The 71,089-nt window shown below is 45.2% G+C and overlaps 2 protein-coding genes and 1 long non-coding RNA gene across 8 annotated transcripts in view; 1 reads left to right on the plus strand and 2 right to left on the minus strand.

Moving 5' to 3' along the window:
* THRAP3 (thyroid hormone receptor associated protein 3) overlaps window positions 1-5,883 on the minus strand; it is an 86,240-nt gene extending 80,357 nt beyond the window's left edge. For 2 of the 4 annotated variants that reach the window (XM_027864393.1, XM_027864388.1), the window contains exons 1-2: window positions 5,732-5,883; window positions 3,350-3,404 (exon numbers count right to left, since the gene is read on the minus strand). The gene's annotated coding sequence lies outside the window, so the exon portion shown is untranslated. Of the gene's footprint in view, window positions 1-2,006; window positions 2,114-3,349; window positions 3,405-5,731 lie in introns of all 4 variants that reach the window. The other 2 variants (XM_027864389.1, XM_027864390.1) reach the window with 2 other exon arrangements.
* Window positions 5,884-26,744: 20,861 nt separating this feature from the next.
* Window positions 26,745-55,547, minus strand: MAP7D1 (MAP7 domain containing 1). Of its 3 annotated transcripts, none has more exons than XM_027864434.1 (18): window positions 55,206-55,547; window positions 45,339-45,677; window positions 45,005-45,073; window positions 42,996-43,159; window positions 41,085-41,199; window positions 39,083-39,193; window positions 37,360-37,470; window positions 36,774-36,922; window positions 36,504-36,643; window positions 36,074-36,402; window positions 35,425-35,602; window positions 29,692-29,851; window positions 29,457-29,561; window positions 29,033-29,086; window positions 28,821-28,878; window positions 28,387-28,495; window positions 27,957-28,153; window positions 26,745-27,452 (listed from the first exon to the last, which is right to left on the minus strand). In XM_027864434.1, exons 1-18 carry the CDS (start codon window positions 55,249-55,251, stop codon window positions 27,442-27,444), a joined length of 2,445 nt encoding a protein of 814 aa, XP_027720235.1. In that variant the 5' UTR covers window positions 55,252-55,547; the 3' UTR covers window positions 26,745-27,441. The 3 variants fall into 3 exon arrangements, with proteins under 3 accessions (XP_027720235.1, XP_027720234.1, XP_027720236.1); XM_027864433.1 differs by having other exon boundaries at window positions 37,348-37,470; window positions 55,206-55,546; XM_027864435.1 differs by lacking the exon at window positions 39,083-39,193 and having other exon boundaries at window positions 37,348-37,470; window positions 55,206-55,546.
* A 6,678-nt stretch (window positions 55,548-62,225) lies between these two features.
* LOC114044765 overlaps window positions 62,226-71,089 on the plus strand; it is a 10,726-nt gene continuing 1,862 nt past the window's right edge. The window contains exon 1 of the long non-coding RNA XR_003569295.1: window positions 62,226-62,324. This is a non-coding gene — a long non-coding RNA (uncharacterized LOC114044765). The remainder of the gene's footprint in view (window positions 62,325-71,089) is intronic.

The following is a 71,089-nucleotide window of genomic DNA, read 5'->3' on the forward strand; positions in this document are numbered from 1 at the left end:
ACCCTATATATGGTCTGACCAAGACTGAGTACAATGGGACTTTTACCTCCTTATTCCTGAAAGCTGCTCTTAAAGCAGACTAACAGAGCATTAGTTTTCTTGGCAGCTATTTCACACTGTTGACTTATACTGAGCTTGAAGTTCACTAAAACCCCAAGATATTTTGCAGACAAATTGCCTTCCAGTCATGCTTCTCCATCTTGGACCAATAAAGATAATTTACTGACACATGTGTGTGTGTGTGTGTGTGTGTGTGCGCGTGTGTATCCATATTAAGACTATATATAAATCTATATTAAAATTTTTTATTAGATTTAGCCGAATGCTCTGGCCTGCCCAGATTTATTTTTTTGTCTTATCATCCAGTATGTCACCTATCTCTTCCAAATTAACATTATCTGTCAGTTTGATTAAGCATGCCAAGTCTTTACTAAAAATGTCAAATAGTATAAGGTAAAACACAAATGACTGGGGACTCCACTGAAGACCACCTTCCAAAATGAAAACAAACAATTATGATAACTCTTTGATTTGGCCATTCAATCATCTCCAAATCAAAGCAAATGTGGGACTATCTAGGACACATCTCTCCATCTTATCCACAAAAAAAGCATGAGAAACATTATCAAATGTTCTCCTAAAGACTTTGGAAATCAGATCTACAGCATTCCCCTGAACTACAGTTTAGAAAATAATGAAGCCACAATGGCTCTTCGTGATGACTGCTTCTTTTTCTAGAACTTTCACTAGTTATCCCTTTAATAAATCAATATAAAATAAATCAAACATACTGGCCTTTAATATGCAGGCTATATTTTTTGCCCCCTTTCTTGAAAATCAAGACATTTGTAGTCCAGAAGTACTTCTGTCATTGCTTCTAAAAAGCAACTGATAATGGCTCTTTCTGTACCCAAAGATGTGGTTCCTCTGGGCCATGTGACGTGAACTCAACAAAAGTTGCTAAGCGCTCTTCTACTATGTCCTTACTTAGCCTGAGTATCAATTTACTGTTAAGTTATACTTGTTATATATATGTTATATTTGTTGTATCCTTTTGAGTCTAAAAATCATGACTCAGTAGAATAAATAAGACAACATACTTTTTGTGGCCTGACTGTCTCTGTTTCTCTCTTACATGTATAAATATAGTCTCATTTTTCAAAATGTAAGTTGATGTTATAGTTCATAAAATTCATTTAAAAGTATTACTACATTTGTAGCTTTTTTTTGTCATCATGTATCTCTCCAACCACTATCAGGTAAGGATCCATTAACTATTTTGAGGGTAAAGAGACATTCGTACACAAAAAAGGTGGAGAACCTCTATTCTAGGGTATTCTTGAAAGAGCTTTAGATTACTAGAACTCCACATTTTGAGAAATTCCATTGTCCTGGAGCATCCCAGAATAGTTAATTCCCAGTAGCTGAGAAATTCATAAGAAGCACAGGGATACAGACCAGCTTTTTTCCTGCCAGCCACCAGGCTGAGGTTTACTTCAAATTTCCACAAAATGAAAACGAATGCTCATAGGAAAACTGAATTATGAACACTATAAAGAACTAAATAAAAAGTCTTGAAGGCAAAGAAATGGTTGCTCAAGGAACTTCAAAAGATGCAAGCACATACATTTGAAAGCAACTTCTCAACATAGGCTCTAAACAAAGTCAAACATCTTAAAATCAGACATTCAGAGACTTCTCTTTGCTTGTTCTGCTAATTTCAGAAGCTCACTATAGTTGCTCTCAAAGCAACAATGGAAAAACTTCCATATAGAAAAAGAGTAAGGGCATCAATTAGAATAGTTTTATCAGAACACCCTACTGGGGGGCGGGGCAGCTAGGTGGCGCAGTGGATAGAGCACTGGCCCTGGATTCAGGAGGACCTGAGTTCAAATCTGGCCTCAGACACATAACACTTACTAGTTGTGTGACCCTGAGCAAGTCACTTAACCCCACTGCCTAGCCAAAAACAAAAAAACAAGAAAACAAAAAACAGAATACCCTACCGGTCCTTGTATCCTTTCAGTTTGGAGACAAAGCAGTTTACCAATTAAATGTAAACTCTTTCCCTTCTCAGCTCTGCTGCCCTTAAGAATTCCAAAAACTATGTTTTCTAAAAGAAATAAAAATGAAAGATACAAAAGGCATGAAGGTTCATGGTGAAATGATTTATAAGGCATTAAAGGTGCTGTATTCCCTAGTACTAAGCTCCATATTTGAGAGTTATTGCTCTTTCAAGGGTCTATCTGACAAGAGAATGGATACACATAACATATATCTCTGAACAAAACATCAAGCTCTGATGCACTTGGAAATCTGGTTTAAAAGGTATTAATATGGCCTCAATATTGCTCTTTATTAAAAGAATCTTACTAATCTCATGATGAAACATTCCTATGTTCCTGCTGTGACGAGCAAATAAATATAACAGAAAAGGGAAGGGGCATTTAGCAAGTCCTTGATTTTACACATCTTTCAAGTAACAAACTCACTGAAGATAACTCTTGGACAGTAACAAACTAGAAGATGATGGGAGGTAACATATATGGAAAAAGTCCTGGACTTAGGAGGCAGACAACCTTGGTTCAAGTCTTAATCTGCTACTTAATAGTTACATAACCCTTAGCAAGTCATCTCACTCCTGGAAGCCTTTTTTCTCATCTATAGATTCAGATTAATGGTACTCACACTATCTACCTCGAACAGTTGTTCTAAGGAAAATATATTGTCAACTGTATCGTATGTTTACTATTGTTATAATTTTACGATACACTGTACAATCCAGACAGTTCCTCCCTAAGAAATCAGAATTTTCCATGAAAACTAGAAAGTCAACGTTTGAAAAGAGAAGGCATTTCTGCCACTTACTCTACTGGTTAAGTAATGGGTAAATACTACTTATACGGTGCAAACCTACTATGTGTATTTCTAGGTTTAAAGAATGTGTGAGGCCTGTAAATAATACGCTAAGTTGAATAAGTTTTTTCAAGTATTTGCATTAACACATCTTCCACTTGATTTGGACAAAAGGCAATCACAACCAAAAGGCCTTCTTATATTTCCAGAGTTGAAGAAATCACTCATTAAAGATGAGAAATCCAATTTGAAGGGAACCCTCTCCCTCCCTGCCTCTCCACTATCTGTATACAGACCGCCATACCCAACCAATCCAATATAAATTCTCCAAACTGAACAAAGTTCTTAACCCCCTTCTTTCAATGCAGGGAAGTTAACTCTCTCACCTATAGGAATCTCATATACCTATGGACAATAGAGATTATCCAGTAGAATAAACAGAAGTATATTATAAGGAGGGGTGAATTCTTAATTGCTGTTATTTGTACTATACCTGTTTAATGGACAGAAAACATCAGTCTCCAAAGCTGTAGATCTTGTCACTGGTGCTGAATGAATTTGAAATGAGAAAAAAAAAAGATTTTTTTTTAAGATAACAAAAAAAAAAATTTCAGTAGCCTTTTATGTTGATTTTCACCTCCCTTCACTTTCCAGGTGCTGACAATATGAGACTTCACTGTGATAACAAATGTAAAATAAAAGAGAATCCTAGTAAAGTGTAACATTCCTCAAATCTTCTTTCCTGACAGAGAACTTGCTCAACTTCATTCACTCCACTAAGGAAATTTAGCTCTGACAGCAGCCATTTTTGCTCTTGAGTGTACACCTCCAAAATATGCTGTTTTCTAGACAACAGCATAACTGAGGTGCTTTGGTCAAAAACAGAAAAGCAAGCTCAATCAAAAGAATTAAGAAACTGTGGAATGTTGCATGCCTCTGCAATCTAATCTTAAGTCCATACCATGGACATCTATTTTGTTGGCACCAGAAACCTAGTTATGATCTTACTTTTTTTCTTTGTTTGACAGGACTTTCCAGTCTCAACAGGATCCCTTCAGCACAATTAGCAACCTCTCCTCTACACAGCAGGCACTAAACTTCCATTGGTAGTTACCAACTTTCAAGCATCAGTAATGGTTTATTCAACCTACACTACTACCACCTCCAGGAGATAAAGAGGGTAACTAGGAAAAGACAGGTGCTGACCTGCTGGTCAGAAAACTGTATGATCTAAATAGTTACTTGAATTAAATATATAAGAATTAAAGTCTGAGTTGAAAGCAGTTTTCAGATTTATAAACATCAATATTCAACACCTATGCCCTAAAGATTAGAAAATAAGAACATGATGGTAAAGACACAAGGAAGTTGCCTTCTTGCCCGAAAAAAATAACTGGGCCTTTGGCCACATGGTCACATTCAAACAGAATTCCAAAATCTATGATTCTGAGAGGATAAACAGGGAAAAGGTAGAACCATCTGAGAATTTCATCAGCAAGAATCTTCCCAAGCCAATAGGCTTGGGCAAGTCTATGCACCAGAGTTAAAAAACACTCCTTCCTGGGATAGAATTGCAGAATCTAAACATGAGAGGCAGATTTTCTTAGAGCCAGGTGGTATTGGGGGGGAGGGGAATGGGGGGGTTGTACTATAAAAAGAGATGGCCCAGTCTTGATAACATACGTGGATTGTAAGGTAGGGGACCCCACTAAGAATTAGAGAGATTCTATAATTTGGTCTCTCTGCAGGCAGGCAATAGTACATGAATCCTAAAGATTTCATACTGAAAGAGGAAGACTATAAGAGAGAAGAAGGTGGTATGGTCTAAGGGAGGAAAACTGCCTAAACACTGGGCCAGGGCACCAGTGGAAAACCTAGCTACTAGGGGAAGCTCAGTTGAAACTAACTCCAATAAAAGTCCCTTTCTGAACCATCACTCACTCACAACTGCTACTGCCTCTTAGCCCTCCCAATCCTAATTACTTTGTACCTACTTTTGTATAGGTACATGTTGTTCCCCCTTGCCCCATAAAATATAAGCTTCTTGAGGACAGATGTATTTTGGTTTTCCTTGTGGTATGGCAGGGGAGGGTTTAACTGTCAGACAGTAACCTCTTAAAAATGCTTACTGATTGTTTGAAGAGAAACAGCTTAGGCCACTGAGAAAAGAAAAGGGAAGGCAATCTAGACCCCAGGAGGAGGAGGCAGGGGAAGGAGCCTAGACCTGTGAGAACTTAAACCACAGAAGAAAGGGAGAAAGAAAACGGCCTAGAATCTAAAAGGGAAAGAGCCTAGAACCTACAAAGAGAGAAAGAAAGCAGTTTAGATTCTATGAGGGAGGAAAAGCAGCATAGACCCTAGAAGGGATAAAGGAAACAACCTAGACCCTAGAGGGAAAGGAGGAGAAACAGCCTAAACCCTATGTGGGGGAGGGGGTGGAGAGCCTAGATCCTAGAAGGAATAGAGGTGCAAAGGAAGCACCCTAGACCTTAGACGTAGGAAGGAAGGAAAGTGGTGTAGACACTAGGGGATGGAAAGGAAGCAGCCTAGAACCTAATCCGGGAAGAGAAGGAAGGCAGCGTTGACACTAGGCGCGGGAAGCGGGAGAGAATAAGCCTAGAACGGAGGATCCTCTCAAAAGACGGGTGGTTCTCCGAGTCTGGGGCCGGAGGTGGCACTACGAGCCCACGGCTGCTCCAAGCCTAGAGGGTTGGGGGGGAGGATGGCCGGAGAGCAGTAGGCCTGGGCTGAGCGCCCGGGGCGCCGGGATCCATCCCGGCTCTGAGGAGGAAGGGCCAGGGGCCGTTAGGCCGCTGCGGGCCCGCGGGCTCCCGGAAGCCACCGACAGGGCTCTCCCACCAAGTTTCGGACTCACCAGAGCCCCCGGGGCGGATTGCAGCTACAAGCCTCTCAACGGCAGAACCGGACCAGGCCAAACCTCGCCTCCGCCACAGCCTCGGCCCCGGTCCCAACCCGTTCTCCGACCGCCCGTCCGACCGTGGTACCTCCGTCTCTCCGTCCCGCGTCCCCGCTCTCCGACGACGGAGACGGCGTCGCCCCGCGGCCTTCTGGGACACGTAGTTAGGGAGTGGCCCCCTGCCCAGCAGCCGTGACGACCTGGAGAACTACTTTTCCCACAAGGCCGCGCGACGGCGCTATCTGTTCGCTTGCCTTCACGCTGTGCGCAGGTGTCAATCACGTGGCTTCTCTTCTTCTTCCTCTTCCCCTCCCCCTCCCCGTGGGTAGACTGCTTGAGCTGAGGAGGAGAGTAGAGGAGGTTCTAATGGCTCTCTTTCTCTTTCTCCTCTACTTTTCTACCTCCCTCCCTTCCTCCTTTTTCCCTTTTCCCTCTCTCTCGTCTCCTCTTCCCTTCCCCACCTCCTTTCTAAGAATCAGTTACCTTCCATAAACCCGTGGGTTCTAGGGAATGCTCTTCCTGCTGATTTAAGCCTCCAAGAATCCCTGGCTTCCTTTAAGACCCAGTTCAGATGCCACCTTCAGCAGGAGGCCTTTCCTGGTCATCCACCTTACCCTTACTACCCCACCCCACCCCCACTGTTGCTGCCTTCCATCAGCTCCTAATATATTTGTATGTTCCAAATTATTAACGTGTTATCTGTCCCATTAGAACGTAATCTCATTAAGTTTGGGAACTGTTTTTGCCTTTCTTTTTTATCCCCAGTGCTTAGTACAGTACTTGGCATTTGGGAAACACCTAATAAATGCTTGTTGTTTGCTTTATTCCTGAATAAATGAAGTTGGAGTATTAGATAGAAGTTAGACTGTTGAGGGCCTTGTATGCTGGGCTGAAAAATTTTTACATTCTCCTAGAGGCAATGGGGATTTTTAATGGTGAAGTGAAATGATTGAAACTGAATCTTAAGATTATTTTGATGTTTGTGTGGAGGATGGACTGGAGAGGAGAAAAATTTAAAGCAAAGGGACCAAGTAGGAGTCTATTAAGTGGTCTGAATGAAAGCTAAGAAGGGCCTGAATGAAGATGGTAGGTAACCTTGTGAGTGGAAAAAAGGGGTGAAGGGGAGAGAAGAAATTAATTGATCAACAAGCATTTATTAAGCACTTACCATGTGCTTACATTCTAATAGGAGAGACAACGTGGATATGTATGTAAGTATATACAAGATCTATCTACCTAGTAAATGGAAGGTGATTTTATCAGGAAGATACTTGAAGGAAGCCAGGGATTGTCAGAGGCAGAGCTGAGAAGGGAGAGTATTATTGCAGGCCTAGGGACCAGCTTAGGCAAGGACATGGATTGGGGAGAAAAGTGTTGAATGTGAGAAAGAACAAGCAGGTGTGGTGAAGGCTGTCCCTTACATGTGGTGTGGGGGTGTCATTGTGTCGCTTGAAGGGAAGTAGAATAGACATCTCTAGCCTCTTCTCTCTCCACTCTTAGCCAAAGGACTTAACTTTAATTCTGGCCAGGAAGGGAAGCAGGAGGATGGAGCCAAAAGTTTGGCCACTCTGCTCTCCTTATCAAGAAGAGGTACCAGGCTAAAATTATATCTGTCTGCTCCCTTAAATATTTTTAGTGCTAGGCCCTAGACTGTAGGAAAGGGGTAGAGAACCTGTGGCCTCAAGGGCACATATGGCCCTCTAGGTCCTCAAGTGAGGCCCTTTGCCTGAATCCAAACTTCACAGAACAAATCCCCTTATTAAAAGGATTTGTTCTGTAAAACTAGGACTTAGTCAAAAGGCCGTATTCAAGGACCTAGAAGGCCACTTGTGGCCTCTAGGCTGCTCTGGGGGATCTGGTTTTGGGGTTCAATCTATCTTCTAATCACTATTTCATTGGGGGGGGGAAGGAGAAGAATATACACCAAATACCAATTGCACAATAGTCACACACAGCAATTACCAAAGAAAACCATTTACCCGACTTGATAGGAAAAAAAAAAGGGAAATCAGAGAAAGTATTCATTGTTGTTCTTCAGTCATGTCTTACTCTTTGTGACCCCATTTGAGGTTTTCTTGGCAGAGATACTAGAGTGGTTTGCCATTTCCTTCTTCAGCTCATTTTACAGATGAGGAAACTGGGGTGAGTAGGGTCAAGTGACTTGCCCAGAGTCATATAACTGGTAAGTGTCTGAGGCAGCACTTGAACTCAAGTCTTCCTGACTCCAAGTCTGGTGCTCTATCCACTGCACCACTTAGCTGCCCATGAGAAGGTATCCATATAAGAATATATACCAGACAATTCAGAGTGAAGGAGCTTTCCCATTGCGAGAGCTCAACCAAAAGAGAGAGTCCTAAATCTCACCCAAAGGGAAGTTCCCTGAAGTCTCTAGTGTAGCAAACTAGGAATAGAGACGTGATGAAGACCACCAACCCCTCTCCTGTTGGCTTCTTCCCAGAGTCTTTTCCTTCAGCAACCTCAAGTGGGGTTGGCATCTTCCATCTTTTCTCTCAAAGCTAGAAGCCAGAAGGACCCAAAGTTTGAAGAGAATCAGTAACTCAAAGAAAGCTGAGGGCTTCACCTCTCTCCTGCTCTGACCAACTCTGGCCTTCCCCTCCTCAGGCACAGGTCACTGATCTCTACCAATCTGTACAAATGGGTTTGGGGACTGGGTTAAATTGGTCAATCTGATTCGAGTGTGTGTAGGGGAGTAAGATTTAAGAATATAGGAAAGGTAGGAAGGAGTTAGGCTGTGAAGAACTTAAATGCCAAAGAACTTTATTTGATCCTGGAGACAATAGGGAACCACTGTAATTTATTGAGTAGGGGACCTGTGCATTGATAAAATTGCTTTGGCGGCTGTGTAAAGAATGGATTGGATTGGAATGAGGAGGGTCTTGAGGCGGGAAGACCAGCTAGAAAGCTATTGCAGAAGTCCAGATGGGAGATGATGAGAACCTGGACTAGAATGCTACCTGTGTGAGTATCAAGAAGAGGACAATGTATGAGAAGTTGAAAAGCTGGAAATGACGGGATTTGGCAACTGATTGGATATTTGAGGGAAAGGAAAGAAAATGGCTTGAAAGAGAGCAGTGGGGGGACACCTATGCTAAGGGGGTAGGACATGGATGTTGATTCATCAAATGAGACTGAGAAGAAGCCATGAGAAAGGTGGAGAAAGAATCAGAAGAAAGCAGCATCATGAAACTGAGGCAGGCATAGGTTAAGTGTCATATACCTAATAAATATCTCTAGCATTTTGATTCTGGTCTTCCTGACTCCAGGTCCAGTGTTCTATCCACCACATCACCTAGCTGCCTCTTAGGTTACTTTCCAACTACTCTGTATATAACCTGTATGTACCTATTTACATACAAGTTGTCTCACACATTAGGATTAGGCCCTTTGAGGGCAGGGCTGATTTTGCTTTTTCTTTGTCTGGCTTGATGTTAACCTTGGATATGCCACCCAACTTCTATCATCTGAGTGACATATTGGGATTGGTATCATTGGGAAGAGTATGGAGAATCCTGGGGAAACAAAGGAAAATACAAGCTGGGTTAGGAAGTAGAGAAAGTTTAGAGTTCCATCCTCCATTATGGTCCCATGTGGACTTTTTATAGATGTAACTATGTGCTCTGGTTCACTCTATTCCAGAGCTAGACTTGGTATATCAGCCCTGCAGGGTTCTAGGGTACCCTAAAGGTTTTGGGGAACATCTTCTTACTATCATATCTCTTAAGTTTCTACTAGTTGTGTCCCTGCTTTCCCTTTCATTGTTAAGTGCCAGAAACTAGCATTTAACCACTTAATATAATTTATAAAGGGATATTTACTTCAAGGATACAAGAAGAAAAAGTATAAACATTTCCCCTAAAACTTCAGTTTTTTGTGCTTCCCTTACCCAGCTGTTGACCCTTTTTTAATGATTCTCTTGTATCATTCATTTCTTTCCCCAGTTTTTCTTCTCCCTATCTCATTTGATTTTTAAAATCCTTTTTGAGCTCTTCCAGGAGTTCTTTTTCAGGGCCTGACACCAATTCACATGTGTCTTTCAGGCTTTACATGTAGCTGTTTTGACATTGTTGTCTTCTTCTGAGTTTGTGTTTTGATCTTCCCTGTCACCGTAGTAACTTTCTATGGTTAGGTTCTTTTTGTGGTTTTTTTTTGTTTGTTTTTGCTCATTTTTCTAGCCTATTTCTTGACTCTTAATTTTATGTTAAAGTTGGGCTGTGCTCCTGGGATGGAGGGTGCACTATCCCAAGTTTCAGATTTTTCATGCTACTGTTTTCAGAGCTAACTCTGGGAACCTGTAAGTTTTTGGTTTTTCCAAGGTGGTATGATCTAAGGAGGGGTGTGGTCATTGTTCTCCTGCCCTGTACTCTGGTCTATGAGTGACCACAAGCATTATTCCTCCCCAGAACTGTGAGCAGGATCCCTCATCCCCTGTGGCTGTATGCTCTAGTGTGCTAGTGCTCCTCCTCACCCTGGGACTGCAACCCAGGTCAGTGACCCATATCCCCGTTTGGGCAATGCAACAGAATCCTGCACTCAATGCCAGCAAAATGTCCCTTGTAATCTCCTTCCGACCAGTTATCCACTTTACTCTCTGTGGGCTGAGAACTTCAGGAGTCACAACTGCTGATTCAATTGCCCCCAAGGCCTGTGGGGGGTTCCTGGGGTGGGACCTGCTACTGACTTGCCTGGGCCACCTGTGCTGGACTGCACTCTACTCTCACCTCAGTGAGACAGACTTTTCCTGTCAACCTTCAAAATCATCTTGGGCTGGAAAATTGTTTCACCCTGTCCTTTTATTAGTTCTGCTGCTCCAGAATTCATTCTGAGCCATTATTTTAAAGTTGTTTGGAGGGGAATTTGGGAGAACTCTGACAAGTTCTTGCCTTACTCTGTTATCTTGGCTCCACACCTCCCCTAATATTTTAGAGGCATACTCTTCCCCTTATGACCTTGGTCTCTGGGGAGAGTAGCTCAACTCAGCTCACTTCCTACACAGTATGGATGCTACAAAGCAGAAAGCAGGCTCCCCAATGTCTTCTAAAGGGGAGACAACATTAGGGACACTTTACATTCATGTCAGATACCCATTCATCAGTTGAGAATTTAACCGTGCTTTTTCACTATGGTTGGTCCCTTTTGTGGAATGCTTTCCTTCATTTCTGTCTCCTGGATTCCCTTCAAGTCTCAGCTAAAATTCCATGTTCTTCAAGAGACCATTCTCTGACCCCTTCAATACTAATGCCTTCCCTCTGAGATTACCTTTAATTTACTCTGTATATATCTTGTATGTACATAGTAGTATACATATTGCCTCTGCCATTAGAATCTTGCAGGCAGGGACTACTTTTAACTTTCTTTGTATCTGCAGTTCTTAGCACAGTGCCTAGCACATTATTTATTAAAATGCTCCTTGACTAGATTTGACATGATTTAGCCAGCCACTGCTCTGTGTTCCTCTGGACTTCCCTGCAAAGATTCTGATAGGCAGCTGTGGCTACTTACAAGTCTTTAACAATGCAGGTCCATACTGAGCCAAGAGGGACTGTAAGCATTGAATTTAGTAAGATTAGGCAATTATTGCCCTTTAGAGACAATATCCCTCTCCTGGAACTTCAAGCCAGAGAAGGAAGCAATTGCCCCAACTTCCCTCCAGGAGAGACTTCTCCATGACAATTGAGAGCATACCGAGTTCCCATAGACCGTGGGTTCCCAAAGTGGGCAATACTGCCCTCTGGGGGTTGCTTGAACGATGAGGGGGGGGGAGCAGTGGTAGCCTTGGGTGCAATTGGGGAGCATTGAATAAAAATGAGGGGGTGGTGGAAGCATAAGGAAAGAAGATAAGAAAATTTTGAAAAACCATTCATACATGTTTCACCTGTTGTGTAACAGTTAAGTCAAAGTGATTACATTGTTTTCCAAATAAACACATAAAATGTAAGTTATAACCAATCAGTGGTCAAGTCTACTAATAGGTCTTAATAAGCAAGTGTTGGCAGGTGACCTTGTCCCTCATCATCAGGAAATCCATCATGCATTGGCAGGAATATGTGCATGTAATGACTTGTTTACAATATGATACTGTATGGTTATATGAGGCAATATTGCATCATTAAAATTTCAATGCAGGAAAAATCCCACAAATTTATAATAAATTGTTAAATTTAAGATGCATCATTTTAAAAAATTTATATTTTTTTGAAATGACACAAATTTCCCCCCCCCAAAAAAAACAACTTTATTGGGTTAAAGAAGGCAGATTTCCAGGGGAGCACTGAGTAATTTTTTTAAAAAGGGTGTGGTAGGCCAAATAAGTTTGGGAACCTCTGCCATAGACTATTCCCCCTCACAACCACTCCTCTGTTCTTTCTCTCCCTATTGTTTATTCACATTATTATATAAAGAAAGTAGTGGCCACTAACCCTTATTGGTTGGTCAATATTGTATGAGGAGATAAAGGGGAAATTGGACAGTCTGGGAAAAGCAGAAATACATTGAGTCTCCAATTCAAGTAGCTAGTATAAGGTAATGAGACAGAGAAATAGATGAGAGAGAAATAGAGAGACAGAAAGAGAATGAGAGAGGATAAGAGACAGAGAGAAAGACAGACAGAGAGAAAAAAAGGCAGAGAGAAACACAGAGAGATACAGAGAGAGAACATTAATGAAGTGTTCACTATGTTCTTACAAAAATGTCCATCCTCCCAAGAGTCCCAACAATCTTGGTTCAGGCCCAACACTCAATCTGAAGGCATATTTTTTCTTCTTAACAAGATGGGCAATATGAGCAATCCAAGATTACAACTATCAAGAGAAGTAGTAAGCAAAGAGAGATCATTAACCTAAAGAATAAAAAAGAAATCAAATTCCCCTAAATTAGAAATATTTAGTGAGTTTCATGGAAATCAAGAAGGAAAGTGATTTGCTTTCCAGAGCCTGGAGAACAAGCCTAACTTCCATAATAGTCTCCTATAATTCATGTTATATATGAGATGCAAGCCCCTTTTTAAAAAATATTAAATTCATATCCCCATGGCTTAGCCTAGTGTCTGGTATATACATGATATTTAATCAATGCTTATTTATTAATTGATTACATGACTGCATAGGTGGCAGCTAGGTGACAAAATGGTTTGAGTCCTAGACCTGAAGTCAGGAAGAACAGGAAGAAGTCAAGTTCAAATTCAGTCTTCGACACTTGCAATGTAACCCTGGGCAAGTCACTTCACCTCCCTTTGCCTCAGTTTCCTCAGCTGTAAATTGGGGATAATAACAGCACCTTCCTCCCAGGTTATTGTGAAGACAAAATGAGATATTTGTAAAGCACTCAGCACTGTCCAGGGCATGTAGATGCTATGTAAATGTTAACTATTATAATTATTAATATTCCCCTTTATGTGCTCTGTGTTCCACCCAAACTAGACTAGTAGCCATTTCTCAACCTCAACTCAGAATATTCCACTTTCTGCATTCACAAGAGCTTTCCCTCTTTGCCGGAATCTGCTCCTTCTTCATCTTTGCTTTTCGAAAATTTTCTCTTCCTTTAAGACTCAGCTCAGATGTCACCACCTCCATTAAGGCATCTCTGATCACCTTAGCTAAAAATACCCTCTCCCTCCTCCAATTTTCTTTCCTCAAGTTTTTTTTTCCTCCAATTTTCTTATATTCCTTCATCTGGATCCAACCTTTGCGTTTATCACATTTTTCCTTGCATCTTATTTAGCATGTCTACATGTATCTTCCCTATCAGACCGTAAGCTCCATGAAGACAAGACAATGTGATTTTTCATTTTTGTACCCCCCACCCCCAAGCAAGATGCCTAGCACTAGTAATGTATGGGGTGGGTGGGGTGTCTAATCAAAGGAGTTCCCTGCTCAATTTGATGAGGTTAAGGGAAAGTGTTACCTTTTCCCTTTCTGTGTGTAGGTCAGATGGCTGAGAGTGGGCTTTTCTGACACCAGGGATGGAAGAAACTGTGACAATAGTGGAGAATCCTGGCAAAATACACAGAAGCTTCATTAAGTTCTAGATAGGGCCCCAGAGGAGAGTCCATGAACAACGTTATTGCTGAGTCCCAACTTCCTAGTTGGGGGTAGGAGGATTTCTAATGATGTCAGAATCTAGTCTTCTAGCCATAGAAACGAGATTTCTTGGGTAGTCAGTCAACAAGCATTGATTGTGCCAGGTGCTACAATAATCACTTGTTGTTGTTGTTGTTTGCCCTTCATTTTTGTTTTTCTGGGTTTTTTTGTTTTGTTTTTGGTGAGGCAGTTGGAGTTAAATGCCTTGCCCAAGGTCACGCAGCTAGTAACTGTGAAGTGTCTGAGGTCAGATTTGAACTCAGGTCCTCCTGACTTCAAGGCTGGAGCTCTATCCACTGTGCCACCTAGCTGCCCCTGTCCTTCATTTTTGAAGAGGACATCAGGAAGGTGATGCTATGACTTGCAAGTGAATTGAATTTAAGTGAGGGAGGGCTGTGCAAAGTCATCAGCCTCACTTTCTCCTCCACAGCCATCTGGGTCCAGTGGCAAGATATAAATCAGGACAATGGAGATATCTTGGATGCAAACAATAATCACTTAGGATACAAAGAAAAGTAAACATACTCTTCCTCATCTCAAGGGCATACTAGCCTTTGATCTTTACCTAGATCCAGATGCCAGGCTTTCTGGAAAGCCCACTCTCAGGTCTTTGGTCTTTTGCCCATGTTCATGAAGGGAAACAAAGACAAAAGGTAGCTGAGAATTTGCTTTTCCAGTACTCTCTGGCAAGCACAGGCAGCTTCTCTGTACTCTTGCCCCAAAGCAGTCATTACCGGCTTCTAGAGAAGGAAAGAAATCCCTTCCTGCTCCTTCTCCTCCAACTACTATACTCTAGAAGCAGAAAAGAGCCCCCAAAGACTGAACGGTTCTGTGGGTTTACTTTTATAGGCCAGCACAAAGGATGGCTCCCTCCAAATATGTCCAACCTCCCAAATCCCACAATCTTGGAGCAAGCCTAATGTTTAATTTAAAGGTGTATTTTCTCTTCTTAACAAGGTGGCAATATGGGCCATCCAAGATTACAATTATGAAACTGATCCAGGAATTCCCCAGATCAGTTCTCCTTACACAGATCCATAATGTTGTTCATCCTTCATTTCTGAAGGGACCAATGACATCATAGGTGATGTCTTGACTCGTGCTGGAATTGGATTTAAGTGAGGCAGAGTTGCACAAAGTCATCATCCTCACCCTCTCTACCAGTCACTGAAGTCCAGTGGTAAGACAAAAGCCAGGACAACTGGTGATTGCCCGGATGCGGCGGATGACCTTGGCGACTTTGATGTCTGGCCAAGCTCTAAGCCCTCCGCAGCACCTGCTTCAGCAGCCTTTTCAGCCATTGGAACAAACTGTTCTCATTTGCCCATTCCACTGGGATGAGTCTTCACATACTGGAGGCAGACATCACCAATGGGTTTGAGGCCCCTCGGTTACTCTCACCCTGGTTTAGCCTGTTACTAGATGTGGCGGCTGCACGTGCTAAAGCCTCTTGGAGCCACAAGTGAGAGTTGGGTGAGAGGGGACACCAAAGGTGGATGAGCAGCCCGGAGAAGGGCTCCGGAGGTGCTGTTGTTATTCAGTCATTTCACTTGTGTCTGACTCTTCCTGATGCCATTTGGGGTTTTCTCGGCAGAGACACTTCAGTGGTTTACCATTTCTAGTCTTCCTGCAACACCCCATATGCCCCAGAGATACACAATAAAGACCTGTTGAATTGAAATGAATTGCATAAATCTGCATTTTATCTCGGAGTTAAAGAGGTGAGGGGAAAGAAAAGGTGCGAAGATAACACCAGCACTAGAGAAAAGGAACACTTGGAGAAATGAACTGGTCCTTAGCCACCTTGGAATGAAGTGGTTGAGAGAAAGAGAAGGGAAGGAAGGAAAGGAAAGATGGAATAAGCCTTTATTAAGTTCCTAGTTTGTGCCAGGCATTGTGTTAAGTGCTTTACAAATATCTCATTTGATCCTTCCCTCAAGTGCCTTCCACACTACTTAGCTTTTTTTTTTTCTTTTTGGTGAGGCAATCAGGATTAAGTGACTTGCCCAGGGTCACACAGCACTTAGTAAGTGCCAAATGTCTGAAGTCGAATTTGAACTCAGGTCCTCCCGACTCCGAGGCTGGAGCTCTATTCACTGTGCCACCTAGCTGCCCTCTATACTACTTAGCTATAAGGGAAACTTCAATCAATGGACCTGAATTCAGACTGTTTGGCAGTTTTAAATGAGTAAGTTATTTGCAAGGTAACCTTGGACAGGTCATTTAATGTCTTTGGGCCTCAATTTTCCCATCTGCAAAATGGAGATAAATAATACTTGCACTACCTTCCTTACAGGGTAATTGTGAGATTCAAATGAGATAGTGTTTATAAATTGCTTTGTAGCCAAATTAAAATACTGTAAATGGAAGCTGGGGTATTTTTTATTTTTGCTTTTATGCAGAAAATACTTGTGTTTTAATTCCAGATATGTGTCTTAAACTCCACCTTTAGACTGATTTATTTTTAAAATTTTATTACTGTCATTTATTTTTGTATTACCTTTATTCCTGACTATACCCATCCTGCTGCCTCTGCCCTCTGAGCCATCCTTTGTAACAAAGAATAAAAAAAAGAGGAAAAAAGCAATTACTAAAAAACAAAAACAAAAACCTAATAAATCAACTATCTCTTAAAGTATATATAAAGTTCTCCAAACTTTGCAAAGTAGGGAGGGAAGAACATTTTCTCAACTTTTTTCAGGGTCAAGCTTGGCCATTATAGTTACACAGCTTTCTATATCTATTTCTGTCCTTTCCATTGACGTGGCCATTCTGTATTTGGGGGGGGGGCAAGGCAATTGGGGTTAAGTGACTTGCCCAGTGTGTCTGGTCTGACAGCAGATTTGAACTCAGGCCCTCCTGACTCCAGGGCTGGTGCTCTATGCACTGCACCACCTAGCTGTCCCTTCTGTATTGTTTTTCTAGTGCTGATTAACCACACCTGGTAGTAAGGAGCCAGGTCAGGATTCAAACACTTGATTCCAAGTCTAGCATTCACTAAGGTGCAGTGTTCTAAGTTACACCCCTCCAGCTATGGCTTAAACTCATCTCTCTTTGTTCTAAAGCTCTGCCAGATTTTTATCTAATCTTTGATGACAGCTACCACCTCAGCAATTTGATTATCTTGTCTAGACAAGCTGGAGAACTCCCTGAGGCCTGAGACTGGGTCTTCTAGTTTGAGGGAGGTCCCAGAGGAGGCAGAGAAATTGGAAACTGCTTCATAAACTGGAGGCCTCAGCTGTGAGGACAGGAGTGGAGGATCCACCTCAACTGGGAAAGCTGGGAGGGAGGAATCCTCAAACTTAGCCTGGGTAAACCTTTGGGAATAATAACTAGTATTGATACAGTACTTTTAAAGGTTTGCAGGTACAGCTAGGTGGTGTAGTAGATAGAGCTCAGGCCTTGGAGTCAGGAGGACCTGAGTTCAAATCCAGCCTCTGACACGTGACACTTACTAGCTGTGTGACCCTGGGCAAGTCACGTAACCCCAATTGCCTCACTCAAAAACAAAACAAAAAATAAAGGACAAACAGCAAAAAAAAAAAAAAAAGCAATGAAGGTTTGCAAGACATTTTACATGCATGAACTTATTTGATCCTGACAACAATCCTGTGAGACAGGTGTTATTATTACCACCATTTTACAGATCAGGAAACTGAGAAGGGTTAAGTGACTTGCTCAGGGTCAACTAGACAACTGGTGTCTGGGGCTATATTCGAATTTAGTACTTTCTGACTCAAGGTATGGCACTGCAGCCATTGCCCCACCTAGCTGGCTAGGGAAGGAAGGCATAAGAAGTGCTAGCCCTATCTTCCCATCAGTTTAATAATAACTAGCATTTATAGAGTATTTTAAAGTTTGCAAAGCACTTTACATATTAACTCATTTGATCTTCACAATAACCCCGAGAGGTGGGTACTATGACGAAACACATTTTACAGAAGAGGGTTTCATGTTTTACAGTTTCTCAGGGGAGCTGGCTCCCCAGCCCCTCCTGCCAAGAGGAAGTATCCTACCAATCCCAGCCCACAGATGCTCTCCAACTGATGCCCATCATATACACACACCCCAAACACAGAGAGGTACACTCCTTACACAGACTCCCCCCAATACACACACACTTCAGTATAGTCACACAGTCTTCTAGTCACTTACAGAAGGCCACAACCATACACTCTCAAACCATAGAGCCATACATCTTACACACAGACACAATCATCCCCACCTCCCTCTTTCTCAGACATAGAGTTGGGCCTAACTTGTTCCAGCTATGCCACCAAGGAGTAAGGCAGACAAAGGGAAGAGTCGACCCTACAGAATATTCTCCCTCTCCTTCTTCTTCTTCCTCCACCAGCTGGGACAATCCAGGGAGGAAAGGTGATTGTTTGCCAAGTGTCAGAGAACAGGGCCATAGCCAACCAGGATTCCAGAGTACCAATGATGAGGCTGAGGTCACCTACCTCAGGATAGAGAGGCAGTGAACTAATATGCAGAGTAAGACACTAATGTTGGTCGAGGCCAATATGGGGATTTGTTTTGTTTGACCATGCTTATTTGTTACAAGGATTCTCCTCCCTGCCCAGGGGAGGGAGAGAAAAAATATATTCTTGAAATTGAAAAAAATAATGTAAAAATAGGAATAGGGCAGGGTTCTCTGGCTCTGATTAGGTGAGACTGGCTGGTAGCTACTGGCCATGACTTGTTCTGGCTCTGACCACTTGGACTATTTGTGACTTGGGAGTTTTGTCTCTTAGAGATGTCCCTTTACTGCTGCCAGTGGGACTTCTCCTTCTCCTCTCCCCACTCCCACATTGTACACCCCCACACACCCAGCTCTTCTCTATAGCAACTGTCCTGATCTAGCTGGAGATGTTGTCAAATCTTAGTGAGTCATTGAAGGTTTGCAAGCAACCCTCTCCTAAACACTCATCCCCCTCCACCTATGGGACCTCTTCTCAGACACTAGCAGATGTACTAGTTGGATGACCCTTGGCAAGTCATTTAACTTCTGTTTGCCTCCATTTCCTCAACAGTGAAATGGGGATAATAATAACACCTATGTCTCTGGGTTGTTGTGAAAATCATAGGCACTTAATAAATGCTTGTTTGATTCCTTCCTTCCTCCCTCCCTCCCTCCCCACCCACTCACTCCCTGACCCCTCTAGCTTTATTATTTATTTCTCCCACACCTCTTCACTCCCCTCACTAGCAGCTGCTCAAATATCAGTTAACATCTGGAGCCCTGGTAGCTGTCCCCCACTCCCCCCCAAAAAAGAGAACTCCCAGCTACAGCAGGGGCAAGTATGCTGCTAATAGTAATGGCATGCTTGGGACCTTCTTTATGACTTATTGCCAAAAATGACCCTGCCCTCAGGGTCATTTTTCTGGGAGCCAAAGGCAGGGAGGGGAAGATGAGACCATAAGATATAGCCATAAGAGAAGGGGATGTGGGCTTTAGAGGTGTTCTAGGCAATATTAGATACAAAAAAAATTGTGTAAACCTTAGAGTGCTATATTAATGTGAGTTATTATTATCGTTACTAATACGGCCTCATGTTGTTTGGTAGAGTTTGAATTAAATGGTCTTAGTTCAAATGACCATGCTACTATTATTCTTTTATATTTAATGCGCTGTGGACTATTGAAATAGGTAAAATAACAGCTTCCTGTAGTTGGAACAAAAGTATTAGAATGCCAACTCATTTTCTCTAGGTTTATGGAATACATTCTCAGTTAAACTGTAGTAGCAGAGAAGGTGATGAGACTGATTGATACACACACACACACACACACACATCATCATCATCATCATCATCATCATCCTCTTCCCTCATGATTTGGATTTCTGCTAGATCTCTGTATTTAGAAAGTATTTCATTTTCTTATTGCTGCCACCACCACCACCACCACCACCATCATCATCATCATCATCAGATATATAAGTATGCTGATTCAAAGTAAACAAAGCTAAGAAAACAAGGCCTATGCAGTGACTACAACATGAATGGAAAGAACAATCACCACAAAATAATAAAGTGCTGCAAAATTGCAAAGAGCAAACATGGCCCCAAAGAAGAGACAGAAGAAAACGCTTCCTTCCCACTCCTTTGAAGAGGTGAGAGGTCCATGGGTGTGAAACATTGCATACATTTTCAGATTTTTGCAATGTTTTCATTGGCTATGGGAGGGATGCCAGTCACAGCAGATCAGAGTTTGAAGGGTCCCTAATAATTATGACAAATACTTTCCCATTTTACAGGTTAGGAAACAGAAGTCCAGAGATGGGAAGTTATTTGTCCCAGGTCACATAATGAGTTGATGAGGTCTCCTGACTCCTAGATCAAAAACCTTCCCACTATGTAAGCAATTAATGCTGTTTAAAACATATCCAATTCAACTTAATTTCACAAATACTTAAGTACCTACCATATTCATAAGTACATACCATACCAAATACCATATTGTACAAGGTATTAGACATAGAAAGATTTTAAAATAATAGTTGCTGCCTTTAAGAAGCTTACTGTGTACCAGGTACAATAGGATAGAAGATATCATTACTAAAGGATAAAGAAGCCATTGTACCCTGGGGGAGTAAGTAAGGTAGTAAGTAGTAAGTAAGGTAGTAAATAAGGTAGTAAGTAAGAAACATAAGCAATAGTTTTGGGAGGTGGGGGTGGAGAGAGGATTATATCTCTCTATCAAGAGATACCAACTGTGGATCCTAACCATTAATTCATCCAGCATGCTGCTAAGAAGACAAAATCATCAGCTTCAACCTTGTTTTTTTTCCTTCTGGTTTGTTCTCCTTGTCTGATTGCTGTTTTTCAGTCTTGTGGTGGCTCATCATGCATCTCCTGCCGCCCTTGCAGTGGATGAATGGAAATGACTGATAAAGCATTTATTAGGTGCATACTATGTGGCAGGAGCTGTGTGAAGTGCTGTGGGTACAAATACAAACAAGCCAAGACAGCTCCCCTCCCCCCCAAAGACCTCACAGTCTAAGAGGAGGAAGGGGAGGAGAGAGCAATGAGCTCACATCGAAGGGGGGAATACGACGAATAAAGTGCAGCAGGAAATGTTGGGAGGGTAGGTATGCTAGAGCTGGGTCCGGAAATGGTCAAGAAGTGGTGTGGAAGCATTTGTTGCTGTTGTTGTTCAGTCACATCCGATTCCTGGTGACCCCATTTGAGGTTTTTTTAGCAGAGATACAGAAGTGGTTCACCATTTCCTTCTCCAGCTCACCTTACAGATAAGCAGACAGGGTTAAATGACATACTTAGGGTCACACAGCTAAGTAAGTGTCTGAGGCCAGATTTGAACTCAGGAATATGAGGCTTCCTGAGTCCAAGCCCAGCGCTCTATCCAGTGAACCACCTGGCTGTCCCTCTGTATATACTTATATATGCATAAATTGTCTTCCTAGTTAAAATGTAAGTTCCCTGATGGCAAGGATTATTTCACATTTTCCTTTGTATCCGCTTAGAATACTTAGAACAGAGCCTGGCACATAGTAAGCACCTAACAGATGCATATGGTCAGTAAGTCACTGAACATTTATTGAGTGCCTCCTATGTATCAAGCACTGGGAATGTCAAGAAGAATTTGTGACCAAGCAAGAGATAGAGAACATTATGAAATGCAAAATGGATAATTTTGATTACTTTACATTAAATTGAAAAGTTTTTGCACAAACAAAGCCAATGCAACCAAGATTAGGAGGGAAGCAGAAAACTGGGAAAGAATTTTTACAACCAGTATATCTGATAAAGGCCTCATTTCTAAAATATATAGAGAACTAAGTCAAATTTATAAGAATACAAGTCATTCCCCAATTGGCAGTTTTCAGATGAAGAAATTAAAGCTATCTATAGTCATATGAAAAAATGCTCTAAATCACAATTGATTAGAGAAATGCAAATCAAAATGACTCTGAGGCACCACATCACACCTATCAGATTGGCTAATATGACAAAACAAGAAAACGATAAATGTTGGAGATGTGGGAAAATTGGAACACTAATGCATTGCTGGTGAAATTATGAACTGATCCAACCATTTTGGAGAACAGTTTGGAACTGTGCCCAAAGGGCTCCAAAAATGTGCATACCCTTTGACCCAGCAATAGCACTTCTAGGATTGAAAATTAAAAAGGTTTTGCACAAAGTCAATGCAACCAAGATTAGAAGGGAAGCAGAAAGCTGGGAAACATTTTTTTTTACAGCCAGTGTCTCTGATAAGGGCCTCATTTCTAAAATATGTAGAGAACTGAGTCAAATTTATAAGAATACAAGTCATTCCCTAAGTGATAAGTGGTCAAAGGATACGAGCAGGCAATTCTCAGATGAAGAAATTAAAGCCATCTATAGTCATATGAAAAAAATGCTCTAAATCACTATTGATTAAAGAAATCAAATCAAAACAACTCTGAGGTACCACATCATACCTATCAGATTGGCCAACATGACAGAACAGGAAAATGATAAATGTTGGAGAAGATGTGGGAAAATTGGAACAATAATGCATTGTTGGTGGAGTTGTGAACTGATCCAACCATTCTAGAGAGCAATTTGAAACTATACCCAAAGAGCTATCAAACTGTGCATACCCTTTGACTCAGCAATACCACTTCAAGGACTGTATGGGAAAGAGATCATACAAATGGGAAAAGGATCCACATGTACAAGAATATTTATAGCAGCTCTTTTTGTGGTGGCCAAGAATTGGAAATTGAGGGGATGTCCATCAATTGGGGAATGGCTGAACAAGTCATGGTATATGAATGTAATGGAATACTATTGTGCTATAAGAAATGATGAACAGATGGATTTCAGAAAAATCTAGAGAGACTTGTATAGACTGATGCTGAGTGAAGTGAGCAGAACCAGGAGAACATTGTACACAGTAACAGCCACATTATGTGATGTCTAACTTTGATAGACATAACACTTCTCAGCAATGCAAGGATCTAAAACAACTCCAAAAGACTCATGATGAAAAATGCCATCCACATCCAGAGAAAGAACTATGAAGTCTAAATGCAGATCGAAGCATACTATTTGCTCTTTTTTTTCTTCTGTTTTGTTTTGTTTCTTCTTTCTCTTGATTACTTCTATTGGTTCTAATTCTTCTTCACAATATGACTAATGTGAAAATATGTTTAATAGGAATATAAATGTAGAACCTATATCAGATTGTACTCCATCTTGGAGAGGGAAAAGGGGAGGGAGGGGGAAAAAATTTAAAACCCAAAAGCTTATAGAGGTGAATGTTGAAAACTAAAAATAAATTAATTTTTTTTTAAAAAGTAGAATTGAGCAGTCTTACCAACAGATTGGATATGGGGAATGATAGTGGTGAGGACTCAAGGATGACATCTAGATTTTAAACCTGGGTGGGAGGATGTTGGTACCCTCAACAATAATAAGAAAGTTTGGCAGGAGGGGAGCTTTATTTTTTGGAGGGGGAAAGAAAATGAATTCAGTATTGTCTCCCTGATTAGAATGTAAGTTCTAATGGAGAGAAGCATGATAATGGGTGTAAGGAGTTAACCTAATAGAAAAGGGAGCAGAACAAGTAAAACAACTTATATAATAATTCTATTCAATTCCATAAACATTTATTAAGCACTTACTATGTGTCAGCCATTGTATTCAATGGATACAAATAAAAAGAAAAAAAAAAAACCTAGTCCCTGCCCTCAAGGAGTTTACAATCTAATGGGGGAAGACACCACACAAAAGGAAGCTGAAAAGGGGGGAGTGGTCATCTGGGACAGGGGTGTGATGTTCAGTGGAGTAGACACCAAGCAGAGCTGTTGATGGAAAATGGAAAGTAACCTGGAAAGTTCTGAGCCTGCAATAAAGGAAGTTTTGGGAAGCTTAATGGTCCACCCTCCAGCCCTCCAATTAGAAGGGAGAGGCAACTGAGAGAGACAAGAAGATGCTGAGTATCAAAACCTGAGTCAATCATCATGGTGATGAAATTTTAGGTGATCAGCTTTATTCCAGGGGAGGACTGATGTTCTATGGAGTCAAAACCAAGCAGAGCCACTGATGGAAAATGGAGTTATGACATTGTAAAGAAAAACCACTTTCAATGACCAACCCTGATTCCGGAGGACTTGTGTTGAAGCATGCAATCCACCTTCTCCTGACAGAGAAGAGATGGACTCAAGGTGCAGATTGTAACATATATTTATTGAACGTGGCCAACAAGAGAATTTGTTTTGCTTGACTGTGCATATTTATTGCTAAGGTTTTATTTTTCCGTTTTTCTTCCCCAATGGGAGGGGGTGGAGAGGAGGAAAGGAGACAAAAAATAGATTTTTGTTCATTAAAGGGCGAAAAAAAGTAGGCAGCAGATCACCAAAGAGGATTTATGCCCAAGGAGTGGTGTAAAAAAAAAGGATAACCAAGAAAGCATAAACCAGAGGTGAGATGGTCATAAACGGAGACTGAGAAATGATAGTAAACCTGATGGCTATACTGGGAGCCATGAGGCAATGGCCACAGATCCTTCACTGAAGATTTATGGCAGGACAGGAACAATAGAAAGTATGGATAAATTATGCTTTTTCCAGTTGAAGGGAATATCGAAATCAATGAGATCATAACTCCGTATTGAATTATTTTCTCCCCTAGAAAACTATAAGCTCCTCTGGGCAGAGATTGTCTTCTGTTACTCTTTTTTTTTCCAGAATAAAAATTGACATTTATATAAAACTTTGAAAGAGCTATACCTGAGAGAATTTGTGTGAACTGATAACAGAGGAAAGTGAGCAGAAATAGAACAATTTGTACAAAAACAACATTGAAAGACAAGCAAACTTTGAAAGACAGGAAAAGTGATCTGAACAGAATAGAATAGAATTTTCTGACATTAAACATGTACAGTTTTAGATACAATATTTTGAGTTGTTTCCCTGCATATTGTGCCCTGAGCAACCACCCCCTATATCTATCCCAAGGCCTGGTTGTACCAGTATAGCCCATGACCTGGGTTCAGCATAGTCTGTGCACACAGGACAAGTTTATCAGTGCAGTGGCCAACCATCATCCCAGAGGACTCATGATCAAGTATGCTTACCTACCCATCTCCTGACCAAGAGGTGACAGACTCAAGGTGCAGACTGAGGCATTTGCGGGGTGAAGGAACAGTCATTGGAGGAATTTGTTTTACTTGACTATCAATGTTTGTAACAGGGATTTTGTTTTCCTTTTTTTTTTTTTTTCAAAAGGGGAAATATGGGAAGGATATGGTGGGGGAAGGTGGATTTTCATTGACAGAAAACAATTTTTATAAGTTTTAAATGCTATACGGAAAACTGCTTTGTAAAACCTTGGAACACTATATAAATACAAGCTATTGTTACTAATATAACTTATTTCATTTGGTTTTCAAAATAGTTCTGGAAGTAGATGTTACTATGCAAATGGAGAAGCTGGAAGCCGGGGAGGTTCCCAGGGTTACATAGCTAATAAGCCTCTGAGGCAAGACTTGAACCCAGGTGTGCCTGATTCCAACTCTACTGCTTTACCCACTATGTAAGGCTACCACTAGAGCCCCAACTCAGGTCTTTTTCCACAGCATGGGATTAATCAATATTTGGTGAACTGAATTCTCCAAAGCTCGTGAGTATAAAATTTAGGTTACAGTAACAGGTCAGGTTACAATAACAGCTCAAAGTCTCCAATGGAGAATAAGATACTAAGGGTTACAATTTTCAAACCTTGCCTAGGACATGTACATGCTTTGTCCCAGCTCTCCCAGATAGACCTTTGACCTAGGCCCTGACCCTGACCTTGACAAGCTAGTTTGCAAATATGTGTCTTTGGCCATAAGGGAGAACAAGGCTAGAAAGGAAAAGTAATCCCTTCTCTAGGACTAGGATGGAGTAGGGGGTGGGATGGAGAAAACATTCTCAGTCAAATCTTCACTCTGTTTGGAAGTAGGGATGAGGATAGTCCAATGTTTGTATATGGAGGACATCCCAGATCCATGGATTTAAAAGTTAGACACTATGAGTCTTACAAAGAAAGTGCGGTAGAGATAGAGAGCCCTGCCTGCCTGAAGTCCCAGACACAGACTTGTTGATGGAAGGGAACAGCTGAGGGGGTCAAGAAGCAGAGCTGGGGGAAAGGGGATGTTGTAGGAGGACAGCTGGGAAACCAGATCTCTAGAGAACTGGGACACTTTGGGGAAGGTTTCCAGGGGGGAGAGTTGGGGGAAGGGAAGCTGAAATAAGCCCTGCATTCTCCTTTCCCCAATCCTTAGCATGTGTGTGTATGTGATGGGGAAGGGATAGGGAGTTCTTAAGCCATTGCCACCCTCTTCTCTCTATCAGACATACACTCTTGGGGAGGATGAGGAAGGGGAGAGAAAGTCCGGATCCACTCACGTGGGCTATTAGACCCAGTTTTCCACCCCACCTCACACTAAACCCCCAGCTCTGCCCTGCTCTTCTGACACATTGCCACCTGCTGCTGAATTGTCCCTTTCTCATTCTGAAGAATCCAGGGTCCCCATGGATCAGGGTCAGGGCAAGGGGACAGAGGAAGGAAGGCTAGCTGATGTTAATGGATAGGCCTGGAAGCTATCTGGAGAATGTACTTCTTTCTCTCCAGTGAGACTAAGCTGAAAGGTGAATGGGCTAGGAAGGGAAGGCTGAGGCAGGTGCTAGTCAGGCAGGAGGGAAAAGGAGCTGAGTTACCTCCAGAGGGCAGATGCTTGTTGAAACTGAAGAGTTCTCTGCCCCACCCCCAGCCCCATTCCAACAATGCCATTACCCAGGGACCCTGACCACTGAAGGGTACTTCCAGAATGGAGGAATCCCTTCTCCTCCCTGTCCCCATCCCTAGAAAGCTGAAGCAAAGTTGGCAGGAATCTGGCTTTATTTCCGGATAAATTTGTTCATATTCTGTAACACTGACACCGAAGTGGGGGCGGGTCTGGTACAGGCTCCCCTGAGTTCCCAGTATCCCCATTCCACCCCTCTTGGGGCTACTCCCTCATTGTAAGAGCCTGGGGGAGGCCCTTTGGTTACCCTTAAATAGAGAAAAACCCCTGTGGAGCCCTGGGCTGGCCTGGCCCAGCCCCTGGGGGAGTGGGGCCATGGGCCCAGGGGTTGGGGGGGGGGCATGCTATATACATTATTCACAGACATTGTACCCAGAAGGTCACTTCCAAGAGTAAAAGTGAAATACTACAAGTGAGACCCAGTCAGCCGCAGGGATGTGAGGATGGGTGAGAGAGGGAGGGGTGTGGGAGGCAGGGCCTGGCTCCAGCTGAGGCCAGGGACACCATCAGTCTGATAAGGTGCAGATTAAAAACAACACACAGGACACCCCTGGGCCCCCGGGAGACCCCATCACCCCTCCCCTCCTGACTCTTCGCCCAAGCCCAGGCCCCAGCTCCAGCAGCTTCTTTGTCTTTTGTTCCCTTCTTCCTCTTCTTCTTTTTCCAGGGGGAAAGCCCTGGAGGGTCTGTGGCACTCCTGGGGTGGGGGGCCCTGGGGTGACCTGGCTTGAGGACAGAGGCATAGTGCAGTGCTCTGGAACTGGGGGGCAGTCCTTAGAGGACTTCTGGGGAGAGAAGATAGAAAGAGGACATAAGCCACAGGGACAGCTGGCAACATTTGAGTCACCCAGGGCAAGCTTGGAAGAGCATTCTGGGATAGAGCTGGGGGTAGGGAGGTGCTGGGAATGGAATACTGAGTCTGGGCCAGGGGAGGAGGAATCTGGAGTAGCTGGAGGAAGAAGGGAGGAGCACTTGAGGAGGAAATTGGGGAAGGTGAGGCGGGCCAATGACAGGGAATTATTTAGAGAGGAGAGCTACAGGAACCATTTGGTGAGGAGACAGGAGGGATAGAAAGGATTTGTCAAGGAGAAGAGAGGGATTCAGGAAGGAAGTATAAGTAAGATTTGGAGGAGGATAGGAAAGATTCTGGAGAGCAGGGAAGGATTCTTGGGTCAGGGAGAAGGCTCGAATGAATGGAAGAGGGGACCAGTCATGGGGACAGGTAGGGGTTCATAGGACAGGGCTAGGAAGGCAATGGGATGATAGGGGAGCAAGGATTCAGCTGGTACCTGTGACCTGGGGAGGCTGCACCACAGTTTTCTTGAGGAAGGCCTCAGCCTCAGCAAAAGGCAGCAGAGACTCCCCGGTCCTGCTGAGGGGGCTCCCCTTTTCTCCAGGTGCCCCCTTGGGGGTGAAGCCATTCTCTTGGTGCACAGCAGCTGGTTGCAGTCCATTCACCAGTGGTCCTGCCTCTTTCCCCTGCATGCTGTAGGTGCAGAGTGGGAAGAATTCTGACTCCTGATTCCTTGGCCCTCAAGGGTGTCCCTCCACCCCTGAAGTATCCTGGATGCCTCTACACAAACGTATAACTGACTGTCCCCAAGGTTCCAGTAACCCCAGGTCAGGGGGGAAGAATCCTGTTCACCTTCCCTCTGCTTCCTCCCCTCTCTAGTGTATGAGGAGGGGAGGGTAGGGAACTCTAATTCCAGGGTGATATACCTCCACTGAGGCTCCTGAGGAGGCTGTCCCTCTCTTGGCAGAATCTCCTTTTCCAGGCACTTGGCCAGGGGCTCAGACACCTTCTCAGGCTCAGGCACCTTCTCAGGCTCTACAAGGAAGAATCCCCAGAGGGGAGAGGCCTTAATGGAAGGTCCTTTCAGCAAAGGAAGGGGAAAGAGTTCAATGGAAAGGAAAGCAGTTAAATGTGAGGAGGACTCAGTTGGAAAAGATCATCAATGGAGGGGAGGGGGTTTAGTGGGGAGGGAAGAGAGGAGGTCAAATGAGGGGAAGATTCAGTTGGGGAACAACATCAATGGAGGGGGGAGGATTCAGTGGGGAGGGAGCCTCAGTATGGGAAGAAGTCCCTGAGCCCTCCCCCACCTCACCTGGTTCCCTGCCCAGCACTCCCCACCCATGGGGAGGGCCCCCAGTACCTGGGCTGGAGTGGTCTGCTTTGGCCTCCTTCCCATTGAGAATCTTCCTATCCACCTTCTAGTTTGGTGGGGGAAAGGGGGTGGGTCAGAATGGTGAGGGACCCCGACAACACCCTCAGCTCCAAAGGAAGCCCCCTCCCTTCAGAAAGTCAGCTCCACCCCCTCCCACAGGCCCTGAAGATACCCTCCCACCTCCACCTGGGGATCCAGACCTTGGATTCCGCAGCCTCAGATTTCCGAGTCCTCTTCATAATCTCCTCTAGCCGCTGTAGCCCAAGGAAACATCCACCAATTAATATTAGTAACAATAATAGCAGATATCTACACAGCCTTTTAAGATCTGAAAAGCCCTTAACACTCATTATCACATTTGAGCCTTGCACCAACCCTGTGAGGCCTGTACTGCAGGGATTACTGCATTATCACCCCCATTTTACAATTGAGAAAACTGAGGCTCAGAGTGGTCACTGTGACATGACAGTGAGTATTAGAGGCAGGATTTGAACCCTGGCTCCAAGTCTAACACTCCAGTCCCAATGAAGGAGCCCTCAGTAGGACACCCTAGCCCCCAACCCTGTGGGAGGAAGGGCAGCTTCCAGGCAAAGACCCTGCTCCTCCACTCTAATATGTCCACACCTTCTTTCTTTCCAGCCGCTCCTGCTCCTCGCGCTGAAAGTGTTTCTCCCGTTCCAGTCGCTGCCTCTCTGCCTCTTCCCGGGACCTCGCTTCAGCCTCCTCCTTCTGCCAAAGGTACCTCCAGTGAGGACTGGGCACAGGGGCTTCCATCCCTGGCCACGCCTCTATCTACTGCCACAGTTCCCTCAACCTTGACCGAGCTCCCAGTCAGACACCAAGAACACCGCCCTCGCACCTGCTTCTGCAGCCTCTCCTGCTCCTCCAGCTCGGCCTGGGCCTTCTCCCGAGCCTCCTGCTCTTCCCGCTGTTGCCTCTCCTCCTCTCGCTGCCGAGCTGCTGCCTCCCGCTCAGCCCTGGCCTCGGCCTCCCGGGCCAGCTGCTCCTCTCTCAGTCTCCTGTGGCGGGGACAGGACATCTGGAAACTCAGTATTCACCTTTCCCCCTCCCCCTTTGGGAGACCTTACTTTACAAAAAGGGGGGCCACCTAGGTGTGCCCCAGAGGTAAGAATCTCAGAATCCTCCAACAAATCATCTCCCAGGCCCTGCTTGAAGATCTCCAATGATGGGGAACTCACTACTACTTCCAACAACAGTCCCTGACACTTCTGGACAGCTATTACTGGCTTCTCCCCCCCTTCTCTCTCTCTCCTTCTCTCCTATTGGGCCAAACTGACCTCTCTGCCCCTCCACCCACTACTTCTAGTTCTGTTTCCTGCAATCAAGCAGAATCCCTCATTCACCTGACAACCCTTCAGCCCCTTGATGGCGGCTCGTACCCCCTCAGTCCTTTCTTCTCCAAGCTAAACATCTCTAGTTCCTCTCTCAATAAGACTGGTTCCAAGTCTCTTTAGCATCCTGTGAGTCATTTGATAGGTGAAATTAAAGTTTGTCAATACTTTGTTAGATATGTGATGTCAACAGGGAGGGGTAGAGGACCATTGAACATTTTGTTGTTGTTTAGTCATGTCTGACTCTCTGTGAACCCGTTTCGGGATTTTCTTGGCAAAGATACTGGAGCAATTTGTCATTTCCTTCTCCAGCTCATTTTTACAGATAAGGAACTGAGGCAAACAGAGTTAAGTGACTTGCCCAGGTTCACACAGCTGGTAAGTGTCCGAGGCTAGATTTGAATTCACAAAAATGAGTCTTCCTGATTCAAAGCCCAGTGCTCTATCCACTGCACCACTGCAAGTGTTCATAAAAGACATCTAGCAGGCAGATGAGTAGATTTTTCTCTATTGAATCAAATTCTTGTTATAATCAAACAATGAACATAATGGGCTATTATATTCTTTATAATTCAGTCAAACCATGTGATTGGAAAAATGTGGCCAGCTGTAGAGAATCATCTCTGAAAGGCTGTCTATTTCCTTCTCATATTTTCATCAAGGATACCCTTCCTTTGTACATAAACCCATAAACACTGTGTAAGGATGAGAAAGTATGTGTCTGGATCAAAAGATACCAATTCTTCTAAACTGTTTAAAAAATAAAAAATCCAACCCTATAGGTTGGCTACAATTCCAAGAGACTATTCAAAGATCATATAACATGAGGATAGTTTTGGCAGGGTATGGGTAGAAAAGACCCCTGGGAAAAAGATGAGCAGAAGAGGATGAAAAACAGTGGAGTGTGTATGTGTAGATGTATCTCTATATCTCTATCTACTTCTATATAGCTATATCTCTCTATATCACTGAGTCCATCAGAGGCTTTGAGGCAATTGAGTTCTCCCCTTCCCTCTTGCTAAGTCCACATGTGGGGTATTCTACTTTGGAAGGTTTCATTGCTCCTCAACACCTGGCTTAGGACTTGATACAGTCCTGTCTGCAGTGATGGCAGACCCTAGACCTCTCAGCATTCTGGTAGTTATCAGCAATGGTGACAGACATCACATCAGGACACACTACCTGTGTTCATCTACGAAAAGTTCTTGGATACTTGCCCCCGGTGCCATACAGCATGAGTGACTCTATTATAATCACTTTGCCAAAGACCCAAGGACTCAAAGTCTTAGTCATTTGAAAGGCTGGGAATTGAGAGCATGGGAGGAGGTATCTTAGGAGGTGACCATGTTTGACGTATCTTATACTGTTTATCATTTGAGTATTCTGGATACCATAATGTCTTCTATTTCAAATAAGTTGGTATCACTGTAATAAGGTCATACATAAGAAATACCAGTCTGAAAAAAAAAGCGGTGGGGGGTAAAAGATGATAGGGGCTGGGGCTAACATGTGCTGTGTTCCCCACTCATAGTTCCCCACCTCTTCAGATAGGTGTGTGGGGATGGAAGATACCTTTTCAAATCTTTCTGGAGCTGTGTTCTATACCCATAGTCCTCCACCTCTGCACACAGGTGTGTAGAGATAAAAGACCTTTTCAAATCTCTTATGATTATAGGATCATAGCTTTAGAGTTGGAAGGGACTTCAGAGGCAATCAATTCCAACTTTCTTATTGGGGGCGGATGAGAAACTGAGGCCCAAAGGTTAAAAGACTTGCCCAAGGTCAAACAGCTAGTAAGCATTAGAGCCAGGAACTGAAACTGGGTCCTATTGACTCCAAAGCCAACATACTCTCCACTGTATCCCAAACTATTGGCTTTGAGTAGATGCCAACCTTATCCTGCCATGAACCAAGTGAAAGCTTTTTGAAGGGACATGGGTGTGTGGGTTTTGAAGGCCTAGGTGCTGTGTAATACCATCCTAGTCTTTATACGGTATTTTTGAATATTTCCCTCAGAAATATCTTGAGAATCAGTCCCTGCGTACCTTCACACTTGTATCATGTTCAGCACAATTTTCCTCCCTGGCAGCTTTTTTTCCAAACGTAAGTTTCTTGAATGGCATTGCTGCTTCCTCATATAGCACCATGGGTGCTGAGCTGTTCAAGTTCAAACTTGTTGTTTCTACCGTTAGTGATGATTTGAACAGATACTTCTAGAAAAGTCATTCCTTTTCATTGTTTTCCTTTCGGTTTCTTTAAGTGCTTTTAGTTGGGTTTTATACCAAGATTTTTGCAAGTTTGTCTGATGAGAAGACAATGAATGACTCAAAATCTTCCATCATTCTTAATGCATCTCCTTCATTTTCTTGGAGAGGTGGGAGATCACGGGCTGCAAGATGTTGCAACACTGTCAGACATGCTTGATATGCTGGCTGGTCGGCTGTTTTTTCTTACCTGTGTTCTGCTGTTGTTACAAGGGAAGGTTCATGGAATGGGGAAGAAACGTCTATCCAGAAATGACTTTAACATAAACATGAAAAAGCATCCATAAGATTCTTTAAAAAAAAAAAAAAAGGCGAAATCATCTATCCTCTCCAATGCTTTTCTTGTGTTTCTAAACAGTTCTCACTGTCTGCCATTTATCCCTGCATGCTGAAGGAGAATTTGCTGGCTAGGATATTTTCTAGATTCTTTTACTTTCCACTTTCTGGCAATTAATTTCCATTGGTTAAATTTCACTAAGAGATAGATGGCAATAATCAGAATCAATATCTTTGCTTTTATCCTTTTCCCATTGTTCTGGGTCAAGTGCTCATTTTAAAAAGGTCATATTGGAGGTGTTAGAATTGCAAGTAGCATCTTCTTATTCTTCTAATTTGATCTTAATTTTGATATTTGTTCTCTGCAGTTAATGATCTGAAATAATAAAATTCAGTGATTCTGAAATAATTTGGGGCAGTGAGGTAGTGCAGTTGATAGAGTATTGGGCCTGGAGTTGGGAAGACTGGAGTTTAAATTTAGCCTCAGACACTTACTAGCTTGGGTGACCCAAAGTAAGTCATTTAACCTCTGTTCACCTCAGTTTCCCAACCTGTAGAATGGGGATAATAATAGCACTTAGCTCCCAGAGTTGTTGTGAAGGATCAAATGAGATAATAATTGTTAAGTGCTTAGCACAGTGTCTGGCACATAATAAGCACTATGCAAATGTTAGCTATTATTATTTCCATATTGATAAATAGTAATCTCTTATCTGTTAGGATATAGTTAATTTATTGTTTTCTTTTTCTTTTTTCTTTTTTTTTGGTAATAGGATATAGTTAATTTACTGTTTTCTTTCCTTGTTTCTTTTTGTTTTTGGTAATGCTGTTTGGTATGCACCATGTGCATATCTTGAGGAAAACATGTATTATGTACAGGCATGCGGCCTCTGAATCATCTACTTCCCTCTGGTCTCTTTCATTCTTAATTAGGAATCATGCTGTCCAATGGATTATTCCCTGCCTTCTCCCATTCCATCTTTGCCTTGAAATCCCCAACCATCAAGGTATTTCTTGTCTTGGTTTGGAGGATCCTGTTAAGGTCTTCCTCAAATGCCTGTATTTCCTCCTTGGCAAGCTACAGATATTGACACACAAGTCACAGGCATTGACACGTAAGCTCCAGGAGGGTCCTTTCATCTATGCTCATCATGACTGCTATAAGGCAAGATGGCCAAGCGCCCCACAGGAGGGTTTTCTTGTCGACCTTGGGTGCAGGACAGAAACGATAGCAGTCGCATCCCCTTTATTACCGTCTCCTCTCCAAGGAAAGCTCACAAGCTAGCCTGATGTTTAGCTGAAACTTTGGCCTCATGCATTCATCAGCGGCAAAAATGTCAGTTCACTTGTGGTTTAGGTCTGGCAGAACATCAGTACCAGCACAGTGAGTTAATGTTGCAGATGCTCTAAAAACTTTGATCTTTGATGCCCTTGTTCATGCTTTTCCACCACTGCCATCAGCACTGTGGGAGCAGGACTGATGGGCTGATGGTCACTCTGAATTTCTGCTTCTTGAGTCCCCCAAGGCCAAAAAAGTTATCCTCTAGAGGTTAGCCCACTGATATATTCAGCTGGGCTGGTCATAGGACAATAGGAAGGGAGTTTAGAGGTCATCCACTCCAACTTCCCTCACCCCCATTTTACAGATGAAGAAACTGAAGGCCAGGAAAGTTTGTGACTTGCCGAAGGTCCTACAGGGGGCAATAAGTGACAGATGTCAGAGAGTGGGTTTGAACCCAGGTTCTCTGACCCCAGAACTAACACTGTTTTCACTGGACCACGCTGTCCTGATACCCAAATGATAAGACATAACCTATTCCTGGACCATACTAAAGGCCTCTCCAGGTTCATAGGAGCTGAGAGGGCTTTCGCTCTGCTGAAATAGCCTTGAAAAATCACCTGAAGGTCAATCCCAAGCCACAAGGACACTTGAGTAGCACTTCTGAGGAGTCCGTCAATGTCTTTAAAATGGTGTGTTCTTAGGATAACTGGACTGTTGCTTTCTTCGTTGTGTTCATGGTGCTATTAAAGTAGCCTAAGATTACATTAGCCTTTTTGTGTGCTACTACCAACCCACCTTGAGCTTGCAGTCCACTAAGACCCCTAGCTCATTCACATGAACTAGCTTGAACAGTCATGCCTCACCTAGTCTGAGTGAACACTATTAATTTTTTAAACTCATGTGTCAAACTTTACATTTATTCCTATTAATTTTATCTTAATAGGTCTGGTCCATCCTTTTAGCCTGTCATGATTTTTTTGGGAATCATCATATGGTATGTTAGCCATCCCTTCTAGGTTTGGGTTAACAAGTTGATCAAATTTGCAGACATCTATACCTTTGTTGAAATCAATGATAAAGATATTGAGCAAAATGGGGCCAGGGATAGAGTCCTGAAGCCACTGCTAGAGACCCACTTCTTAGTCTGAGCTTTTTCTGCACCTCTCCCAACCTTCAGCACTCAGAAAACCATGAGACCATCAAGTATGTTGTGCAAATTTTGTCAGATTCTGATAAGAGCGAGTGCCTGTGTTTGGACAGTCTGGCTGAGGCTGAGGGAGGGAAATGTAGTGCCAAAGGTATTCCTGCCCTTGAGAGGCATAAGGGCATCTATGCCCTGTCCCAGGCAGTCCTGGGACTTTGTGCTCCCCACTCCCTCCTAGGGAAGCCCTGGCATAAGCCTTCGCTTTCACACTCACTTGTCCCGTTCCTCCTGCTCCCGCCGCTCTTGCTCCTCCCGCTCTCGCTGCTCTCGGGCTTGGCGCCGCTTCTCAGCCAGCAGCCGAGTGGCCTCTTCTGGGTCCGTGGTGCCAGCCGTGGTCTTGCCAGCGGGTGGAGGGGGAGTTGGGGCTGGGGGCAAAGCTGGGATGGTAGTACCTGGAGGAAACCCCAGACCCAGCTGTCAGGGACACATGCCTTGGTACTCACCTTGGGTTCTGTTTGTACCACTCAGGCAAGCCTAGATTGTCCTACTAACTTGGAGCACTCAGCCCATTTCCTGATCTAAGACATCTTTTCTACCTCTGCCAACTCCCATCCATCCCCATGCCAGATCCTAAAGTCCCCAAAGCCAGATGAAAATAGGGTTATCCACCTCCTTCCCCACAATGCCATTAGCATGGAGAACAGAGACCTGGTGGTAGCATTGGACAGGAACCCAACTGCTGTCCTGTCTCCCTCTCAGACCTTGAATTCTAAGAGCAGGGCCATCAGTATCGCCTATTGGACCTGGCACTTCCTGAAAGCAGAGGTCACAAATCTCCTCCTTAGACCAGAGGCGAGTTCCCCCTAGAGAGGGTTTGATCTTCCTCTTCTACCTGGGGGTTCCCTGAAGAGCCCTTTGCCCACCTGAGGGTGGCTCCCCAGGAGCCCTCACTGGCTCTGCTCTGGGCAGCTCCTTGGCCGGCTGCTGGGTGGCTGTTGATGGCGATGCCGCAGCAGCTGGCGGCTTCTCTTCCTCCCTGACTTTTTCTTTATTCTTCTCTTCTCGCCCAGCCTGGCCAGGGCTCTCTGGGGTCTCCTCCTTTCTCCGGACCCGCCCCTTGGGAGTGGCTGTGGTGCCTCGTGGGGAAGGTGGCTTGGGGGGCAGGCCAGGTCCTGGGCCTGGACTGGGGCAGGGAGAGGCTGGCCGGTGCCGAGGCGTGGAGGGAGATGAGGGTCGAGTCTTCGATTTGGGGCTGTGGGAGGAAGAGTGATACCTTAGAACGGCTGGTTTTCCTGAATAGAACCCCAGGTCTTTCTTATCCCCTCTGTCCCACCCAGAGCAGGTGCCACACACCTGAGTTCTGTGGCGGGCAAGAGGCGGGTTCGAGGAGCAGGTAGGGACTGGCGCTTCTTGAGGCTTCGCTCCCGTGCCAGGGCACTCTTCTCTTTCTCATTCTCTCGGTCTTTATCCTTCTTGTCCTTTTTCTTTTGTGCCTGGAAAGCCCAGGGTGAGAACCCCCGTGAAAAAGTCCATCAGTCAGCAATGGCTCCGCCCCTCACCCCCAGCTCTGGTCACTGGATGACCCCAGTCTACACCCCCTGGGCAGGTCAGAATGGCACTCACTGGGGAGGCTTCAGGCCGACGTCGAGGGGTGGCAGGGCTGCCACCTGCTGTCTTCCCGCGCTCAGCAGCTGCACATCGGTGGAGGCTCCGAGGGGTGCTGCAGGGGGTCAGGGGGCTGGCTGAGGCAGAGCGAGGGCACATGGGAACCACTAGGGAGGAACACACTGGATTTAGGAGAGAGGACACGGTGACCCTCAAAAAAACTCGGACCTGGAAGTTAAGAGACCCAGGTTCAAACCCTAGCTCTGATCTTTAGTGGCCATGCGACTTTGGACAAGTCACTGCTTCTCTGGGTCTCAGTTTCATCAGATGTAAAACAGTAATAATCATACTTAGACTCCCTCCTTACCAGGGCTACTGTAAGGCAAGGACTTGGATAGAAGGGCATGACTGATAGATGCTAAAGATATAATACGCCCTGCTTGTCTACAAGGAGAGGGGGCTCCCTAGCACCTATGCCCGCCACCCTCATCTCCCTGCCGTTTGGATGGCCCGGTCCCTGGTTTGCCCCACCTTGAGTCTTTGCTGTATCCCAGCTCCCCTCCCTCCCAGGGGGCCACAGCATGCCCCCTACCCTGGTCCTTGCCATTGCCTGGCAGGGTGACGGCACTTCTGCTCCGGGCCAGGAAGGACAGCGTAGGGGTCATCAATCGGTCCACTATACTGCTCTCCCAAGGGCTCAGCTGGAGGCTCCGATCTGGGGTGGTAGGGATGGGGGAAAGAGGGCAGAAACAATTAGCTCCTGGCTGGATTCCCCAGACAGTTACGACCCTGGGGTAGACAGTGGGGCACAGCAGGCACACAACAACCACACGCGGACATGCCCAAGGACCCACACACAGTTCTCCACAGACACACTCATACACACACACAAGGAACAGTCCCCCATCTGTTTCCTCCCTCCTCTAGCCTTGCATGCGTTTCTTCTACCCTAACCTGATGGGTGACCGCTCCCCAGGAATATGACAAGCCCTGTTCCATTCAATATTGACCTTGGCTCTGGTACTGGCCAGGGCTCACACCAACATAGAGCTCTGGAGAAGGCCAACATAACATAGCTCAGGAACATCCTCTTGACCTCTCCCCTGACCCAGCCAAAAGAAGGTGCCTAGCATGTTGACACAGGACCCAGGAGGGGAAGCCAGGGCCAGGCATCCAGGGGCACTGCCCCCAGCTACCCTGTACCCCTGGGAAGGGAAGGGCTCATCCTAGACATAGACACTATTGCCCTAAGGAGGTCCCACTCTGAGAAGTTTCTGCCCTTCCAGGTGAAGTGGCTTCTTGCCCTGAGCAAGTCATTGCTTCTGGAGGTGTCCCCATGCCCTGCCCTGCCCTGCCCAGCTGCCTCTGCCGCCTCTCCCAGTCCCTCAGCTGCTCCATCTATTTTTACCCCTTCTCAGTCAGGTGGGGCCTAGCAGCAGCTGATTTGGTTGCCAGGCAATTGAACAATCAAATAAAGGCTGAAGGAGCTTATAAATAACTCCTCTACCACCTCCCAAAACCTCGTAAATCCCCCACTTCACAGGCTGGCATGTGGGCATGGTGCTAGCTGGGAGTGAGGGCAGTGCCACCCTTCTAGATTCCTGTTTCTGAAGACACATCTGGTACTCCTTTGGGGGAAGAGCTACCATGGGACCAAGAGTTGTGTCCTTGGCACCAGCCCATCTCAAATGCCCCCTCCAACCCCTGGGCACAGGAGGGGCGCTGCAAAGGACCAGCGAGAGAACAGAGGGAGACAATGCCCAGACCACAATGCAGCACATTGTGAATCTGCTTGGGCCCCAAGTCCCTCCACCTCCTTCTCAGTCGGCTTGGACCCTGGAGCCATGGGAGCAGCGCTTCCCCTCTCACTGCTTGGCTGATGCTGTCTCCCTGCCTGAGAAGTGGGGATGGCAGTCTTCCAGCCTCTGGCAGCCGCAGCTTGGGTCTTCTGACCCTTAGGACTGTATCCTGAAGCTGGGGGCACAGCCTTCTGCCTGTCCTGCTCCTCCAGCCATGGATACACAGCTCAATTCTCTGTAACTATGACCTCCCGATAGCCACAGAGCCTTAAATGTTGGGTATAGGGGCAGGCTCACAGGCTTAGGATGCTTCCCTAAATTTTAGAACTGCAGAACCTCAGAACAAGATAGGACCTTAGGGGTCATCTAGTCTGACCCCTGGCCAGACACGAATCCCTTCTGCCACCTTCTTGACAAGTGGCTTGGGTCTCAGAGGGCCAGGGCCTAGGCTGGGAATGGGAAGCAGTCCTATTTCTGGGGCTGCCTCTGGGCAGTGGCAGACTGGGCTGGGGCAGGTGGGCCTCTTACTTCTACTGGGGGAGTTCCAGAGCGTGGCAGAGGATTTTGAGAGACGCTTGTTGATTATAGAGTCCACGTGTTTAGGCAGGTTTACTGCCGACATGGAGCACCTGCTTCCACCTGGAGGGGAAAAGACACGGGCATTAGAGCCGAGGGCCGGGGAAGGGGAGAGCCGGGCCTGGGGCCAGGAAGCCAGGGGCGCCCAATAGGGCCTTCCATGCAGGGTGCTCTTTCAAGCAGGTTCGAGAGGAAAGGGAGAGGGAGGGAGGAGTAGGAGAAGGGAGGGGAAAGGGCAAGGAGGGGCACAGGATAGATTCAGCCCCAGAAGGGGAGATACAATTGCTCTGTCAGGGAAAGGGCCAGGCTAGGGAAAGGGGCACGCTTCTAAGGGGGCCAGTGGCCGCAGCCTGTGGTCTTCTTTCCCAGGGAGGACTAGTGAGGCTAGATCTTGCTCTGGCCAAAGGTGGCCTTAGTGGCTGACATAGTCCCCTCCTCCAGGCTGTGCCCACCCCTGCTGCTAAGGCCTTCACAGCTGCTCACATCCCTGACAGCTTTCCAGCCTCAGTACTTTTCAGATTCCACAGATTCCACATTCTGAATCTGAGCTGATACCCTCCGCCCTGCTGAACCTTCATCTAAACACCTCCACATATAAAGATACACAGAAACGGAGACAAAAACATACACATACATAGAATCAGGATTTGGAGCAGTGAGGAACTGAGGGATCATTTAGTCCAATGGGGTTCTTAACCCTTTCTGTGAGTCTTGGACCCCTTTGGTGAAGCCTAAGGACCTCTTTCTTTTCAGGATCATGTTTTTAAATAACTGAAGGAAAAGCTAAATTTCAGTTAGAAGTTACTAAAAATAAAGATGTATTTTTTTTCTCCATCCAAATTCATCAATTCCTTGAAATCTATCTATGGACCTCTAAGGAATCCATGAACCTCAGGTTAAGAACTCCCAATTTAGACCAGTCCCCTTATTTTAGATGAGGAAATTGAGGCCTGAGAGGTGGTGTGACTTGCTGAGACCAAAAAAACCTGGGATTTGAGCCCAGGTCAAATCTACCATTTTTTGCCAGTACCTCCCCACTGCCTCTGATGCATGACACACCAGCCCCCATGAATATTCAATGACGCACAAGCACAGAAATACACAGCAACATGCAGACCTACAGTTGTATACTTTGATACGCCAATATCTACAGACATCATACACGTCATCACATATACACACATATATCCATAGTGAGACACAAAGTACACACAGCTGATGACAGATATGCACCTAGACATTCACATACACAGCTACACAGATACAAATACACGTTTGCCCTGGACATGGAGGTCAGCCCAAAGTACAATGGGTCCCACTTCATACCAAAAAAAAAAATCAAACTTATTTAACAGATAAATTAGAGGGTAATTATCTTAAATAAGAATAAATAAATGAATAAAATCTAAATAAGAACTCTTCTGAGTATATTATGGTACTTGTTAAATTGCAAGAAATCGGGGAACTTTCAACTCAAGCGTCAGGAGTTGCTGCTTACTGAATAAAAACTGACGATGAAGACATCTCTCTGAGACAATAATGGCAGGCAATGGGAAGGATGCAATTTACAAAATTTTGATTTTTGCACTTTTTAGAAATGTATCTGTCACATAAGATGAGGTACACCTTTAACCAATCCCCAGACCCCTGCATTACGCCCATCTTCCCCTGTCCCCGCATGCTCCCCTCTAGTTATCCACAACCCCTCTTTAGCCCTGGTGCTGCTACCTCATGGGCCCAGGAATAGGGTGGCCTGGGGAGACGGTAACGGATGAAGCGATTGGTGCCAGTAGTGCACCTTTGTCCTCTCTACACACTAAAGTTCTCTCAGGACCTCAAAGCTCCCCCGTCCCCTTCCCTCACATCGACCTACCTACTCCAGTACTCTGGGACAAGGCCAATATCTCTGCCACCATCCCCAGCCCCTCCCATACCCACCAATCTGCCCACTCACTGTTCTTATGTCCTGGGGAGTTCTGCTGCAGGGCTCCTGCCCAGGACCAGCGCTGCTGCCGGATCTCTGCCCACGTCTTCTTTACTGACCTCTGGATGGCAGCTTCATAACGTTCCTGGGGGTGGGGTGGGGCCAAGGGTTAACTTTGATAGCCCCCTTCTCCACTTAATCTTTTTTCCTGCAGAACCAGGCTCAAAACCTCTCTGTTCTGGGAAGCCTACTTAGATTAGCTCCAAGCATAATTGTTATTGCTGTTGTTTAGTCGTTTTCAGTTGTGTCCAACTCTTTGTGACCCTATTTGGGGTTTTCTTGGCAAAGATACTGGAGTGGTTTGTCACTTCCTTCTCCAGCTCATTTTACATTTGAGGAAACTGAGGCAAACAGGGTTGAGTGGCTTACCCAAGATCACACAGCGAGTAAGTATCTGAGGTCACACTTGAACTCAGGTCTTCTTGACTCCAGGCCTGGTGCTCTATCCACTGAGCTACCTAGCTGCCCCTAGCTGATCACAATTACAGCTGGCATTTACGTAGTGACTTAGGTTTGCAAAGCACTTTACTTGTCTGATCCTCACAACAAGCCTGGCATTTCCCGAGTTCAGGCAACCCACTACCTTCAGCCTCAGAGGTAGCTGGGGGTACAGAGGATAGAGCATTGAGCCTGGAATCAGGAAGATCTGAGTTCAGATTTAGCCTCAAACACTTACTAGCTGTGCGACCCTGGGCAAGTCATTTAACCTCTGTTTGCCTCCGTTTCCTCAACTGTAAAAGATAGTGGTACCTATCTTGAGGGGTTGTTGTGAGTCTCAAATGAGACCATATTTGCAAAGTGCCTGGCTCATAGTAGGCACCATATAAATGCTTATTCCCTCCTATCCCTGCCCAGCAGCAGAGACTGCAGGTGTATGCCACATCATCAAACCTTGCTTGTTCTTACACTTTTAAAAAATGATTTTCAGGTCATTTCTAGAGGATACGACATCTCCTTTCTGAAAAGCGTCTCCTCACTTGGGCTTGGTTTGCTGAGAGCAGGACCTCATATTTTTTCTTTCCTGGGCTCAGCTCAGAGCTCCACATAGAAGGCACAGGACAGGGCTGCTCATTCATCCCAGATGAGCCCTCCTTCGCTGCTCCCAGAGCGTCCCCACCAACCACAACCCCACACCAATCCTCCCCAAGCCACACACGAATGCACAGACACACCCATGAGCACAGATTCAGGCGCATATTAAATCAAAGATTGAACACTGAGGGAATCAGAGTTCTAGAGCAAGAAAGGACCATAGGGGCGGTCGAGTTCAGCCTTCTCATTTGACAGATGGGGAAAGTGAGGAAAAGTCACTTGTCCAAGGTCATCTGGACAGTTAAGTAACAAAAGTAGTATCTGAATCCTGGTCTTTGACCTCTATTGTCAGCACAGGCTCCCACAGGCATGAGTACAGAGATATGAACACATGTATGTGCATACAAGAACACAGTCTCTAACAGAAATAGCTAATATAGAGCAATTTTAAACAAATTGTACTTTTAAATTTAAATAATTTTTAAAAAGTTAGTAATTTTAATAGAAATGCAGCTTTTTAAAGGTGTGCAAACAGAAGGCTTTGCATATATTTCATTTAAGTCTTAGGACCACCCTGTGACATAAACACCATTATTATCCTCATTTTACAGATGAGGAAACTGAGGTTCAAAGAGGATGAGAGACTTGCTCAGGGTCACCAGGTTAGTAAATGCCTGAGAGAGGATTAGAATCCAGATCCTCCTGACTCCTAGTTCATGGATCCACCCACTCCACCATCTCGCTTCAGACACAATCCTTTCTCTTTTCACCCCTCGTTACAGAAGGAACTCCCACATGGATCTGTGGGCAGATACAGAACCAAGCGCCCTCATGGACCTGAACACACACCTTGTTCTTCTCCAGCTTCTGTCGCTGCCTCTCCTCCAGGGCTGCCCTCCTCTGCTCCGCTTTGAGTCTCTGCTCCTCGAGCCGTCGGCGCCGCTCCTGCAGCTGCTTCTCACGGAGGACTTTGGCCTTCTCCTCCTTCTCCAGCCACATGGCTTTCTTGGCCGCTGCCAAAAAATCAGACGCCAGGGGCATTAACGAAGTCGTCCCAATCATCTAAGAACAAATTCAATTCCTCCCCAAAGGCTGCCCTGATTGATACCATTCTTTTTGTCTTCACTCTTACTCTCATCTCGACAGGAAGCTTCACGAAGAAAAACAGGATTATCTCTTACCTCCTATACCAACTTGTCCTCCCAATTTCCTTCTATTTGCCAGAGGCACTGCCATCTTTCTTATCCCTCAGGCTGCCAACCTCAGAGCTGTCTTCTATTCTTCCCTCCTCCCCCAACTAAATCAGTGGCCAAATCTTTATCGATTCTCCCTCAATAACATCTCTCTCATTAGCCCCTTCTCTTAATTCATACAGCCACCGTACTAGTTCAGGACTTCATCAACTATCACTGATACTATTGCAATAGTCTCTTAATTGGGCTCTTTGCTTCCAGTCCCTCCCCTAGGATCAGAGATTGAGAGCTGGAAAGGACATTGGAGACGATGGAGTCCAATCTCTTAATTTTACAGATGAGGAAACTGAGGCCCGGAGAAGACAGTGATTTACTCGGGGTCTCACAGCTAGTGTCTGACACAGGATTGGGAACTCAAGACTTGCTTACTCCAAGTCTAGCACTGCTCTATCTAGCTGCTAATTCTCCAATCCATCCTCCCCCAACTGCCAAAATACTATTCTTAAAGTCAGGTCCCATCATGCCACTCTTCTGCTCAAGAAACTTCTTCAATGACTACTGTACCTACTGTCTCTAGGATAAAATACAAACTAGTTAACATATGTAAAGATGCTTTGCATACCTTAAAGGCAATATAAATGCTAGTCATCATTATCATCATCGTCATTATTACAAACTCTTCAGGTTATTTAAAGCACCATAATCTAGCTCTATTTTTACAGACTAATTCCTCATTATTCTTCCTTGGGCACTCTAAGGTCCAGCCAAACTGCTTTTCTGCTGTTCCCCAGACAAAACATCCTTTCTCCCTCCTCCATGCCTTTGCAAAGGCTGTGCCCCCTGCCCCATGCTCAGAATGTTCTCTTTCCTCACCTCTGCCTCAGAATCAATCCCTCACTCTCTTCAAGGCTCCATTTGAATGTCATGAAAGACTCTACAAGAGACTGCCCCTGAGCGCCTCCTGCCCTTCTCTTACATTATACTGTATTGATTTTTCTATTGACTCATCTCTGTACAAGTTGATTCTCCCTTAGAAGATTATAAGCTCCTTGGGGGCAGGAACTTTTTCCTTTTGGTTTTGCATCAGTGCCTAAGACAAAGCCTTGTATATAGCAGATGCTTCATTGTTGAAATCAACTGAATAAGACCAGGAGCTCAAGAGCAGAGGCACTATGATAATCACAGCATTGAGAACTGGAAGGAGCTTTAGACACCATCAAGGTCAACCAGCTCTTTAGGAGGCAGATGAGACTAAGAAAAGGAAGTAATTTGCCCAAGGTCAGAGAAGTAATAATAATAGCTAGCATTTATGTAGTCCTTTAAGATATACAGAGTACTTTATAAACATGATCCCATCATATCCTCACACAACCCTGGTGCTATCACTGTCCCCATTTTATGGATGAAGAAACTGAAATAGATTCAGTTTAAGTGGCAGACCCGGGATTTGAACTGAAGTCATCTGACTTTAGACCCAGAGGTCTTCTGACTACACCAAGGTCTTTTCTATCAGACCATGACTATCTTCAGCTTGACTCAGAAGAGCAGGGGGAGAAACTTAGCCCTGATCAGAGTGAGCCAACTCCTTCTGTGGGATTTCACAGTCCAGAAGATCCTCTAAAGGATTTCTATCCTTCTCTGCTATCTCCCCAATGTTCTACTCACCAAGATATTTGGCCCGCTCCTCTCTCCGCTCCTTCGCCAGCTTGTGTCTTTCTCCAGCTTTCTTGGCATCTGGGCACCATGTGAGGTGAAACAAGAGTTGGAGTTAACTGAAAGTCACTACAAGTTTCCTCCCCTTTTGGGACAAGCCTCCCATTTCCCAGATGGAAGAAAAGAGGAGTCTCTACTTTAAGTCAAGAGAAGCAAATGGCATATCAGGCTGCTGGGGGCTGGGTCATGGTAGGCAAGCATTTAGGCTCATATACCTGCTCCCCAGAAGAAATGGGGCTGGCTCTCTGGGCATGGAAAGAAAGTGCAGGAAGGAGTATATACTTACCTTGTCTAGGATTGGGGTTGGTGGAGCCTGGGACAGCGGTTGGGGATGGTTGGCTGCTCCTGGCAGGGGACTTAGCGTCCTGTGGAGTGCCGCTGGGTGGGGGAGCAAGATTCTCACTTTTCTTTTCTGTCAGGAGAGGGTCCTCCTTCTGGGGTACTGTCTGCTCTAGAGAGGTTGCCAACTCCAGGGAGGGGGAGGCTGGGGGCTGAGCACTCCCTAGAGGGCTCTTCGTGGCCGGTGGGGTATCTGGAGGGGTGTCTGGAACCAGAGCAGGAGTTTGTAGGGTAAGGTCACCTGAAGGGGAAATCCTTGGGTCTGTGGAGGTCCCAGCTGCCTCAACTGAAGGACAAAAGCCAAGAACAAGAAAAGAAGTCAATTCCTCAAAACATAGATACCAAACTCAGCTAACAAGCCTCCAAGCAGTAAGTCTCTATAGCAAACAGGATGCTGCCCTGTGAGAGAGGAGACTGAGGGCAGGGGATGTGTGGGGCTGCAGACAGGCGTCTCTGAGGATTGTCTGAAGAAACTGGGGGTGTTCTGAAGGAAGGAGAGAACCTGGGGGCAGATGATGAATCTCTTCAAGTATCTGATGATATTATATAGAAGAGGGATTTGATTTATTCGCAGCAAGGAATACAAAAATCACTGGGAGACACATTTTAGTCTAACATAAGGAAAAACTGCCTAACAATTAGAACTCAAGTTTTTAGTAGCAAAGGATAGGACAGACAATGGGAGGCCATTGCCCAGGGAACGACTGAATGGACTGTGGCATATGAATGTGATGGAATATGACTGCCCCGTAAGAAACGACAAATATAAGGAATTCAGAGGATCTCAGGAAGGCTCACAAACTGATGAAGAGTTAAGTAAACAGAAACAGGCCAGTCCTTTCAACAATGACCACAGTAAACAACATGGAAGGACTTCTGATCATTGCAACGACCAATGGTGATGTCATCTGGTGAAGTATGCCTCCTGCTCCTCCTCAGAGACATAGTGGATCCTGGGTACAATATTTGGCCTGCATTGTCAGACATGCCCCATGTGTTATTATTGCAGCAAGACGATGCAATGGATAGAATTCTGGACCTGGAGTCAGAAAGACCTAGGTTCAAATCCCACCTCAGTTTTACTAGCTGTGTGACCTGGAGCAAGTCACTTAAATCCCTTGCCTCAGTTTCTTCATCTGTAAAATGGGGATAATAACAGTATTTACCTCCCAGGGTTCTTATGAGGCTCAAATAAGAATATTTGTAAAGTGCTTTGCAAACTTTTAAGCACTCTAGAAATGCCAGCTGTTATTGTTTGTTTAACTGTACTTTCTTACAAGGGAAGGGGCGTAATTTGGATGTTACACTGGCTGTTCCCCCATGCCTGGAACTCTCTCCCTTCTCATCTTGACCTCCTGGCTTCCCTGGTTTCCTCCAAGTCTCTGATAAATTTCCTTCTTCTGAAAGGAAAACACTTCCTAGTCCTCCTTAGCTTTAGTGCTTTCTCCCTGCTAACTGTCTCCAATTTATCCTGCATACATCTTGTTTGTACACAGCTGTTTGCATGTTGTCTCTCTCACTAGACTGTGAGCTCCTTGAGGGAAATGATTGTGTTTTTGCCTTTCTTGTATCCTCAGTACTTAGCCCATAGTAGGTGCTTAATAAATGCTAGAAGACTAACAGTATTGGGGGTTTTGTAAAAGCACAAATAAAAAAACTTTTTAAAAATTCCTGAAAACGAAGAAACAAACACATACCATTAGATTTGTATGACAGTGGCATGGGCTGCTTCAGGAGGTAATGAGGTTCCCATCACTAGAAATTGTCCAGTGGATGTTGAATGATCATTTCTAAGGGATATTGTAGGGTGAATCCCTGCTCAGCTACAGGTTGGGCTTGAAATCCACTAAGGTCCCTCTATGAGATTTTTTGATTTATGCCTATGACTCAGTCGGGAATAAGGGTAAGGGAACTTCGGATTTATAATCCAGAAGACCTAGTTCAAATCCCCCTTCATATCCTTACTAGCCATGTAATCCTAGACAAGTCACTTAACCTCTGTCTCAGTTTTCTCATCTGTAAAATGAGAGGACTAGATTCTAAGTTCCCTTCCAACTCTATTAGCCTATGATCATATCATGTCTCAGACTAGGGTGAAGGGTAGATTCAGAGATGTAGAATGGGAAAGAACATCAGTGGTCACTTAACTCAACCTTCTTCTATTTGCTGAAATGGAACTCCCCCAGAGAGTGGAAGAGATTTGTTGAATGTCACACAGCTAGAATTAACACATGCAAGACTTGAACCCAGGCTCTCTAAAAGATGGGGTGCTCTTTCTACCATGTTAGACTACAAAGTAAACACTGGAGCAGGTTGTCAGGGGCTCAGACCCCTATTCCTCACCCTCCAAATGACAACCCCCCAGAGTATATTGCCTGCTGCTCCTCTGCCTCTACCCCTCTAGGAAATAGGGGTCCTCTCTGCTGAGGGACAACCTTAGGGGAAAGGGGAGAAATCTCTCACCATGCTCCCCTGCTATTGCGAGGAAGGACACAGGTGCCATGGACAGCCTGGTGCTGAGCTCAGGGGATGGGAATGCAGGGCAGGCAGAGACTCCTGCCTAGGCTGGCCACTCTGACATGGCAGGAAGTGAGGCACCTGGTGGAAAGGGGAGGGGATGACAGCAGGCCCAGAGGTAAGGATAGCCCCACCCCAGAAGAAGGCAGAGCAATAGGGATGAGCCCAGGCAGGGGCCAGAGCCCAGATGAGGCTGAGGCAGCCCACCCTTTCACTCTGTAATTAGTGCAGAGGGTTTTCAGCATCTGTAATTCATGGACATTTTCTGGTCTCCCAAAGGCAGCCACAGGAGCTTGAGCTAAGGGAAGGAAGAGAAGAGCAAATGGCCACCCTCCTCAGTCACTCCCTCCCCCAACCTCATCCACAGACAGAGCAAGAAAGGGAGACACACAGAGAGATCCTTATCATGTCATATTACGCATTAGAGCTATCTATATTTGTGTCTTATATTCCGCTGGACTATAAGCTCTATGCAGGCAGGGTTCATGTCTCATTAAATTTCTGTTTCTCTTCCAGCACCTAGTAAAGAACTCAACACATAGCAGAATAGAGTGTGGGACTTGGGAGTCAGGAAGAACTGGGTTAGAATCTTGCCTCTGGTGCTTATTATCTATATAACCCTGGACAAAGTCACTTACCTTTCTAGTTCTCAGTTTCCTCATCCATAAAATGAGGGTGATACCAGCACCTACCCAACAAGGTGGTTGTGGTGAGGACAGAATGTGAAAATGTTTGTAGATAATAGCACCTACCCAACAAGGTGGTTGTGGTGAGGACAGAATGTGAAAATGTTTGTAGATAACTTCAAAAACCATAAAGGACTACAATACATGCTAGCTATAATCATCATCATCATCATCATCATCATCATCAGGAACATGGATTTAGAGCTGGAAGGGACCTTAAAGGAAATCTGCTCCATGCCCCTCAATTTACAGATAAGGAAATGAGACCCAGAGAGGGTGTCACTTACTCAAGGTCATGTCAATGCCAAGTAGCAGAGAAAGAACTGGAATCCTTATCTACTGACTCAAAATCTAGTCCCCAATTGCAAGTATATTGGAACAAACAAAAAATACATATACGCACATATTTCCAGTCCCTATTCTTGCTAAGACACTGCACAATATCCTCTCTTTGTTTATATACAAACAAAAATGGAGAGCATATATAAAATCTATATACATATATATGTATGTGTATATTTTTTGGTCTGTTCCTATATATTTATACACATGATATATATATGTATGTGTGTATGAGTAGGTATACATGTATACATATGCATACATACACGCATTTAGGCATACGTACATATATGCATATATACGTGTGTGTGTCTGTGTGTGTGTGTATAGTAGATAGCAATTCCCATAACAGGCAGTGTGGCACTGGAATAGTGAGACAGTGTGGATAGAGGACTGGCCAGGAAGCCAGGGAGGCCTGGATTCAAATCCTGTCTCTGACACATACTGGTTGTGTGACCTTGGGGAATTGATGTAACCTCTTAGGGCTCTAGACTGTGAAGTTGAAGGGAAGGTGCCAACCTCCATTAGTAAAGGAAGTTTTCTCATCTGAGAGTTCCTTATATCAAAAAACTCACAGGACTAGACCTTGTTCCTACCCAGAGATTCCCATAAAGACAGATGAGTAGACAGAAGGACACAGACATGTGTCCCAGAGCTCATGGACCTCATGTTCAGCCCTGCTTGCACCATGTACTGCCCTTTGCCCTACCCAAGTGAGGGACTTGTCCCCTACTCCCATATCTGGAGCCAGCCACAACCTCCTTTGCCCAATCTTGCCCTCAAAGATACTCCCACCTAGAACCTCCCCCATTGTGTTATGTGGGACCAAGGGCAAATTTCCAGAAAGAGCCAAGATCTCTTCAAAGGGAGTCAGTCATGCCAAAGGCTGGGGTGCCATCTCCACTGGGTGGTTCAAGGCCAGTCAATAATAATATTGACACAGAGTCAGAAGCACTTTTGAAGCCTGGGTCTCCCAGCATGCTGAGATCAGGCAGGCTTACTATAAAAACTTTTAAAAAATTTAAATGTTTTTATCTTTTAAGCAAATGCTTTATTTGCTGTTCTTTTTTCATCTCTCTGTCACTCACCAATGATTACTCCCTCCCCCAATGCTGTACTTTGCTGTTGATAAAATTAAGCAAAACAAATCAAACCATTAGCCATATCTTACAATGTATGCCTCATCCCACATCTATAGTTTTACCACCTCTTTGCCAAGACAGGCAGTTTAGCTTCTCCAGGTCAGGACAGAAATGACTTAGCTCTTAGGGGGCAGAAGGTTGCTTTTATAGGAGACAGTGTAGTGACTGATTTGAAGTCAGAAACCCTGGGTTTGAATCCTGGCTCTACTACTTAATACATGTGTGATCTTGGACAAGTCACTTAAGGTCTGCAGGCCTCAATTTCCCCCTTTGTAAAATGAGGAAGGTTGGACTAAGTGCCCTCCAACATCTATGACCTTTGAACCTTCCCTCACCCTAGTATGACACATAGCACCAAGACTTGGAAGGGACCTTAGAGGTCAGGTCCAGCCTGTTCATTTTACAGATGAATGTTATGATCCTATCATCTCTAAGGTCCCTGGGAGAACCTGGGTATTCTGGGACGAGGTACCAGGTTCCTCGGTTCCATGTCACTCAGCTCCAAGGGGGGGGTGGGGGGCGGGGAGAAGGACCAGAGAGAAAGGAACCTTCCTCTTCCACTGGCCTGGCCCCAGCCCGCCATTGTTCGTGGCCTCCAATCAGGAGCACCCACTTCCTGTTATTTCAGGGGCAGGAAATGATGACATCCCGTCTAGGCCCCACCAGACCCTGCAGACCTGTTAGCCAGCCCCTTTTAGCTCCCAAACCTTTGCCTTAAACTGCAGCTCTCAGGCCATTCCTCTGCTCTCCCATGCCCAGATTTGGTGCTAGAAGTGGAGGGATTCAAAATCAAGACGTGATCTCCCCTGAGAGGGAAAGGCAGTTTTGGGTAAAGAGGGTAGAGGTAGAGTTCCAAACACCCTGGTCTCAGCTAATCAGACTCATCCAAGAATCTCAGCTGGCTCAGCTTCAGGGATACTCTGGGACCTGACCAGTACAGTCCTGACCCCAGGGATGTGTGTTTTTGAATAGCAGGCAGTTTGGGCCTACCCTGGGAAAGTGAGGGTGGGGGCAGGAGACACAGGTCTAGGGTAAAAGCAGAGGGGCTGGGGACCCTGAGCCTTACAACTCATTATTTCAGAGTCTGTGCATGCATCATAGAAGGAAATGAGGTGCTGGTCATTATCCAGGCAATTTAATCCATGTTGCAAATCTAAGGCTCCTCCAAAATCACAGAATGTCAAAATTGGGAGGGGGCCTTAAAACACTGAACATAAAATCTTAGCACTGATAGGAGCCAAAGAGATCTTAGTACAACCTCCCTCATTTTACAGAAAAGGAAACTGAGGGTCAGGAGGTTTAAGTGACCTTGTCCAAGGTCAGATAGCAAATCTGCCTAGTGGTCATATTTCTACTTCCTTTGGCACTGTGAAGGCCAAATCTTGATGTCCAAAGGGTTGGTAAGACCCCCTAGAGTGGAGAGGGAACAGGAAAGGGCATGGTGGGGAATTGTGATGGCTAAGGATTGGGGCATCATACCTCACTGCTACCCCCCTACCCCACCCCATTCCTCTCAGGCAGCCCCAATGGATTGGGGGTGGATGAACAGGACCTGCAGCTGTTACAGTAACACTGAAGACCGTGTCCAGGGGTGCCAGGCAGGGCTGCCACCCTCAGAACAAAGCTACATTATCTGGGGCTCACTCGGCTGGCTCCCTATACCCAGAGGCCCAGCTGGTGCCAGTAGGCATGGCTGCCTGGCCCCCTGAGGCCTCAGGCCAGACAAGATCAGAGGTCTCCTTTCCTAAGAGGCTCTTGAACCTTTTAGCTGGCCCCCCAGTGCTCCTTGGTTGGTGCCTATGGGGGCTTTCTCCCAGAGGAGGGGTCGATAAGCAGACCTACTCCAGCCAGGAATTGGGGAAGTGGGCCAAGGTGCCTCTACCTTTCCAGGCCTGGGGTTAGCACAAAATGTGAGGGAACTCGCAGTCCCTTTCCCTTCATTTGCATATGCACGACAGCACATTAGGGGCTCATTAATAGCCTCATTACTGGGACTCATCCAGCACACATAGCAAGGTTGGGAGAAGAGAAGGGGAAGGAGGAGGGGTAATGGGAGAGGAAGAATGGAGAAGGCCTGAGCCCAGGGAAACTAAACCTCAAGGCCTCTCTGTCCCTAAGGCTCTATCTAGGACCCTACTTCATCATAATCATCAATATTTGCACAACTTTACTAGCTTTAAACTTCCCAGAGACTTTTGGGTCACTCAGTGTAAAACTGACTGGTTTGCAAAGTGCTTTGCTTAAGCCTGGCAACAACCCTGGGAAGATGCTCTAGGTATTGTTCACATTTTACTAAGGAGGAAACTGACTTTGAAAGGCTTAGGGACTTATTTAGCCACCCTCTAGTAAGTGTCAGAGGCAGCATTTTCACCCAAGTTTTCCCCATTAGACTAGAAGCTCCTTGAGGGCAAGGACTGCCTCTTTTTGTATCCCCAGCGATTAGCACAGTGCTTAATAAATGTTTATTGACTGACTCACCACAATCCCAACACTCTATATCCTGGACCATGAATAAGCAGGATTTCTGGGTAGAACTCATTCATTCCATCCAGGGTTCTTCTCTCTGTATCCAAACCAGTTACCTCATCCAGAGCACCCCAGCTTGTAGACAGACTTGTCTACCCATTCAAGTCCATTCTGTATAGAGACTAGTCTCCTCAACTGGGTAAGCAGAACAGTCATTCCATCAAAGGTCCCAAATACACATGACCCTATCCTCTACTCTCTGTAATCAGACAAGTTGCCCCATTCTTCATCAGCGGTTTTCCCTGCCAAAGATGAGGGCCTCCCCTCCATGCAAACTGGTTCTTCCATCCAAATCACCTTCTCAAGTCAGTACACAGTATCAGTAACTTCAGTATACAGACCACTTCCCTCTTTAGTTCCTGTTCCCCGTCTGCCAATCTGCCAGGGACCTGTGGAGACCCTTCAGTGCAGAGGGGTTGGTAAGAGGGGGACATTAATGACCCTAGGTAGCCTTTGGGAAGCTTCCAAGACCCTAAAACTCTCTCAAGCTTCATCAGAGCAAAGATAAAAATCCAGTCATTTCAGCTGTCAGACTTGTGTTCTAAGCCCCAACCACATTACCCCACAGCCACAGACCCTACCCTCCCAATATCCCACACTCTCCCACACCCTAGAACAGAACTAAGCACCCATATTAGTACCATTGACTGTGGTTGGGAGGTTACAGTGAACACCCACAGGGCATCACAGCAACCCCACCTATCCTGGGATCCCCCACACCCACAGACACTGTTTCATCCTGAGCTTGGGGCCCTGAGGGGGCAAGGAGGTGACTGGGATTAGACTCTGACTCCTGGAAGCAAAGTGGGGAAGGTGTGGGAAGGGAGCAAGGCTCAGGCCCACATCTCTGCCTGAGCCAGTGAGAAAGGGATTCAGGCATCCTGAACTCCCAGTTCTATAGGTGCTGCTCCCTCCCCTTAGACACAAGGGAGTTATATCCCAGAAAAGATTGCTTTTCCCTTCCTCCCCTCAACCAAACCTGTCCTCACTTCCTAATCACATCTCCTCTTGAAGTAGCCTCAAAACTGGTTATTTGTGGGAGGAGTGGGATTGGGGATAGAGGATAATGTTCCTTTTTATCCAAATCCCAAGAACTTCCTTTCTTGGAGATGGACAAAACCTAGAGGATGTAAATTGAGGCCTTTGCTCCATTCTATAGAATAGAGAAACTGAGGCCTAAGAGAGTTCAGGTTAATGATGATGCCAGGAAATTTGGGGAAACCAGGCCTGGAAGTAAAAGGGAGAAGTCTTTTGGAGTCAGAAGGGGAAGGAGTTTAAAGTTCTGTCTTGGTCCCATACCCCTCCCCTACCCCAAATTCTGAAATGAGCTTGGAGGCTGGGGAATCAGGCCTCCCCCAATACTCTACAAGAGGCCTAGGGGCCCAGGGCCTAGCCTAGCTCTAAGGGAAGTCAGGGCCCCCTCCAAGCCTCCCGCCCTCGCCCCTAACAATGATGCCTCCCCCTTCACTCCGCTCCCCTCCCCCAACCCTCTCTTTTATTCTGCCAGTTACTTGGCAGCCACAGTGCAATCAGGGCCTCCCCCCTCCCCCTCGGACTCTGCTGCCCCAGCCACCCGCACACTTCGTGGCAGCTGGAGCGATGGGGGATTGGAGGAGGGTAGAGACCTGAATGGGAGGTGGGATGTGTGTGGAGTAAGGATCTAGATCTAGATTGGGAGGGGGGTGCTCTCCAGGCTTCCCAGAGGGAACTTAGTGGGAAAAGCTGGGTTCTGATCTAAGTCCCGAAGACTGACAGCTCGGGATCAGGTGTGGGGCGAGAGAGGAGGGAAGGGACTCTTCGCGGCCAGGGTAGGTAGACAGGACAATTCCTTCCTCCACACTACTCCTTGATGTATGGGAAGCCATCCCTGCCGAAAACCAGGATGTGGAGAGCCACAAGTTGGAAGAGAAGCCACTCGCCCCCACTTCCACTCTCACCCCCACCGCTCGACACAAACCCTGGAGAAGGGGAAGCGGAGGCTGGGCTGAGGAGGCATGTGACGGGGCAGGATTGAGAAAAGGGGGGTCAGGGGAGCACAGAAGCCAGGACAGAGTTGGAGCTAGGAGGCGCGGCATGGGGGATGAGGAGTGGTCCCCGGGTGCGGAGAGGTGGGGGTGGAGGATACCCAGCAAAGCCCAGGATCCATTTCCAGGGTGGCGAGCTGAGAATATTTGGGGATAGCCGGGACGGCGGGTCGGGGGAGAGTCTCTGGGAACACCAGGCCCTATATCGAGGGAGAGGCTGGTTCCTGGGCGGGCACATCCCGAAGGCTGCAGCGGCCGTGGCTAGAGCAAGGGAAAGCCGCGGCGGTGGCAGTGGCGGCGGTGGCAGTGGCGGCGGCGGGAGGGGGGGAGGGGGGGCAGCTGTCAGAAGATGCCACTGTCCTGCAGCCGCGGCCGCAAGCTTTTATTTTTAAAACTCCCCACTCCCCAGCAGTCTCTGGCCGAGATGCGGGCGGGAGGAGGGGAGACGGCTCCACGCCCTGGGCGGGCGCCCCCCACCCCCTTCCCAGGCCTCTGAGCTGTGCAGCCCACCCAGGGCCTGCCTCCCTGCCTCCGTCCATTGCCCGAGCCCCAACCCCATGGCAAATCTGGCGGGTACCTTGTGGGGCGCTGGGGTCCGGCTCCTGGTGCTGGCCCTTGTCCATGGCTCCTGAGCGGCGGGGTGGGGTCTGCTCCTCTGCTGAACGCCTTGAGATCTCAGCCGCGGAGGCGGCGCAGGTCTGAGCTCGGTGCTTCCCCCACCCCCGTGGCTTCTGGGGGGATCGGACTGCTCATCCCGTCTTGTCTTCCTTTCTTCCTCCTCCCCCTCCTTTTCCTCCTCCTCCTCCTCCTCCTCTTCCTCTTCTAGAGCTCAGGGGGATGGGGTTCACCCGCACCTCCAAATGCAAGCGATCAGGACCCGGGGGCCCCGTGCAGCTGGCGAGGCCGAGATCCGCGGGCGCCGGGCTCGCGGGGCGGGGCGGTGGGGGTGGGGGAGGCGACGGCCTCGACAGCTGCCCAGTGCCGGCGCGGCCCCGGCCACGGCCCCAGAGCTATTGTACAGATTCCCGGCTCCGGCCCTGGTCTCTCGGCTGGCCTGTACCAAGTGTGCCACCGAGGGGAGGGCAGGCCCCCCCTTGAGACCCTGCGCAGGTGGGTAGAAGGTGTCACCCTCTACTGTTCCGCCTCTAGCAGGGGAGAAAATGTTAAAGACGTGGGGACCACTCTTTGCCAGAGAAAAAGAGATCGGCAAAAAGACTTAGGGAGGGGCCTTTTGGGCCGTCTCTCCCCCGCAAACGTCGTTTGGTATCGTCCAGCAGAGTGTAGAGACTATGTAGGGAGAGTTGAGAAAGAAGCTGGTGACTCACCACCCCGGAGAAGGGGGGGGGATGTGGGCCCCCAATCTACCCCCCCCAAATCCTCCAGCAGACGTGTGAGGTTTGCGGGCCTGGGGTTATAGGATACCGCTCCCAGCTCTGAGAAAAAAATCAAATCCCAAGCGAATATGCCCCCCCAACCCCCTTCCTAAGCCCAATTAGCTATTGGGGGAGGGGGATACCAGGAGCTCTCCTCTCCCGAGGAGCTGCTTCTCTGCCTGTTGCAGGCTCAGAGCTAGGCTCGAGCGGGGCCCAGAGGCTCAGCTTCCTTAGCCCGAAACCATCTGCACACACCGATCCCCCAACCCTAAATTACTTCAATACTCCAAGGGGTAGCCGAGTAAACTCAGGCAGATGCCCTGACCCTCTCCCTTCCCCCCTCCTCTTTCAGTAATTATAACTCTGAAACATGTAGGCCCATTCAGGGCCACATCTGTCTCTACTCCCAATGGTTTCCCCCCTCCCCCTTCTGACCCTGCGGTCTCTGCCTTCCTCTCCATCAGCATCCCCACCCCCTTCTCCCCAGGCCCACTGAGGAAGCTGGGGCCAGGGACAGGAGCCAAGTCCATCGTCCGGACACCGGACAGAGGGCAGGAGCTTGCAGAAAGGTGGATCGATGGGGCTGCAGGGGCCTGGTGAGAGATGGAAGCAAGAGAGGGAGGGAATAAGGGAGAGCAGGGTTTGAGTGGAAGGGAAGATAAGATCAGATCCTGACCACTGCTGGCTTTGCTCTTTGTCCTGACCCCAGGAGTTTCAAGTTGCTGGCTCTTCCTTTGTCCAGGCATTAGCCCCTGGTCCAGATGCAAGGGCCTCTTTCTGGGGATCAAGTATGCCGTAATTGCTGCTCCCAGAGCTCTGAGCAAACCCATCTTCCCTGCTGGTCAGTTCCTGGAGGGAGTAGGGGAGCTGGGCCACCCTCATACATCAAGACAAAGAGGTTCATGCCTTTGGGAACTTGGAAGGAGGAGGTCCTCTCTTTTGGGTTCCTTGGAGGTGAGGAAGTCCGGAGTAAAGAGAGAGAGCATCAGTGACCTAGAAGACAGGCTAAGGGAAAATAGCCCCTAGTTGAGCTGGGATAGTAAATTCATGGGGCGGGGGAGAGTGTCAGAAACCTAGAGGCACCTTAGAGACTATAACATCTATAAATGGATGAGGAAACTGAGACTCAGAGAGGGGAAGTGATTTGCTCAAGGTGATAGTTCAAGTCAGTGAGAGAGTCAGGACTGGAACCCAGTTCTTCTGACTCTCAGTCAAGTCCAGGACACTGTTCCTTGTTTCACAGAGTATCTCCTAAGTATAGTTATGCCAAGAGCTGAGCAAACAAAGATCTACACAAAACCTGGTCCTGGAATTCATGAACCTTACAATCTAGCGGAAAGGAAATCAAACACATGGAGAAAAATATAACTACCTCCCCCTCCCCCACAGTACACCCACAGCCTTCATTGACTGTACCATTGGCCAGAGTGGTCAGGGAAGGCTTCCCAAAGGAGATAGCATCTGAGCTAGGCCTTAAAGGACTACAATAAAAATGGATTACATTTCCTTAGCCCTTTATAGTTTACAAAGTGAATGCCTTACAGCAACCCTGTGCCATTTGGAGGGAAAGTATTATTACTCTGTTTTACAAAGGAGGAAACAATTAAGCATCAAATCAACAAGCATTTATTAATCACTTACCAAGAAATGACTGGCATTGTGCTAGGTGCTAGGGCTAGAAGAATGAAATAGCTCCTGCCTTCAAGGAATTTACATTCTATTGAGTACATGTAAGTAGATTAAAAACAACAACAAAATAAGTACAATGTAATTTCAGTAGAGGCACTAGCTGCTGAGGGAAAACAGGTAACACTTCCTGCATTTGAGATGATATTTCCATTCATATACTATGTTTCTGATAAACTGACCTACTAGCTTCTCCCTAACATAGTGCTTTGCAAGTTGTAAGCACTTGATAAATTTTTTTTTCATTCACTTCACACTTCACATTAATTTTTTTCATTCATTCATTCATTCATGGACTCAAGGAATTGTCTCAAGATGTCTTTGCTGGGGCTGCTAGGTGGTTCAGTGGATAAAGTGGCCTCGGAGTCCAAAGGACCTGAGTTCAAATCTGTCCTCACACACTTACTAGCTGTGTGACCCTGGGTAAGTTGCTTAACCCAGATTGCCTCCAAAGAAAGAAAGAAAGGTATCTTTGAACAGACTGTTGGTAATGCCTGCAATACACCCTTTATTCACCTTCAACTCTAAATCAGTCCCTCTCTTCCATCAAGGCTCAGCTCATGGCACATGAACTTTCTGGTCCCTCAGTTCTCACTTTTCTCTCCCTGCTGAAATTACTTTGTATTTACTTACCAGTCTTCATGCTGCATTATATACCATCCCCATTCCATTTAGTAGAAGCTCCTCAAGAGCAAAAACTGATTCCTTTTTTGTGTTTTTAGCCCTAGCACCTGGCTCAGGGCCTAGAACATAGTAGGCACTTAATGAATGATTATCGGATTTAATTGACTATTAATGTGAGTAGTAAGAGTTAGAGCTGTTACCAGAACCCAGGGCCCTTTCCCACAATGTCTCATTATTTACAACAACATTATTTAGGTAACATTTCTACAGTTAGAGATTGGGGAAAGAAATATTTTTCGGCAGAAAGGGAGCAGCATCCCTGTCAGAACATAAACAAAGGTACAGAGATGGGAAAGGCCAGGATGGGAGGAGGGGACCATTTGGGGAATTTTAGTAATCCCATAGGAATTAGCATGAGAAATAGTGGTTGGAAAGGTGTGTTGGGGTCAGAATTTGAAGGGCTTTGAATGCCAGGTTAAACATCTTGGGATTTTATCCTATAGGTAGGGGGGAACCATTGAATGGTTTGGAGCATCAAGTGATGGGTGTGCCATGATCAACACACTGTTTTATTTAAAAAGGATTCAAAAGCCTCTTAATCAAGTATTTAATTGTGCTGTGCCAGACCTGGTCTCCACCCTTGGAAAAGTCACAGTTTGAGGCAACTATCGATGTACAGGATCTCTAGAGAGAAGAAAAGATACGTTAAACCAAGACCAAGAGAGTCAGTGTTGTCTAACGTAAAGAACCCTGGCCTATAAGTCAGGAGACCCCAGTTGTAATGCTACCTCTGCCACTAACTTGCTATGTGACCTTGGGCAAGTTCCTTCCCCTCTCTGGGTCTGTTTTTCTTTTCTTTTCTTTTTTTGGAGGCAGTAAGGGTGAAGTGACTTGCCCAGGGTCACACAGCTAATAAGTTTCTGAAGCTGGATTTGAACTCAGGTCCTCCTGAGCCTTGTGCTAGGGCTGGTGCTCTATCCACTGTGCCATCTAGCTGCTCCAGTCTCTGTTCTTCCATCTGCGTATTTTTAAAGTTAATCTTTGCACTTTTATATTAATATTTTAATAGGAATCAATTTGTTCATGAATCAGGTAACAAAAGTAGAAATCCAGTAGAGACAACTTGCAAGTTGAACCAGGGCCATCTTTAATAGTACTGAAACTCATTTTAACAGATAGTGCTGCCTTTGGCAGTCCATTGTTCCTCACTGTTTATTGGTTGGGGTGGAAGAGATGATGTCTCAAAGTTTTTTTCCAGCTCCAATGTTCTAGGGCTCTAGAAAGAATATTTTAAGGGATGGCATGGGGATTAAGATGAGGGAATTACTGAGGATGCTCTATCAGAGAGAAGGCCAGGCACTTCTATGTCAAGACAAATCAACAAAAAATTGCTAACTCTCCAGGGCTTTGAATGTAGTAGACTACAGGAGCTAAGCAAAGATTTGGAGGAATGGAATCAAAATGATTCATCTGGAAAGGCTCCCAGTAATAGGTGATGAGATTTAGGAGCTTTGTGAATGATGGGCCAGTTTATTGGGATGGTGAAGAAAGTGACTCAAGGAAGTATGAGAGACTGGGCATAAGTGTCAAGGTAACATCTAGGAGAACTAGTCAAGGAGGCCTTTGAGTTAATCTCCTTTCCATTCAAATCCCTGTTGCCTACAAAATTTTGTTTAAATTGAGTCTGATTTCTGATTCTGCCAAGAAAAGAAAAGGGACTGTTCTCTCAGGATCTGGGAGAGTGCCTTTGTGGGGATATCTCTCTGCACCAAGAAGCTGTACCAGGTCTGGTAGGGACGCTGAGTCACAGAGTGAAGGGATGGGCAACAGAACCTCTGGCTCTGTGCTCATAAGTCCCTTCCCTTTAGAATTCTGGCAGATCTGCTGCCCTGACTCCCAACCCTAAGGGAAGCAGGGATGAGTGAACCATGACTTCCTCTAACCATGTGATTTCCTGGGTGAGAAGGGGGAGTGGGCAAAACCTGACACAAGAGAGGGAGGCTATTTTCCCTCTCCTAACCTCCCCAGTGCCAGATCCCTTTGCCTCCTCCCCTAACACAGGGGCATGAGTATCAAAAATCCATAGATTGTTAGATAAAATACATAGATAGATACAATGAGATGGGCAGAGGCTTCCGGGGAGCAGAGAAGTAGAAGGGCAGACGTTTTGGGAGTGAGGACCACCCTGAGAGAATGAGCAAGATAGAAACACAAAGACAGAACAGAAGCCCAGTCATCTGGTATGCAGAGAGGAGGAGAGTCAAGAAATGGGGAAAGGGGAAGGCCATGGCAAGATTATAGAATTTTAAGCAGGAAAAGGGGCCCCAAATTCTCAGATTTAGAGGGACAAACTGAGACCAGAGAGATAAATGATTTAGCCAGGGTCACACAGATTGGTTATCGTTCTTCATTCTCAAAGAGGACCAAAATGACATCACTATACAAGAATCAAGTTTCAGTGTGTCTGACTGTGGCTGATCAGACCAATATGAATTCCGAATGTTCTACCACAGGTCAGGCACAAATAGTCCATATGAACATTTGGGGTGGATTCTCTAAATTTTCTCATCTTGCATTTCTTCTGAGATAGTAAGTGGCTGCACCAGGAGTTCAATCCAGTGTTTTTCTGTACCTTGATGCCAGACCAACCTCCCAATGGTTGAGTTAGGATTGCTGCTCCAGACTCTTCAGGTGGTTCTGAAAAGCTAATCTGTTACTTAGAGCTCAGTGGGGACTTGAGGAGACTCAGATTCCTCAATGCTAGTGAGGTCATGGTTTTTCTCCTCAATCCCGCCTCAAAGTGCCTTTAGAAAATAAGCTTCTTGAGGGCAGGGGCTCTGTGGCATCTACCTGTGTGGTATCCCCAGGGCCCAGGACACAGTAGGCCCATGATCAATGTTTGTTATTGAAAGAGAATAGCTAATTTTTATACAGCCCTTTATGTTTCCTGTTTACAAAATTTACATGAATGATTTCATTTGACTCTCACAACAACCCTGTAAGATAAGTAGTGTAATTCTTACTAGCCTGATTTTATAGATAATGAAACTAACACAGAGGTTAAGTGACTTGCCCAAGTACTGGGCTATCAACTGACAGCTCAGATTCATTCTTTGATTCCAAATGACCTTTGGAGTTCCTTCCAGCTCTAAATATATGAGCCACGACTCTGCCCTTTGTCCTCCCTTTCATCTGAACGTTTTTAAATTAATTTTTAATTGCAATGTATTTATTTTTAACCTAACAAAATGTTTTTATGCCTTTCTATTGTTTTAAACATTATTAATATTTCCTATTGACACTACTTACTCCCTCTAACCTTTGTTAAAAAAAAAAGAAAGAAAGAAAAGAAAAAGTCAAACAAAATAATTGAACATATTGGCCTCATCTGAAAACTTATGCCTCTTTCTGAACCTCTAATCTACCACCTCAGAGGAGAGACCAACCAATGCTTCCCTCCAGCCTTTCGTTCCCTATTAGGTGGCAGGGGGTGGTGGATGAGGAAGGAGAGGTATGTCCTCATTTGGCACCTCAGATGATTAAAGTGTATCTCCTGCTGAGGGAAGGGTGTCTGGATGACTACAGAACAGGTCATTACCGAGCGGGGAAACCCCAGGGTGCAGAACTACAGTGAGGTGAAGGGAACAGCAAGGAGGACAGGGGTAGTGAAGGAGGAAAGGGAGGGTCAGTCCCAACTATTGGGATCCCTTCTAACAAGGTTCTTCCCTTTCTCCCTATCCACCCTCCTTAGTCACCATAGACACCCAACTCAAGTCGGGACTCCTGGGTCCCTGGGAACAACAGCGGTGAGGCAGGTGTCTCTAAGGGGGACGCTCCCCACCAATCACCGTCCCTCCCAGTGACGTCGACACCCGCCCCGAGGGAGGGGGGGTGCTTTGTGTCAGCGCGCTGGCATCTGCCGGCACACCCAGCCTCAAAGAGCTGGCCCTTGTGAGCCTGGGGATCCGGGATCGGGACTGAACTGCAGGTTTGGGACAAAGAGGAAGTGCGCGGTAGGCACCCCTAGAGTCCTAGTTCTAAGAGGGAGGAGGAGGAGTGAACTGGACGAAGTCTGAAGTTTCTGGCTGATCTGAGGTCTCCGTAAAGGAACAAGCTTCCCTCTGCTGTTCTCCCAAACCTGAACCCGAGAAAATGAGCAGACTTGTGAGTGGGGGTGTGGGAGTCAAGAAGAAGGAGAGCAGGATAGAGATCCATGCTAAGCCTTAAATCCCCATATAAAGATGAGTTACTAGCATCATTAGTTTTATTAATAATAATATGAATAATATACAGACAGAATCACCGAGAATCAAAGAAAGATTAAGACTGTAAGGCAGAGACTGAGGAGGACCCTAGATTCCGAGAACACACACATGTGGACAGAAATACACGGTTTTCTCCCCCAAGATCCCTCCTCCGTCCCCTCCCTCTCCTCCCTCCCAAGTGCCAGATTCTGGGCCCAACGGGCGGGGCTGAGGTCGCGAGGGTGGAAGCCTGGACAGTGTCTGTGACTCAAGTTTCTGTTGGGAAGAGTGGAGCAGCCGTCAGGGAGGGGCTGAGACTGACAGACACCCAGTCAGACGGATGGATACTTTCACCTCAGCTGTCCTCTCTCCTTTCCACCCCGCCCCTGTCCCTCCTAGGGCCTGTGGGAGGGAAGATCTCTTCCTCAGATGGGCTTTCCAAGACCTAGAATCCAGGACACAGAAAAAGCTTCAGGGCTGAGGGTTCAGGTACTTGGGGCTCAAGGAGCAAAGACTCAAGGACTTTGGGACTTAGAATTACCCTAGGGACCAAGAGTTGGGGATAAAAAATGGTACCCAAAGTAAGTTTCAGGCGGTCAAGGATTCATTGGCTATGGTCTGGGGGCTTAGGAGGACCCAAGGGCTCAGGGCTCAGAGGCTCAAGGTTATCAATGATTTCTGGGCTTAGAAGGTCAATCAATCAATCCACAAGCATTTATTAAATGCCTATTATGTGTTAGGCATTGTGTTAGGTGTTGGGATTACAAAGACAAAAATAAAAGGGTCTCTGCCCTTAAAGAGATCTTCCTTTCTTCATCTTTCTTTCTTTTTCTTTCTTTCTTCCTTCCTTCCTTTTATTCCTTCTTTTCCTTCTTTCTTTCACTTTTTAAAGTTTACTTCCTATAGATATAAAAATAAGTGCAAAGTAATCTGAGGGATGGGCAGGAATAACTTCTCAATGGTTGAGGGCAAACAGGAGCTTAGATGGTTGTTCAGGGTTCAGGGGTTAAAGGCTCAAGAGTACTCAAGAACCAGTATTTTAAGGGTTCAGGGACTCACTGGTGCTCAGGAAACTCAGAAATCAGGGCACCCTGGGGTGCTTGAGGCTAAGAGGTTCAGGGGCCCAGAGGCTCAGTACATCCAACAACTCAGGGCCCTGATGCCTCACCTACTACCTGAAAAAGTCCGTGATGCATTTCTCCTTCCCTCTGAATTTCCTCCCCAGAGTCCGCTGCTGTCTAGAAACAGCTTAGATGTTGTGATGAAAAGAGTACCAAATCCTGGCTCTCTCATGTATTACCTGTGTGATCTTTAGCAAATTACTTCCCTTCTCTGTACCTCAGTTTCCCTTTAACTCTTTAAGAAGGAGTTAATCTGGATGTCATTTTAGAAGGATCCTTCCAACTTTGAGATTAGGTGATCCTACAAGTTGTCTCCTTCCATAGCTGCAGACACAGAAAGGAGAGGAATCATTCATTGCTCCACTGAGGCTACTGGAGCTAAACTTAGAATCAGGAAGACTAGAATGCTAGCTGCGTGAGTGGAGAGAAGATATATCGCCAGAGATATTTAGGAGGTAGAAAGGAGAAAATTTGGTAACTGATTGGATAGGTAAAATGAAGAACTACAAATAACACCAAGGTTGGGAAATTGAGGGAATGGAAGGATGGTGGTCCCCTTTGACAGGAAGTGGGGGTAAGTTTGGGCAAAAAAGATGAGTTCAATCTTGGACACATTGAATCTGAGATGCATATAGGACATTCATTTTGAAATATCCAATAGGCAGTTAGTTGATCTGAGTTCAAGTCCTACCTCAGATATTACTATCTGTGTGACCATGGGCATGCCACTTAGCCTCTCTAAGCCTGTTTCCTTATCTGAAAAATGGGGATAATACCTACCTTGTCATGTTGATTAAATAAGATAAGATGTAAAAGGCTTTGCAAACCTTCAATATTATTATTACAGGCAACCTAGAATATCCCCACAACAGTGGTAAGCACAACCCCCTATATACCTTTCCCTGATGCCCAGATCCTTCTTCCTTTCATCTATGACTCCTGTCTTTGGAGACAAGATTTGAGGGGGGGGGGGCAGGGGAGGGGGTAGTGATAGGCAGTGGCTGCAGGTATTGACTCCTTCTCTGAAGAGTTACCTGACACCCTAACTCCTACCATTGCTGCCCTTCTTAGGCACCACGGACTCTTCAGAGCCTAGGGAAATACTGAAGGACAAAGAGAGAACCTGTCTGTAGCCTGTCCTGGCTTCCTGACTTGGCTTATTCCCAGAACTGGTCTGCCTCTTTCACTGGCCTGGTTCTCTGGTTCTGACTCTGACTTCTTGTCCCTCTCTCAGCTCTGTCTGGGTCTTGGTACTGTCCTAGTCCCTATCCTGGCCCTGTCTTTGTCCTAGTTCCCTGTCCCTACCCCTTTCCCTGGTCTGGTGCTCTGGCCTTAGATTTGTCCTGGCTCCTTTTCCCTGGCCTGTCCTGGCTACTCTGTCAGGTTGTTATGGTGATGGCCCAGGGCTGGAATGCAGCTGGCCAGGCTTCCAGGGCTGGGAGGCTGAGGGAGGAGCAGAGAGACAGGGTGGAACAGGGACCGACAACAGTCTGCTCCCAGGATAGCCTGGAAAAGAAGTCCTTTCCTCCCTTCCTCCCCCCCTTCTTCTCTCCCTCCATCTCTTCTCCTTTCTCTCCTTTCCTCCCTCCCTCCCTTTTTCCTTCCTTCCTTCCTTCTCTCCCTTCATCCCTCTGTCCCTCCCTTCTTCCCTCTTTTCTTCCTCACTCCCTCCCTCCCTTCCTCCTTTCCTTCCTTCCTTCCTCCTTCCCCTCCTTCCTTCTCTCCCTTTATCCCTCTGTCCCTTCCTTCTTTCCTTCCCCCTCTCTTCTTCCCTCCTTTCTTCCTCCCTCCCTCCCTCTCTTCCTTCTTTCCTTCCTTCCTCCCTCCCTTATTCCCTCTTTCATTACTTCCTTCTTCCTTCACTCCCTCTCTCCTTCCCTCCCTTCTGTCCTTCTTTCTCTCCCTTCATCCCTCTGTCCCCCCTTCTTTCCTCCCTTCTTCCCTCCTTTCTTCCTCACTCTCTCCCTCCCTCCCTTCCTTCTTTCCTTCCTCCTTCCTCTCTTTCCTTCTCTCCCTTCATCCCTCTGTCCCTTCCTTCTTCCCTTCCTCCCTTTCTTCTTCCCTTCTTTCTTCCTCCCTCCCTCCTTTCCTTCCTTCTTTGCTTCCTTCTTTCCCTCTTTCCTCCCTCCCTCCCTCCCTTATTCCCTCTTTCATTACTTCCTTCTTCCTTCCCTCCTTCTCTCCCTCCCTCCCTCCCTCCCTTCCTTCCTTCTTCCTTCCTTCTTTCCTTCCTTCCTTCCTTCCTTCCTTCCTTCCTTCCTTCCTTCCTTCTATCTTTCCTTTTCCTCTCTCTCCTTCCTTCTTTCTCTTCTGGGAGAATTTCCAGGGTTAAGGATGACAGGTTACAAAGCTCAGCTCCATCTAGGCCTGGAAAGGAGACAGAAGGGGTTGTGACCAGTGACAGCTAGACTTCCCCTTCAAGGAGTTGTGGGGGTTCTGAAGGGATGGGGCTGGCCTCTGTTTGCTCTGCCTCCTGGTGGACCCTTAAAAGAAGGCAGCTTTTGGTTGAGCTCTGACTCTTTCTGACTCTCTATGGGGAGGCATTCAGCCCCTGCTCAGCTTTACTTTTGTAAAGGGTCTCAGATGGGGAAGCAGGGGTTTGGAATGGGGCTTAGACAATGAATCCAAAATTGTCACTAGTGAATTGAGTACCCCTTCAGTCTTGGAAGAAGAATGGGAGGGGAAGGAGGTGAGGAGGAATTTCTCTGGGATTCTGGGTCCTAAAGGAAGAGCTGAGTCTTCTTGTGAGCTGACCTCAGTCTCCTTCCCCTCCTTCAGATTTGTGCAACGTCCTCAGAGACCTTCTATGCTCATCCTCCTGAATCTCATTGCAGCACTTGACACTAATGACTACTATCTCCTGGATTCTTTGTCTCTCTGTCTCCATTTGTCTCTGTCTCTCTTCCTAACATTGTCCTCTCCTGGGTTTCCCCTACCCTGTCTCTCTCTTGCTTTTCAGTCTCTTTAATGGTTTCATCATCTGCATCATACCACCTAACCATAGGGGTACCCAAGAATCTGCCCTGAGCCCTCCTCTGTCATCCCTTTATAACATCTCACTTGATGAGACGCTCCCATGAGTTTAGTGATCATATCTATGCAGATTATTTCCAAATCTATATATCTAGCCCTAGTCTGTCATCTGAGTTCCAGTAGTATATTAGCAACTACCTTCCTATTAGACATTTTAAACTGAATGTCCTATATGCATCTCAAACTTAATATGTCTAAAACTGAACTCATCTTTTCTGCCCAAACCCAGCCCCCTTCCAAACTTTCCTCTTTCTGTCAAAGGGCCACTGTCCTTCTATTTCCTCAACTTCCCAACCTTGGTGTCATCCTTGACTCCTTGCTCTGTATATGCAATCAGTTGCCAAATCTTCTTGTTTCTACCTCCCCAATATCCCTGGCATATGTCTCCACTACACTCACACAGCTACTACCATAGTTCAGGTCCCTATCACCTCTCCTCTGGCCTATTGCAATAGCTTCCTAATTAGTCTTCCCATCTCAATCATTCTGTTGATGCCCTATTGCTTCTAGAATCTAAAATTAATTCCTCTAATTATCTTTTTTGAAATTAATTTATTTTGATTTATCAACAATCATTTCCATATGCTTTTGAGTTTAAAATTTTTCTCCCCCTTCCTCCCTACCACCCTCCCCAAGAAGGTGCACAATCTGATATAGGCTATACATATACATTCCTGTTAAACATATTTTCACATTAGTGATGTTGTAAGTAAGAATTAGAGCCAATAGGAGGAACCACCAGAAAGAGGAAACAAAATAAAACAGAAGAAAAAAAATAGCAAATAGTATGCTTCAATCTGCATTCAGACTCTATAGTTCTTTTTTTGCATGTGGATAGTATTTTCCATCATGAAGCCTTTGGAGATGTCTTAGATCCTTGCATTGCTGAGAAGGGCTAAGTTTATCAATATTAGTCATTGCACAACGTGGTTATTACTGTGTACAATGTTCTCCTGGTTCTACTCACTTCACTCAGCATCAGATCATACAAGTCTTTCCAGGTTTTTCTGAAGTCTGTCTGCTCATCATTTCTTATAGTACAATAGTATTCCATTACATTCTTATACCACAACTTGCTCAGTCATTCCTCAATTGATGGGCATTCCCTCAATTTCCAATTCTTTGCCATCACAAAAAGAGCTGCTATAAATATTCTTGTACATGTGGGTCCTTTTCCCGTTTGTATGATCTCTTTGGGATATAGTCCTAGAAGTGCTCTCTAATTACCTTTTAAAAGCCATCACAATGTGGCCTGTTCCTACCTTTCCAACTTTATTAAACATTACTTCCATTCCTGAGCTCTAACGTCCAGTCAAACTGGCTTTCGCAAACAACACTACGTCTCTGTGTCTTTGCACTGACTACCCCCCCATTCCTCCACTCCATCTCTTTTAATCTCTGGCTTCTTTCAAGGTTCATCTCAAGTGCCTCTTTCTTCTAATTTTTAAAAAAATGTATCATTTATTTATTTTTAACATTTAAACTTTTTTTTCGAGTTCTGAGTTGTCTCCCTCTCACCCATTGTGGAGGGAAGAAATGTGATATTAATTATACATGTGAAATCATGCAAAACATATTTTCACATTGTCCATGTTGCAAAAAAAATAAAAGCAATAAAAATAAAGTGAAAAGGTTACGCTTCAAACTACATTCAGATTCCATCAGCCCTTCAGAATTGTCTCAGATCATTGTATTGCTGAGAATAGCTAAGTCATTCAGAGTTGATCACCATCAATATTGCTATTACTGTGTACACTGTTCTGGTTCTGCTCACTTCACTCTGCATCAGTTCATGTAAGTCTTTCCAGGTTTTTCTGAAGTCTGCCTGCTCATCATTTCTTATAACACAATAGTATTCCATCACATTCATATACCACAGCTTGTTCAGCCATTCCCCAAGTGATGGGCATCCCCTCAATTTCCCCAATTTGCCACCACAAAAAGAGCTGCTATAAACGTTTTTGTATATGTGGTGACCATAATTTTTTAAAAAGCTATAGGCACACCTTTTGTTTTTGCTACACAATCTTTCCTCAAGAAGCTACCCTTTTGTAACAAAGATATGTTGTTGTTGTTGTTGTTGTTTGTTGTTATTCAGTCCTTTCAGTCATGTCCGACTCTTTGCCAGAACCCATTTGGGGTTTTCTTCACAAAGATATTGGAGTGGTCTGCCATTTTACAGATGAAGAACTGAGGCAAACAGGATTAAGTGACTTGTCTAGGGTCACACAGCTAGTGAGTGTCAAAGTCCAGATTTGAATTCAGGTCCTCTCGACTCCAGGCCTGGTGGTCTATTCACCGTGTCACCTGGCTGCCCTAACAAAGATAAACCCCCTTACAGAAAATACTTCCGTGTAACAAAGAAAAAGAGTGAAGTAAAACCAACATAAATGGAGAATGTATTTGAGATCATATGCAACATTCTATACCCTTAGTCCTCCATTTTTCTACTGGCAACAGAGAAGTGCGTTTCATCATTTATTCTCTAGAAATAAGATCGATCAATGTATTGAATCTCAGTTCAACCACCTTTCATGTTGTTTTTAGTTATTTTAACTATTGCATATATTGTTCTTTCTGTATACTAAATTCGTATAAATCTTTTCAAGTTTCTCTGAATTTTTTGCATTACATTTTTTGTAGCATAACAATTACATTATGTACATGTACCACAGTTTGTTCAATTACTCCCCATTTGATGTAATCTACTTTGTTTCTAGTTTTTACTAACACAAAAAGTACTATTATGAATATTTGGGTATGAAAGAGACACTTCTTTCTATTTTTTACCTTTTCGTCATACATGACAAGTAATGGGGTCTCTGATATGAACAGTTTAATGACTGTTCTTACATAAATTAAAATTGTTTTTCAGAATAGTTAGACTAGTTCACAGCTCTACCACCAGTATCTGTGCCACCACCAGAGTTTGTGCCTGTCTTTCTACCGCCCCATCAATATCAACTATTTCAATATTTTAATAATAAATTTTTATAGACATCCTTTGTTTTTATATCAATTAGATTTTCCAATGTATGTCCCTCTTCCTGGAGAACCATCCTTTATAACAAGAAATAACAAAAAGAAAAAAAAAGAGTTATATAGGGGCAGTTGGATGGCACAGTGGATAGAGCACCAGACCTAGAGTCAGGAGGACCTGAGTTCAAATCTGACCTCAGACACTTACTAGCTGTGTGACCCTGGGCAAGTCACTTAATCTCAATTGCCTTAAAAAAAGTTAGATGAGACTAGGCAACACATTGAAAAAGCCTGATGTATCTATTGCGTTTCACATTCATAATCCCCTACTTCTTCAAAGAAAGAAAGGAAGGCACTTTCTCATATTTCTTCTTTAGGGTTAGGTTTGGTCATTATAATTTCACAGAATTCAGTTTCAGTTATTTTACTATTATTCTTATTTCTATATATGTTGTTATAGACATTGTGCATATTACTTTCCTGGTTCTGCTTACTTCACTTTACAGCAGTTCATCAGTCTTTCAATGATTCTCTATATTCATCATTTTTATCTTTTCTTAAAACACAAAAATAATCCATTACATTTATCTACCATTACATTATCTCCCAACTCTTTTTTTTTTAGTTATTTGATCAACTGATGTATATTTACTTTGTTTCTAGTTTTTGCTAACACATGTAACCTGACTCTCAACCAAGCAGTATTATATGCTGCTTGTAGAAAGTGATTCCTTTGCTCTCAGAAACACCTGGAAAGACTTGCATGGGCTGATGCAAAGTAAAATGTACTATGTACAAAGTAACAGCAATATGTAAGATGATCAGCTGTGAATGACTTAGCTATTCTCAGCAATACAATGACCCAAGACAACTCTGAAGGACTTATGACGAAAAATGCTGTCCATACCCAGAGAAAGAACCAATGGTGTCAGAATACAGATTCAAGTATTTTTTTTTTTACTTTATTTTTCTTGAGGTTTTTTTTGTCTGTATTTTCTTTCACAACATGACTATTATGAATTTGTTTTGCATGACTACACATGTATAACCTATATCAAACTGCTTGCCTTCTCAATGGGTAGGGGGGAGGAGGAAGGGAGAGAATTGGGAACTCAAAGTTTTAAAAATGAATGTTAAAATTGTTTTTACATGTAACTGGGGAAATTTTTTTTAAATAAAAAAATCTTAAATAGATTTTTAAAAAGTGATTCCTAATTGGTGGGGAGAATGAAGACATCACTTTGTATGACTATGTGAGGGGTAGAGCTGGTGCTAGATCTTTGAGAGGAGAGATATTCTTTATTCTCACTTTAAGAGAGGACATGCACAGTTCTGGACTGTCATTTTGAGCTGACTTCTGGAAGGAAAGAGAAAAAAGACTTGGAAGTGTCAAGCATGTAA

This window comes from Vombatus ursinus, unplaced genomic scaffold, assembly GCF_900497805.2.
Source record: "Vombatus ursinus unplaced genomic scaffold, bare-nosed wombat genome assembly UNPS02014775.1, whole genome shotgun sequence".
Taxonomy (NCBI): Eukaryota; Metazoa; Chordata; class Mammalia; order Diprotodontia; family Vombatidae; genus Vombatus; species Vombatus ursinus.

Coding starts and splice junctions, on each gene's coding strand:
- MAP7D1 (XM_027864433.1), bottom strand. CDS start 55,251: ATGGACAAGGGCCAGCACCAGGAGCCGGACCCCAGCGCCCCACAAG. Junction 39,194..41,084: donor CTCCCCAGGACATAAGAACA/GTGAGTGGGCAG, acceptor TTTCCCCTCCAG/GTGGAAGCAGGTGCTCCATG. Junction 29,087..29,456: donor AGCGGCTGGAAAGAAAGAAG/GTGTGGACATAT, acceptor CTTGGGCTACAG/CGGCTAGAGGAGATTATGAA.